Below are 72,089 nucleotides of genomic sequence, written 5' to 3'. Positions count from 1 at the left end.
TTGCTGGTCCTGAGCTGAATTCTACTGATAGTTGGGTTATTTGTTATATACTTCCATAATTCACGAGGAAAAATATGAAGTCTTTCATAATCTGCTTCATTTTACAGGTGTGGAAACATAGGCACACAGAAATGAAAGGAGAGGAACTAATCTCTACAGCAGCTGACAAAAGACAAGCAGAAAACAGAACTCCACAACCTTCAGGGTGCAGAGAGCCGGAAACATCTATTGCTGTTTGACCCAGAGTCAGTTTACTATTTTTTGCTTCTCAGTCAGACTGTTTATTTGTTTCAGCTGCTTTTCAGGATGACAAGTTGTCTAAGAATGTGCTGGCGTTTAGCAGGAAGGGGGTTCTTGTATAACATACCCAGCTACCTGAAGAAAAGTACTGAAAAGTGAAGTGCATTGCTGAACTTAAACTTCACCCATGGCCTGGCAAGCAGAAAGAATTCAAATAATGAGTAATGTATGACCTGGTATCTGTAGGCATCACCTATTGTATGACTGCATTGCAAGGGATCACTGTTAGGTTTAATTAAGTTGTTTTGATAGCAGTTGAATGAAAAAATATTCCTATATGTCATTATCAAATTTATCCTTAAATTCCTATTTATTATTTTGGGACCCTTCTTACATAGATAATTTTTAATCTTGTAAGCAATACTGTTAGCTGAGTGATTAAAGCTAGTCAGGCAGTGAGGTTTATAGGGTTGTGGCCCTTAAAAATATAGTTCTAATTTTCCTTAATATTTGTTTCTTAAGTGCTGTGCAAGTTTAAATTCAATAAGGTCTCTTTACAGATACATAAATGTGCTGAATGGAGAATACAGAAGCTACCTCCCCCAGCAAAGCTGCTTTGCTGAAGAACCAGGAAAAGGATGTATAAATGAAAGAGATTAGGAAACCACTTAGACTAATGTCTTCTGGCTTCTCTTCTTGTCAGTCAAGCTGTGTAAACTTTCTTTTTGCTTTGAGGCGAAGCAGGTTTGGGCCAAGCAAGATGGGTGCTGTAACCTTATAATGAGTGGAGGTCTGTGAGCTGTACACTAGACGTAACTATCAGTCACTGCAATATAGAAGTACTCTTGCATCTGCTGTGAACCAAGAGCAGCCTCCRAAGTGGTTTCTGTTCTTATTGCTCCTGATTAAGGCAGCCATAAAATYATTCCCTGCTTTACTGGAAAAGGATTTTGTGGTGCAGAGGATTTTTGCAGGAAGGCTGTAATGGTTTCAGGGGATATYGTGTTACTAACTCTCCCTCATCATTGCTCCTGTAAGTACTAGTAAGTACTGATAAATATTAGCATGAATCGTGAGATGCATCGGGTTTGTCTCCACTTTGTGCAACCCCTTCATAGCACCCATGGACCAAGTACACAGCACAACACCCTRGATTTTTAAGCTATCTGGCATGAGATCAGGAGGGTCCTCTGCCTGACCCTCCTTGCACCATATCCCTTCCTCCATCCTGCAGCGTGCAGTCCCAGGAGGCAGCCCTTCACATAACTTCGGCATGTGATTCCCACCTGCTGACCCAAAGATTCCTATTGGCAACTGGTCAGAGAAGAATGGCTAACTAGATATGAGATAAGCCAGAGATACAACAAAGAATAGTGTGTTTTAAAGATAGTTTCACCTGTCAGCTGGTGATGATTACAGGCAGTTAGTGCCAGTGGGAACACCYTTGTCAATCGGAAACACTTGGCATCCATCTAGTCAAAGCCATGTGTTACAGGGGAATGACGTGCCGGCGAGCCAATCGCAAGCCCACAAGCCATTGTTCTCAGAAATATCAGGAACCTTTAGCTTTTAAATCATTTTTTGAATAATTGTTGGTTCTGATATTAGAATCTTCTTTCTGTTATTTCCTTGTGGTAGAGTTTTTTTAGAAGGTCACCAAACRGAGGCCAGGGAAGAGAATCCAAGATCCAGCTGATGCTACCTAGTCCATTGCTGGTTRAGGCACACTGTTTTTAGAAAACAAAGGAGCCAAATCAAGTGGTGTGGCCAGCGTTATCTCAACCTTACCTTTGATGCTCGAGTCGTGATTTTGTAACATGCAATTTGCCTTGCAAGCAGCAGTGAGATGCTTAAATCTGCTCTACTGTGGTACTTGCTTAAAACAGTGTGGAATCATTGTTCACAAAAACCCTTAAATTTCTGAGAATCAAATACATAGAAAATTTTGTTAATTCAATAAAAAATTATGCTAATTTTGTTCTTGAAACAATTTAATTTTCTTTTTGCTTAACTATTGGCTCCTGTCTGCAGCCTCTTTGTATCCCAATCTGACAATAAGAAACTTCTTGAAAATAATAAATACATAATAAATTAAACATAAGCAATTATTTTAATGCACAGTTAATGATGTGACTAGCATTATTAGGTTCTCCTGCTCTTTCAAACCCATTTGTTCCATTAGCAATATGTTCAGCATATACTCTATAATACTTTCTCTGTATAATSCACAAAATTAGTAGAAGGAAACAAGAAACTGGCAGTATCTCTGTCTTCTATGCCCAACAGCAGAGAGCCGAAGTGCTTTCAGAGTTAGGCAGATATTATGAATTTTGTCAAACTTCCTTCTTAGTGCATTCTTCCTGGGTTCATGTTATTATTCATGGCTATTCTCATTGAAGTACTAACCTGTTCATCTCATGTATATATCTTTTTGGTAGGTCAGTTCTTAAATATGAGTTGAAGTGAATATTACAGTAACAGAACCATTGTGCCATTTTCTTTGGCTGAATACAGAAATGAATTACACTGAATTAGGATTTAAAAAAAGAATAAAAAAGATCATATTCTCTCTTTCCTCCCTCTGTGAATGTATATAGGAAATATACATTTGCAAATAATACTGCTCCTTCTTTAATTGCAATTGTAGGAGAAACTGGATGGATATTTTTCCAAATCCATCCCTGCCCTCTTACTGCTGCACAGCACCCCAAGCTTACAACTGCACTGAGAAGTTAGAATCATAGAATCCCTAGAATCCTTAAGGTTGGAAGGGACTTTTAGAGATCATCTAGTCCAACACACCTGCACATGCAGGGTCATCCAGATCATGTGGCACAGGGCTGTGTCCAAGCAGGTTTGGAAGACCTCCAGATAAGGAGACTCTACAACCTCCCTGGGCAGCCTGTGCCAGGGCTCTGTCATCCTCACTGTTGAGAAATTTTTCCTTCAGTTCCTGTGGAACTTTTCGTGCTTCAGTTTGTGTCCATTTCCTCTAGTTCAATCCGTGGCCACCACTGAGAGGAGGCTGGCTCCATCCTCCTCACTCCCTCCCTTGAGGTATCTATATACACTTATCAGATGCCCCCTCAGCCTTCTCTTCTTCAGGCTGAACAGACTCAGCCCTCTCAGCCTTAAGTTGTGGAAAAGCTTCTATGTAACCTCTCCCTTTCCGTAGGACTGCTGTTGAAAAGGTTCTCCCTGCATGACCTGCGTTTAGAGGTGTATTCTGTCTTCTACACATGATCATGGTCTTGTCATCTACTTTCAGGTTATGCAAATGCAAAGATGAACATATTAGTTACTACAGATTGTTCACATGTAGCCTCAGAAGCAAGCTGCTTTTGAAACAAGTTATGCAAGTGTAAATTAATGCAACTGCAGTAATGGAAATGCACTGATTTACACCTGCAGTTCTATGGCCTTAAAGCACTCTTTTAGTGGTTAAGCCTGTTGCCTACACTCCAGACAGATTTGCATAAAATTACCTTTAAAACATTAGATTATAAGGGCTTGAGAAATCAGTTTTACACTGTAACGGTGTGAAATTTCCATTACAATGGAGCAAATGTAAATATTTAATAGCTACTTTCATTACACAGATAGGTGTGGTTCTTACAGTGCTGTTTCCCCGTTGGGAGAGGAAAAAGCTGCCTAAGTTTTTAACTGCAGAACTATGAACATGTGCAGTGAAATCAGTTGAGAGATTTGAAATCTATTTTTTCCCTTTTATCTTTAAACAAAGCAATTAAATTAAACACATGTACATTAATATAATGGTAAAGTTACAATTATGATCATGGAGCCTTTGATATCAATGGCAGAATTCCCATTCTGCGATGATGAAAGCCTACACTCTGGATAAAAAATAGCAACAGGAGACTTGGCAAAAATATCTGTCTTCCTCCTGGAACTCTAAGAGAAAGAGGCTGAAAGTGCTCTCTCTCTCTGAAGCAATTCTGGGTAAAATTATATTTGCACTAGTATGATAGCCAATTTTCTCTTTAAAATGTTAATTTACAAAATATTTTTCCTGCTCATTAACTACCTATTTCCTCACATGGACCAAGCACCTTTTAAGGCTGTTTTTACTCTTATGTAGTGGACAAGGATGCCCTACRTCCTCATCCAAAACCTCATCTGGTTGGGAAGCATAGCCTGTGCTGCAGAAAACAGTGGGAATAATCCTCCTAGGTTTTAAAAATGCCACAATTGAATATGCTGCTGAAATCAGCTCTTCGTGCTAGAGAGGGAGTTTGGGCACCTAGTTTAAGCCAGATGTCTTTTAAATAGTTAAATATAGGTGAGATGAATCCCATGTTTAACTTTGCCTGGGTACCCCCCTGCAATCCTGAAGGGAATCCATTTAGTTTAAAAGCAGAAAGAGTGGAGAAAGAACTAACTTGGAGGATAGAGGACCTTCCAGTTGGTAAATGTTTTTGTACTAAGATTTCATGCATATTTTTATGCAAGGACCTTCTCTTAGTCTGTAGCTGAACTAAAGGTGCAGGAAAAAAATACCTAGAAAAAACTGACACATCGCTAGGGCTTTTTTTTTTGGCTTACTGCCCCAGGGAAGAGACCCAGAACCAGCCCTTTCTTGCACTGTGGCATTTGGGTGAGTCAAGCAGGACCAATTTTCTTGCTTATTATTTGTTGTAAATTAACATTTACTCTGTGGTACCACCTTAAGGTCTGACCAGGTCAGGAACTCGGTGAGCTAATCATAAACATGAAGCAAATGACTTTCTCCATTTCAAAGAGTCATTAGAAGTTTTGAACAAATTCTTTCTTTGTGTTCCAGCTCTCTAGTGAATGTTTACTGGCAGGAATGTTCAAGAAAGCTGTGAGTGTTTAACAAAGATGACGAATTCAGAACCTGGTATTCCCACCAGAAGCCAACTTTTAGGAGTTAATTCATCAGGGAAGGCATAATATTCCAGGTGTGTAGCTTGAATTACAAATATGAACTAGTTTCAAATTGTTCACATGCCCTGCCTGAATATGGCAGCGAATATCAAGAAAGCCACAGGCTGCTTGTGGGTAGATCAGTGTAAGAGGCAGGAGCTAATCTAAGCTTCTCCCTGTCTTATCACCTGCTTATCATCAGAGATCAGAACAGGACAATGTCCAGGCTTAAGATGCCCATGGGCACTTGTTGCTGATGTTGTAATATAAGAGACAAAGACACTGGGCGATAAATAATAAAACCAAAGCCGCAGCTTTCCCTCTACTACCCTGTGCAAAGAAGGTAGTGAGATTGCCTGGGCATTGGTCAGAACTTAACCCAACGGCACGGCTGTGATAATTGCAGTGGAGTAGCCCTTAGGAAGGGTTCGTGTTTTCTGTAGTGCCAGGGTTAAGAAGAGAAAAACTACRATCAAGTTTCAGGATTGCAAGAGGCACAGTACGTTTGGGGTTGGTGTGCTGCTGGGGACAGTGGGATTCTGGTGCATGATTAGGATTCCTGTGATGACAGAAATAGATACCAGTCTGCAGAACCCAATCTCTCAGTCTCCACCCCTTGCTTGGGAATTTGTGCAGTTGCAAAGAAATACAGCATCATATGTAGCCTCTTGAAAAGCATGGTCTTTTATGCACTYGTCATAGATTGGATAGATTTTCTAGATAAATTTTTTTTCATTTATTTCCACTCTCCCTCCCAAGTTTATTATACCTTCTCTATGATATCCAGATTGTAGATCCAGTCTTCAGGCTGGACTGGAATTTATAGTTTGGTACCCCTGGCCTGCCACATCTAATGCCATTCCCCCAGTTTCTGGTAGTCATCGTGTTGTTGTAAGAAGTTATATTTTACTATAGCTAGAATAGCTGATTTGTATTTGTACAATAACAAAAAAGGACTGTGGTTTGGAAAAGAGAAGAGAAGGAAATTGAATTTAAACCATGTTAGCCTTACCTCACATTTTAGAGGTTACCTTAGAATATATTTTGACAGAAAATATGAAGTTGTACATGTAAATGTAGAAACAAGATGAAACACAAAATTAATTTACAACAGATATCATTTGCATGCCAGGCTAACCTGATATCTCTCTCTGGTTAGCCAACTGATGAGCTGACTGAAGCAGAGATGATTAAAAACAAACAAACAAAAAAACTCTGTTGGAACTCCTGCAGGGCTGAGTTYAGTGATTTGTAGCACACTGATTGCTCATGTTCAAGAAAGAACATACAAAGATGTAGAGGTGGATTATCAGGGTAAGCAGAAAGAGTGTAGTATCTGTCTTACAGGAGCAGTGGCATTTGATGAATTCAGTTGAACAAAGTAAACAAGATCTCAAATATTTGTCTATTCATCTGATTTATAAACACTTGCTAGGGAAAAGATCTCTTTTTTTTTAGTAGAATGCATCTTTGAAATAGTCTGTGGACCATTGAGGTTCATGTACCACAGCATATTTCATAGCTGACTTGGGGAGAAAGGTGCTGGACTGCACAACCTCTGGAGCCTTCATAAAAGCTTAGAAAGCTATGAAACCCAAAGAAGGATTCAAGCAGAACACATCCCAGTTGTAATTCTTAAGATTTTTCAGGCAATTTCCAAAAACCTTTCTCCTAGATGAATCTAGGAATAATCTGTCGGGTTTTTTTTTCCATAATGATTTGAAGTTTTTACAAGGCCTTTAAAAGCTCTGCCTAAAGTCAAAAGAGTTTTTTTTCTAGTAGGACAGGCAGTGGAAATATTTTCTTTCTATGAATGGGGAAATATTGCACAAGGAAGGAGTTAGGCTTCTTAGGCTAAGAAGAGGTTGTTCCTTCAGATGATCATGTGATGTGAGCTGGGAAGCATGAATGCAATATGCCTCTGGAGTACATAATAGGTTCATAATAGGTACATAATAATAGTACATATGCTAGTACATTTTGAGTATTGAATTTGGGGATTTAGATGTCTCACCCTCATTTGCAATTACACATTTTTTTATCCCTAAATCTCTGGCTTGGTACTTAGATACAAACATAGGATCTTCATACACTGATAAGTGAGGAAATGTGTCTGTGTGTGTAGACATACATGCATTTATTTTGTTTTTTGGGGAAACGCAAACCTAGAACACAAGGGGATTTTCAAAGTAATGATAAAGAAATGGGCCATCTTTTCCAGAAATCTTTGTAGAGCATGTCATGAAACAGGCACTGAGTACATAAGTGAAGCAACAGATAGTTTCTATTCAAAGCGAGAACTGAGGGTACTGCTTATTTTTTCAGGATTGAGTAATCAAGTTTGAACTGATTAAAGAATGTGCTCCCTTTCAGACTCTCACTCTGCCCTATGAGAAGACTTTTGCACATTTATAATATGTTTGAATTAATGAGAACTGTATATAATCATTCACAAAACTGTATTTTCTAGTAAGAAAATCTTACTTAAACAGTAAGATCGACAGGAATGAGCAGTAATTTGTTGTCATTTGAGTTAGTCTCCTGTTTTCCCTGTGTTCTGTCCACACAGTAATTTCACACTTTGAGCTAGAGGTGCAACTACTATCACCAGCGGTAYCACGTGGTTATATGTCCTGGCACAGTGCCAGAAAAAGATCTTATCTGTATAATGGCAATAATGGCAATGCTGCAGAAAGTCAAAGGTCCTTATACAGAGCTCAGTACCACGACCATGAAGAGCTAAGCATCTGACACGTGCAACATGACACAGACAATGGAGCGATTTTGCTTTAGAGATATTATGTCCCAGCCCACGGGAAAAGCACAAAGATCTGAGTCTGCTTTCTGAAAAAACCTTGGAGATTGTGTATATGCTTGTGACTCATCCTGCTCAATATTAGACACTATATTTGTTTAAATTGCACAACATAACTGATCCCACCGTGTACTGACTGTTTCCTCATGTTATCCGTCTGGATCTGCTGTCGTGCCTCTTCATGCATGCCTGTTGAGAAGCAAGGCTGAGGGACAGCATAATTACTAATTCCATCCTCTGGCTTGGCAGGTCACTCCTGAAAGAAAAAGGCACTGGCTTCAGTCTACACATTGTCATCATGTTTAACTCTGTAAATAAATATTAAGCAGTTCATTCTAATAATTTGATTTGAGAGAACTGCTTTTCATTTCCTTGCAGATCAGTCATCTGAATATTCTGCCTATTTGCTGTGAGAAGAGCCTTTAAGAACAGGAATAATCAGCAGTCTTGATGCTTAACTGAATTCTTGCTACCAGAAGATTTAGGGCCTAGGAGATCTGAGTTCTGAGTAGAGAGCTGTTGTCCACTGTTGAGGATGGCAAACATCTCAAGTTTCAAGCCTAGCCAAGCTAAACCTCCAATCGTAAATGCTGTTGGAAGTGTTGGTGCTCTGAATCTGTTACCAAGCTATGCGGTACCCATCTGAGAGAACAGGCCAAGCCATATTGCTAGGTACAGAAAGGAGCAATGKGAGACCTCTGGAAGTTGCATGTTCATGTTGAGCGCTGACAAGCTCCAGCTCAGCTTGACTCCGATCACTAAGGACCTACTTCAGTATCTGAGGAGGCCAATGGGCACTTTTGTTCTCCTTTAGTTTGGAACAGAACCAGGCCTTGTGGAAAGCGTTTTTCCCCCTCTGAGTTTATGCTGAAAGTGTTACAACACTCCACATGGAATAAGGAAACACTATTGCCTGAGAAACTACCAGTAAAACAGAGTCCTTGTCGTACTGAATGCATGGAGAATCCGGAAAATATCACTAGGCTTCTTTTCTTTAAGCATTTTGTATTCACTGAAAACTACTAATCATTTYAGCCATCAAGGGCGCCGCATCTTTTTCTGTTTTTGTGAGAATATTTAACAGACATTTCGTTGTCTGTGTTAGTGTATTAAGCATAGTGGACAACTAAGGTTTGTATGCTGTAATCCTGTGAGCTTTGACTTATCCAAATTGTACTCAGAGTTTTCTGGGTCATATGTAAGAGTGTTTTTTTTTATTGTGTACTTTGTCAGATGAGTATACAAAGTAGGAGGTTAGTCCTCAGTGTATCAAAGAACAGGCATACTTCAAGTCTACTGCAAATATTTAGGACCTAAAGCCCGCTAAGATGAAAAGCAAAGTCCACTATGAGCCATGCAAATTTTGCCCAACTGATTTTATCAAAATCTTCTAGTTCTGAATTGAACCATTCCAGCTAGCAAATATAGCTATGTTTTTAAAGTTATTGTTGTTGTTATAATTATTGTTATTATTAAAAATGTTCTCTTTAGATAACTAAATCCAAGGAGAAAAGGTTTTCACACCCTAAAAGATTGTTGGATGTCTGGTCATTAGTGTAATTCAAAGCTGAAGCTGCTTCTTAGATATTTAGCATTTGGAACAGTGCATGGAATCAGCTAGGGAATAAGAACACAATGTACGTCCAAAAAATAAACCTTTTTGTTAAACAGGGGATAAGTGAATTGCTGGGAATTTCTTTCTCAAGTATCAAGTGTTCTTTTTGTTATTAAAATTACATAAATGTCTCCAACCCCTTTAGTTGTTAATATTAAAATATTCATTTCAATGAAACTTCTGACTCGAATGTCAGTTATCTGTACTTCAATGAGTAGTTTTTGGTCAACTAAATAGGATCTGTAGGCTGTTATAAATTGTTTTAAAATTACTAACTTCATAGGGCAAGCTGATTCATATTTTCCTTGATAGGGTCATCCTTCATTTTGTTTGCTGTTATATTATATAACTGCAATACTGTTAATGCATTTATGTAACCTGAATTGCCTTTTGCAATGGAATAGATATTTGTGCAATGTGTCACTGTAACAATATCCATCTTCTTTTCAYATTAGCTATTTGAACAGTAAAATAGAATCCCTTTTTAAAGCTTTATCTTGGTGAACATGGGTTGGATTGTGAGGTTGATGCTGAAGATGATGGTAATATTTTTCAGATTTATTGTCAATTGAGTGAAAATAATCCAACAACAACAAAGTCAGTAACTTGCTTGGACTCACATGTCCCTGGGAGAGTGGACTATGTCAGAGGTTACAAGGGCCATTTTCAAGAGATGTCCTGAAACAGAAAGTCTTGGGGAAGCTACTTCTGTGCATCTGCATAGGCTGGATTCGGGTTTGCGGACCTCTCTTGTAAGCTGTAGGGCTGTTCTTGGTTCTGTGCCACAGTGTGGAATATGTGCTCAGCCCTTCTCTGCCCTTCTCCGGGGATGTGGGCTCAGCTGGCRTGCAGAGTGCTTAGTAGTAGTGGCTTAGGTGTGTTGCGCTCAGTGAGACCCTCCGTCCCATCCTATGGACAGGGAAACAGTTGGACACGGTGTGGTGTGGGCTAGAGCAAGGGTACAGGCTGCACTGGACTAGRCAACAACTAATCAGCTGTTGAGCTGGTTTTCCACATACAGAAGCAGTACGTCTTATCTGAAAATGCTGCTTACGAGCAGTCTCCTTCACGTAGAGGAGACGTGTGGGCATCATATGAGTGGCTTTATGAAGAGCAACGTGATAAAGGAGTAGCTATACCAGGATAAAGGGATTGCTGTCAAACCCACGTGCCGGTGACACCTGGAGCACCTTTAAGTGAGTGATATCTACAAATGTGTTCAGGTTATCTTCAAAAGGAGTATTAAGGATTAAGCCTACATGTGARGGCAAAGTAACCAGTGTAGGACGTTTTGGCATTTTAAAAGAAGAGGAAGCTGGTCACAAGCCTAGGGATAGGCTTTTTGCTTTCTGTAAATTCAKTCTTGGAATCTTGAATTATTTCAGTTATCTCCCATCTTCCTGCTTGTAGACTGTGTAGGACATCATTTAAGGGCAAAGAGAAACCCTTTAGAAAGCCGTGGCATCTGAACAGTGCATGGTACAACTTTTGCCATAGAAATTGCCAAGAAGGTCTCCTGGCTTTGGGTCTTGTGCCAAAACCTCATTTCTTCTGGATAATATCTTGGGCTTCTGAAGGCACCCTCTCCTGATAGCAATCTGCACCTCAGACTGTCGGATTTTCATTTGACACATACAATCTCAGAATTTGATCACTGCACTTGGAATTACTTTGGAAGGTAGCTGCTGAATTTGAAAAAGCTACACATTGTCCAAAATAAGAAGTCATTTACTAGTTTTACAGGATTTTCAGTGTGTGCTGTCTGATAACTCAAATACCTTCCATTCCATAAACTCATTGATATTGAGGTTAACAGGGAAGTTTATCCATGCAAGGAAAGTAAGCTTTSGAGTATTTCTCAGACTAGAACTTGAAGTCTTCCATCTCTGTTAGTAACGTAATGTGTGTTGTTCCCTTCATTACAGTGCCTTTTAAACGGGCTAGACAAACATCTGCCAGGAGTGATTTAGACATTGCTGATCCAGCTTAGATGACCTTTTGGGTTTATTCCATCTCTGATTCTCTGATACTGTGGTTTTTTAGGCTTGCTGTTATGAGCTTCTAAAAATGTTGGAAGATTAATGGTTAGCAATGAARTTGCTACTTCCACAGAGCATTAAAGCAGCTGTGATACTATAGGATTGAAAATTGCCAACAACTTAGTGTATATTGAATTCAGAGAAAGTAAATGGTTTCTTGTAAACTTTGCTGCTGTGTAATTGTCTTACAATTATTTTTTAAGAATGTCCTCTGAGAGAAAAAGATTTTTTTTTTCAAGAGGGTTAGGCAGAAACTTCTAGTTAAATTACACAATATTTTTATGTAAGACAACAAATAATTTGTTATTTATGAGTTTTATGTAAACAATAGAAGTCTCATGGAAACTGTTATTCCATGCAATAGGAGCTGGAGATTTAACTGCAAAAATGCTCAATCATAGAGGGCTATCAGGCTGAACTGAATCAGCAGCAATTAATTGAAAGGCAATATGACGGCAGAGCAGAATAGAGACAGGATTCCAGCTGTAGGTGGGCCCTCCTCTGTGTTCCTGCTATTGCTGCGTTACGTGACTTCTCTGTTCTTATCTGCAGTCCCTCCCCCAGCTTTGGCCCCTAGTTGTTTAATCGGAGGTTTTCAAGTACGGGCACATTACCACATCCATGAAAAATGTTTTGCTGCCATGTGATTTGGTAGTCAGTCATTACCTTGCTATCAGATAAAGCCTATCTGATTCGAGCGTTTTATTCACTGTTGAATAAACATTTCTGATAATTTTATTTTTTTAAATGGGAATAACTGCAAGAGTAAAGCTCGGATATTGCCCTTTGGAGATATGCCAATTTAAAAGGCACCATTTTGTTTCCTTCCAGCAGCAGGACGTAGGTCGAGTTTTTCCCTCTGTGTGTGCTCTTTCTAGCTGTAATACATCCACTTTGCCATTCCTTGCATTCACTCCAGGCTTTGCAAAGCTGACCACAAGATGTTACTGTGAATTCAGAATGCAGCAGGCAGAATGGAATCAGATATCTGATACCGTTGGACCAGGACCCTGGTCAAATTAAGGAAAAGAAATGACTGAGAAATACCTATGGGTGCTTTGTGTGTAAACAAGGAGCCATGTTCCTCCCATGTTCCTCCCCAGATGAGCCCGTCCCATGTAGCTCTGGGCTGGTTTCCAGGTCTATTCCTCAATCCTCAGTCAACGCCACTGATGCCAGTGGAAGATAGCGTTAAAATGCAGCCCAGCTACACAGGGCAAGAAGCCAAGGACAATGGAGACAGTGGCCCTAGTGCTGCGAGATGCATCATCTAAGCAGGTCAACTTGCAGGTAGGTGCAGACCCATTTGCAGAATTAGGGCCGGGGCTTGCTCCACATGAGATGTAATGACTGTTCAGGCTGGAGTTTGACAAGCATGAGTTGATGAGAAGATTGCTCCGTGCAGGATTTCTATGCAAGCAGCCCTATCTCCTCTCCTCCTCATGGATTTCCTGTGGCAGCCACAGATGGCATGGGTCAAATGATCCCTTTGCTCAGCTAGGAAGGAGGGAGGAGGAAAGAATTAACAGGTGCAAACTGAGGCCAGAAAAGCAAATTGTGGTTAGRCTAGGAACTTTTTAGGTGGTTAGGTTAGGAACTTTTTAAAAAATATACGACTTCCAGCAACAGTTTCGGATTTCATTTTCAAAAGGAAAAAGTCAAAATGCAGAAAAGACATTCTTTTGCATAGTGGAGAGGGATTGGGGAATTTTGTATTTTCTTTCTTTCTTTCTTTCTTTTTGAGACATGCTTAAAAAGCTTTTCCCTCTGCTTTGTTGGAAAAAGAAGCAAAAGAGTTTAGAACAGAAAAAGACAGTATAACTTGACTCATTTCTTATATTATGTAAAACTTTCCCAAGCCATTTTTAAAAAAGAAAGGGAAAATATTTTTTGCTATGATAAAAAATTATCAGATTTCTAGTTTCACTGCTCTTACCTTAGTTTGTTAAATAACTAAAGTTTTTATATGGAAAAAAAGATCCACACTATTTCTTTTTTTTGAAGGTTTAACAGAAAACTTTCTATGAACTATGGCTGGAATGACAAATATAATCATATAACCAATGTTTCCTTTTTCTTTATTGGTTGTGATTTTATCTGCAAGTTAGCTAAAATGTTTATTCTTTCAGCAGCCTTGAATTAATAGAAGTGGCTGGTTTTCTCACATTTATGATAGGCCACCTCCTTTAATCCAATTTCCCTGGGACAGTGGAAAAGCAGGCTAGTATAAAAATATAAAGGAAACATAATTTCACAGATGTTTCAAACAAATGAGTGATTCTAGCACTGAAAAGCTGCAACAATAGTTTTAAAATTCACAATTTTAATTGCACATAAAGCACATCATCAGTTATTTACTTCAGCCAATACATTTAAAGTTGCCTAATTCTTTTAATTCAATCCCCCTTTGTTAGCTGGTCACAACTGTCTATAAATCCAGTCTGAAACTTTTCCATTTGGTTTCTATACAAATTCTAATGCCTAGAGTTTGATACCTTCCTTTTCCATTCTAGTCGAGCTACAGTACTTTCTTTATGGTATTGAAATGCTCATATGATGCAATGAAGTGATAATTTCTTTAGCACAGTAGAAGTTATGTGGGAACATGTGTAATAAATCCATTACACAGGACTGGAGACGGGAGTGCAATGTTGACAAAGGGTAGGGCTTCACGGCAGTGTTTGTGTTAGCTCATTCTGCTTCTGGTAAAATCCAACTTGCCGTTTCCATAAGCTGGGTCTGAATCCAGGGCTGTGATTGCAGTTGGGTTGGCTGGCATTAATGTCGAAGAATTTTGTCTTGAGGAAGATAGACAGGGCTGGGCTGATGGTTACAAAGAATGGTTGAATTCAGACTGGATAAAGAGTGAGCCCTAAGGCCTAACCGGAGAGCTCACACGCTTTTCTTTCTTTTTTCATCCTTAYGTTTTAACCAAACTTTTAAAGCATTGTTAAAAAAGTTGAACGTTCCTCTTACGAATAAATATGCGATCTCTGAATGAAAATGCGAACAGAAGAAACACCAGCTAAAGGACATTTGCTTCAAAAAAATGGCTGTAACTTTGTAGTTTTTCAAGCAAAGTTTCTTCAGGATTTTTACCGCTACAAAAAATATCGAATACTATAAAAAGCGAGTTCCCTTCTTTTGAATATGCTAAAAATTGACACTACACTGTTGTTAACCTTCTTTCATTCTCACTGTATCTCTATGCTTTGATTCTTGTCCACTGAAGGAGACAATGTTCTTTGTAAGCATCTATGAAGTGCTTCGAGATCTAAGCTTGTGAGCTCAATAAACACATCAAAGCTCTAATGTTGATGAAGTTACGACTCCAAACACTGAACTCACCACAGTGAGATCTTTAAGATTCTGTATAAAGGCTCTGGGAAAAGACTCTTGAAAATGGCCAGTTCCTGTTATCTGTGAGGTTGCCTGGGATATCTTTATAATTACTGCTCTGTGATGAGATTGCCACCAACATTATCTAACTCAGGCACGTTGGGAGGATGGTGATCTTTCTTTTAAAATGCTTCTTTAAAAGGTGATAGATGACCTACTGAAGGACAAATTAGATAGGAATCTGAGATCACGTGGCAGCTTTTCCTTGGAGTGATGAACCCTTCTTTTGTTGGCATTTGGATGGTTGTGCAGTTCATCAGGCTGGGTCAAATCGGTGTATCTGGTCACTGGAAGTAAAAAGGCTTCTGCTCTGTGGTGACCAAGGGGTAACAAAGCCTCTAATCAGGCGAGAGCGTGTGGGTGGACGGGTGCTTTCCTGTGTCCTCTGACATCTGTAAACTCAAGGGCTTTTAAGGGAAGTTTACACAAAAGTTGCATAAACAGTTTTCTTTTATCCCCACGAGCTCCTTCCAGGTGCCCTTTGAAAATATACCTGTGAAGCTGGTAAAGCATAATAGAGTGCCCTGGCTTTCTGTCAGAACAAGTTTTTTTTCTTTTTTTTTTTCCAGAAATTCCCCCCTTTGCTTTTTCAGTTTAGCCTGCTCAATGCCAGCAGAGTGTGTGCATGTAATTTTGGGTTTCGAAGATAAAATTATCTGAAAACCATCTCCTTAAATAAACAGCCTCCTTCCTACCAAAGGCAGGTATTCCAGGAGAAAAAAATGTCAGTTCTTTGTTAGATATTCTTTTTTTTTTTTTTTCTATAGTTGAAAATTTCCAGCTTGAGGATTATCTATATACTCTGTACACACACACACACACAAATACGTATGAATGTGTGCATGTATGTATCTACATAATATGTACATAATGTATACATATGTATATTAGCTAAGCTCCTGGTAGATCAAATGCAAAACTAAAATAACTCTCCAGACAATTCTATATGAATGCAAGAGTTTGTTACATATAAAGTGGATGGAGTGAAGGAGCTTCCAGTTTGTTTGCTCCTGGAATTGCTTGCTCAGTTTTGCAGGGTGAAGGGCTGCCAGAGAAGCTTTGGAAAGGAAAGTAGCTGCTAGAACAGTTCCTGAAATCACCTGAAAATACAGGTGAATGCCTTGGGATCAGCCTGTTAGCAGGGGCATGGCTTCTGGCACAGGACAGCTACCTTCTGGAACATGTTCTTCATCCCTGTGCAGGTGCTCACACATCTGTGTGTGTTGGGCCACTGTGAAATGCTTTTGTGCTCCAGTGCTGCTGGCAGCGTGTGTTGGAGCACTCGGCGCACACGGTCACGCCAACAAGAGGTGGTGCATTTGTCTCTGGCCAAGCACAGAGCCCTGAACGTTCATTCACCTGAATGCCATGGTGAGCAKTAGTGAGTATTTATTACTATACTAGTCACTTGAGAGAGCCAAAGCATTTTGTTGGGGGCCTGAATAYGTGAACAAACCCTTCTGTGGTATGTGCGCTGTGCTTCATGCATCAAGAGCTTGTTTAGAAATCTTGAAGGGAGTGGARGCTGGATTGCTAAAGTCTGTATAGCATCTGTAGTTTATATAATTTTACTTGGACAGGCAGGTCAGATAGAAAGATAGGAAAGCAAGTGTGATGAATCACTGAACAACCCCTTGCTATCCTGATAGGAACATGAAATGGACTTGTAAACATCTGTACAAGCATTTCTTTTTAATATTAAGGGCTACATTGAGTAATTTTACCTGGCCAGTCTCATCAAACCTGGTGGAGCTGGACAACGCTGGCTGGGAGCAGAGGTTAGCTCTCTTGCTGCTGTTACTCAAGTGTATCAGCTGATAAGGAACAATTAGAAGTTATCAGAGGAGTTTAGAATGAGGTGATCAGGCAAGCAGCTACGTGCACCCCTTCCCGTCAGCACAGGACTCCTTTGCAAACGTATTTTATTTAATTACTGCAAGCCAAAAACAAGAACTGAGGGGATGGGGAATGCAGGAGGCAAGCAGAGTAGTAATACCAGAAGCTTGGGTGAGTGCAGAGAGCTGCAGTGTCGGCGTTCAACAGCTTGGGATAAAAAGCAATTTCATAAAAGAAGATACCAAAAACTYTATTTTTTTTTTTGTCATTTGTGAGCGTTGACAAGGACGGCACTTGCTAACCAACAGCTGATACAGGAGACTTTTCATAGCAGTTTGCTTCAAGACCTGAATGCTTTTCCTTTGCACCATAAACAAAAGAATGTCCCCAGTGGCAGAAAAGGAAGAATAGCTTCATTAAATTGATCTCTGAGCAGCCAGCAAGGTTCTTCCTAAATTTTGGAAAGTAAAAACTCTGCAGCTCCAACATTCATTTGGCAAAAAAAAAAAAAAAAAATTATTGGTCTTCTACTGAATAGAAGGTAATAAATAAACAGCAAATAAATGCCTTCAAAATGAAAACAATTTGTTTATTAGGATGCCTGTTTCTGGAAAAATCAAGAACCTAGCCATTGTCAGTGAATAAAAAATGTCAGTTGATACTTTTAAAATACAAAGAACAGAACATGCAAATGGTTGAATAAACAAGCTGGTGAATTCCTTATTCTTTAAAACCTAGACCAAAAACCACTTTAGAAAATATAGATTGGTGAAAACAAACTTTTTGTTTTTTAATGATATATGCGATACTAGAGGTCGGAAGTAATGATTCGAAAGCTTTTCTAGCCATAAGGGCTGCACATCTGTGAATGAAATCTCTTAGGTCTTAGGCAGATAAACAAAATAAGAGGAAAATCAAAGCCAGGTTGAGAAGGCAAGAATTAAGTTTTATTATCCAAATTCCTTTTCCAAATCTGTGAAACTTCTTTGTTGCTTGGCTGAATCTAGGGTTATATGAGTAAAAATCTTTTCTTGTAGTGTCTTGTACTGTGTACTAAGTTCCCAGTTATTCAGACAAAAAATACAGGCATAGCATTAGATAGGTAACATCTATCAGACAGGTGAATGCTTTGCAGTGACAGATGAATTCTAGTTTAGTATCAGTCCAAACAAAGACCAATGGCATGATATCTTGGCCACTTACTAAAACCAAGGCTGCTAAATGAGTTTCACTGAGGAATCTTAAGGTCATCCTAGTCATCTAAATGTGGACTCCCTCATCCCTAGACCATGGTATAGAGTCTTCTCATGGCCATTGAGCACCCTTGCCCTTGTCAATGCTACGGCGAGCTGCAGGCATGCTTGTGCTTGTAACCAATGCCTGTTGGTACTGCCAAATCATTCCTGATGAATGAGGGGGTTCCAGGGATGACAGAAGTTGTATATACAACAGACTCTGGTCCAGTAAATACTTCCCGCAAATCACTGAATCACTCATGTATAAGACTTCAGAAGACACCTGCGAAGATCTGCCAGATTCAGTTCATTAGAAAGGAAAGTTGCAAGCAACTTATAGGAATGCACTACTGCTCCATATCAGGGAAACATAAACAGAGAATAAGCCTCAAACTTTTTGGTATGGGAAGCCTGAAGACATGAAACATCACTGAGTGACAGCTACGAGTTGTTCATATGTAAGTGGGTTATTATAAGGCTGAAATGAGACTCCTAAGGCATCAAAATAACACCAGAAACAATCGTGGAAAAGGTGGGAGTGGTGCTGTAGACTCTCATCACTTTCACACGGCCCAGTTTCTCATCAAATGTTAAGAACAAAAATATATCTTCAAGGAAGGAAATATATTAAAGATAGCTGAGCTTTTGGAAGGAAGCAAATGCCTCAGGAGAAATTTTACAAATTGAGCTCATTTGATGAGTAAAAATTAACTCTCCTGCTTGACCCAAATGGGATCAACAAGATCTGGAATCTTGTTACAGCAATATGCTTTTGGCAATAACCAGTGTTTGCAGAGTATTTTACATATAGAGATGCCCCAGTTGCTGCTAATGTGCCTGTCACCATGCTTTTGTTTAAATTGTCTGGTAATGTTCATTTTAATGAAATCTCACCCACTTGTCTCAATAGAGAATTTTCCCTATGGATTTAACTCTTGACACTATGTCTGTCATTTGGGACCTTGGGGTTTTAGTAACTGAGCTTTGAGTGGATTTACTGGAGAAGAAGAATCCCGTGATTTAAAACTGAAGAAGTTTTGCAGCTGCTTGAATTAAAATTTATCAAAGCAACCCAGCAAAAATTAATTTCAGTAATAATATTGGACAGTTATTTCTGAGACAAGTCTGGGTGATAATTTAAATTAAATTTTGCAGGTATTCTTCATCAGGTGTGACCCAGTGAAAATAGCCAGTTTTTGCTGGAGTTTGGCTCATTAGCATGGACTAAAGTGTTGGCCTGTGGCATCTTTTAAATCATTTTTCTTTGAAGCCTTAGTCATGTCTTCACTCAGTTGTGATGATTGCACTTGTCTTTTCCTTACATTCATGCACTATGTCCACCTCTTTCCCAGCTATTTTTCCAAAATAGGTTGGACTGCTTTCCTTGTAGGATAAGGCCACATTTATGTCCAACTTATCCTGTCCAACTTTGGATTTCAGCCTTTAATAGCAGAACATYCACACTGGGACAGTGTGAGGAGAAAGATTTGGTCTGTAAAGCTGAGGTGTCTTTCAGTGAACAATTTGCTGTAGTGTTCAGATTCATTTAATTAGAGACTTTTTTTCTTCCTCTGATCCTACCACTTTSACACCTGCAAGCAAGAGGGCTTTTTGCCTCTAGCTGTGAAGGAGAAGCTGACTCCCTTGTTCCCAGTAGGGAAAGGAGGGGGTTGTTTTTCACTTCACCCCCTCTACAACATCAGACCTACTAACACTGTTGCTTATGTGTGTGAGTGTGAGAATATATTTCATAGGATGCATGAGAGTTTGCTGCTTTAACTGGTGATTTTTTGTGGCTGTTGGTGATGCAATCATGTTGGGAAGGTGCAGCTCCAGGCAGAGCAACTTTTCTTTGAACTCCTCTTGCTACAATTAAAAGTAGGTCAGGGTAGAAAAAAATAGGTCTAATTGTCAAGAATATATTAAGTTATTCCATCTTGCGTGGACACATGTTCAAGACAATAGTGATAGAGCTTGTCTTATGAACACTAACAAAATATTCTTAATCAAAACCAGCTGCATATACAAAATTCAGTGTCCTACACCAAGTGAGAAAGGTTAAGAATCTGACATTCCCATAGATAGTTCCTTCTACAACTAATTCCTTCCCCCCCCCAATTAAAAAAAAAAAAAAGGCAACAGAGAAAAAAAAAAAGGAAAATAGAAGAACAGTCTGACTGCTAACTTCTGTCTTTATTTAATGGACTATATAGCACAACGATAATTTAAAAACAAAATCCCATGATAAAAAATCAAGATGAACTGGATGGCAGAGATTTGAGAGGTATAACGGAGGATTATAAACTAAGCCCTTTCATGAAAGCAATGAATACGGGATGGGAGAGAAATCAACTTTGAGATCTACTGTCTGAACTGCATTCAGAATATTGATTAAGCAAAATGATGTATGGATAATTTCCAGGTAACTTTAACACAAGGAGGAAGTAGTTTGTTATTTACATTGGGTCGTATTTTTGCCATATGCCAAATCAGTGTTATACCAATGAAGTCAATGGAACTATGTTTATTTATTTGTAAAAGTAGTATATAACTATTCTTGTATGTTTTACAATGCCTCTATCTATCTGAAGTGCAAGCCAAATTTTTCAAAAGCAGTCAAGAAAGATACGTAAATCCATTACAAATGTGAAATCCATTAAGTATGGGATCTAGGTGCTTTCATCACAAGGCTGTGAAAAGCTTATTTAAGATCTTTTCTTGTTTCAGTGGAAGATACTTTTGGGTGGTGGAAGAGATTTGTGGTGGTTTCTGTCCTGTTGTTTCCACGTGCTAGAGGGAGAAAAAACATACCAGGAAATTCTTTTTGTTTTAAATGGACTCAGAACCTCACCACTGTGGCCTTGTGCTTTTCTTCCTATCAGATCTAGGATGGTGACACAGATGGAAGAAGGTACTAGGACAAATGGACACATGCTACAAGGGTTCACGCCCTGGGCCAGAGGAGATTATGGTTTGCATTTTGCTCAGAAATTCTCCAGACCTTCAGGGCGTCTTTAACTGCTGTTTTGGGGGGCTGTGGCAGCACTACCCATAGCTGTAGTTACGGAAGAAAGGAAAATGAGGTGACATAGTGAAAAGTTAGGCAACCCTGACTTCTTCCAGGGAAGTGGAAAACTAAGTCATCCCTTGTAGTTCTGATAAAAAGCCTATAGAGCTTTCCAGGGAATGGGATTGGCCTCGTGTTCTCTGTTTATCCTGGAGCTGATACAAAGCCACTCTATTGGGTTTGGGGTTAACTCAGAGTGATAGGAGTGCTTATGACAGCCCAGTTTGGGGCCACGTCAATATAGTATTGATCTTAAATCTCTTTCGGAGTAGGCATTACATGTGGATGCATTCAGGTTACTTTTGACACAACACTTTGCTCAGCTGATCTGATAGTCAAAAATAGGCACTTGCATTAGTAATTTTCTGAATATCTCAACTGAATTTGCTTTTCAAATTTCCAGCAGCCAATGTCAAAAAAACAAAAAGAACAGATGCATACACACCCATATGACTGCAGGATTTGTATGTGCTTTTTGTGAGGATGTGTTTTGCTAGAAGCATAATCCAAAGGTACTTTCCAGAAATGCCAGCGACTGCTTGACGTGTTGCTTTAATTTGTTGTGGCCATTACGGTTGCTATGATATTCTTGGAGCTCTCAAGGGATGACCCTGACCTGTGTTTGAGCAGGGCCAGTTCAGGCATTTTTCAGTAGTGCTGGCAGAATTAAATTTGCTGGCCCAAGGTAAGAGACTTGATGCCTGTCTGCTCCTGCCACTGAGCTGGGCAAGTGCTTTGAAAACCTGTGCTGGCTGCCTCTCCCTCTCTTGTGTGAGGAGAAAGTGGGGGAAAGTAACAGGCATTTCTAGAAGGCGGCTCTTCCCCCTGATCTTCCTGGTCATACAGTTGCTCTTGCCCCTTTACATCTTCTCTCTCTGCCTGTTGAAGTATCCATGGCTTTTCCGGGCACTGGCACAGGCAACAGCAGGGATTCTGCTGTTAAGCAACTTGGGCTGGGTTAATACATGCAGCAATCCTTGCAAGACATCCTGTCACTGATGTYTTGACAAGACTTGGACAAGTTGCTTTGCTTGGTGTGACTGTTTGCTCCTGCAGAGGTGTGAGTATCCCCTTGTCTCACCTCCCAGGAGAGTTTCAAGGAGGGCTGTGATAATGACTGTGCTATGGAAGGAACCAAACACAGGGTTTTATTTATTTTTTTTTAATCTCTACGTTTCCCCAGAACAATTCTCCCTCAGATATCTGGGGGAGAGGCAGAGAAAGTTGACAGTTTTCCTGCCAGTAATTCTCTTGTTTTGTATCAACCGAGTAGAGGAAAACTTGAGGGAGGGAATGCAGTTCAGAGAATGATCTCACTGAGGCAGAGACAAAACACAGAAGCCAGAGCCTTGTTAAAGCCAGCTGGCCCCTTTGCGGTCCTGCTATAGGGCTTTCTCTGGCTGAAAATACAGTCTGCTTTACTATTTCAGGCATAGAAAATGGTTGCATGTAGGATGGCATGACTTGAGTTGAAGCCTCACTTYAACTTCACAGATTAATGCGCCCTACCTGAGTGAGTCCAGGAATAGCAAAAGTGAAACTTCTTCATCTCATGTTGGCAGCAGAGATCTGATTCTTTGACAGGCGGCCTTCCAGGGACTTTTCGGCATACAATAAAATCATGAAACAGAGCTAGGCTTAATGGTTCTTAATTGAGTAAACTCCCATGAAATGAGTGGGTTGTGTATTGGATTGCAGCCATCAGAATTTGACCCAGTATTTGTTTTTGGACTCCTATTTTCTTTGTTTGAATATGATGAAAAAACTGAAAGAAAAAGAAAACAAACTGTAGGGTTAATTTTGAGATGTTTTTTGCTCGATAGTTCTCTTTTGAGTCCTACTGGACTATAAAATGACAATGAATTTTCCATGAGTGAGGTATCCTGACCCAGCACAGCGCTGGCCTAGTCAACTCCTATTCTACCTTGATCTCTGTAGCTTCTAGTTCAGAGAGTAGGAAAAGGTAGGTGTAACTGGAAGAATCTGTGCTGTGCTCCAACAGATCTTGGCTGGCAAGTAATTCTTTCAGCTTCTGTCAGGAACTCTGAGGTGGAAAGTGGATCTCAGGGGATGCAGAGCATATATTCTTAATTTTTGAGCAGAATTGAATCTTTATAGAACTTAGTTGCTACAAGTTTTTGAATGCTAGAAATAAAACACAGGCAAGAAGAATAGAATGGTGGCAGGAGAGAACTAAAACTCAAGTCATAAAGATGAAAATAAATTCTGCAAAGCAATATTTTTCCTTACACCAGAGATGTGGATGAATGTGCATCTTCTTATTCTGCTTTGAGAGGTTTGGTTTTGCCCTSGAGACATGAGAATCTGAGTTCCTCCTTACCCTAGGCAATCAAGACAACAGGAAGCAGATAATGGGACATTTCTGTCTCCACTGAAGAGTGCTCCCATTAAATCGGTTGTAGGTCTTTGGAGAGGTCAGTCAAAGCTTAAGCAACCCCCTGTTGTTTGACAACATCAGAGCTCAAAYGCCATGGTCCTGGAGAACTCTGCCCTTTGAAAAAGGGGGATGTTTAATTACCTTTTGAAAGCTGGCAGCAGGACAGGATGCAAGGATGTTTTCTTTCTTTTGTGTCAATCGAACAAGTTACTATTTTGGTACATGAGAGCAAGTAACCCACTGCAGTAGAGGAGACGGTCCCTTCCTCTGACCTGCTGTTGGGAGAAAAGCAAAGCTGGGAGGATATTAGTGAAGGTGAGCCTGCTGCAGGAAGGAAGCCTTGACATAGGAATGCTTGGGGAAGGGGAGGCAGGGGCTCCCTATGCCTTTCTTCGTGCAGTATCGACATGTCAATTCCGTTCTCCTTTAAATATATATATATTTATTGGTTTTGCTTTGCAGGAAGGCATGAGTGCAGTTTGCAGGAAATAGACTGCTGTCACTTTAATGAAATTTGCTTTCATCATCAAAGGAACTGGCAAGCTGGTTGCAGGAGTTTTAATTTTTAAAATTGTAATGCATCTGCTCCCTCCCAGGGGCAGTCTTTCACAGCACTTTGTTTATGCTCTTCAACTATATCTTTTTTTTTTTTTTTCCCCTCAGGCTCCAAGGGTTTGCAATTGTGGCATCTAAACAAGCTAAACAGAAACTATGCCTCAGGGAGAAATATTCTCTTTAAGTAATTGAAAATAAACTTGGATGGCATGCCTTGTGTATTATACACATTCAGCAGCGCACACGGTGGGAACAGAGCATTAGACGTGGTACCTACCACTGTAAAGAGAAGGTAAATGCATGTGTCACATATGCTTGTGGTAAACATGAAAGGGATGTGTCTGCAGGAAAGATCTTTCAGTTTGGGTATTTCTAGCCAAGCCTGGTCAAGAGGCAGAGATTCACTSACCTTAACTTTATTCTTGTACAGTCTCTGTGGCCTGAGTGCCCTTAATGTGGTTGTTCCTCCTCCTATCAGCATTCACAGGTTTTTTTTTATCAAACTTGATGGCTGGGCCTGGACCAGGAACACCCAGCAGGTAGCCTGGTGGTTGAATATAACACCTAAAGCAGTTTTATCTCACCGCAGCCATGCTGCCTGAGCAGCAGGCACACCAGCTCAGCGGGTAGGGGAAAGGATAGGGCTTATYGAGGGTTTAGTAGGGCAGGTGTGGCACTCTACGAACACGGTGGTCTTAGGTTGTGAAAATCTGGCTAGGAATAAAAGTTGATGCCATACATTTAAGAGATGTTTATCCATGGTGTAATATACAAGGCACTGAGGTGGGAGAACCAGATCTAGGTTTGATCTAGCTATGAATTTATCTTATCTAGCTATTTTCTGTATCTAGCTATTTTCTGTATCTAGACAAGATTTATCTTTAGCTATGGGTTTATGGATTTATCAGGGGCAAATTACGTGATCTTCTTGCTCCCCACTCTTCAGCTGATGGACCACAGTATTCACTCACCTTTGCTAACTTTCTGGGGATCTATTTGCACAGGTAGTCCAAAGCTCTTGGGCCTTCAGTAATCTTTGTGCCTAGTACTACTGGTGAGCTTTATTGTGGCAARGCAAAGCAAACAAGGCAAGAATTCAAACAATATTAAGAAAGATTAGCCGTGCATCATCTGTTCGTCATCCTTTACAGCACTGCACACATGCATTGACCAGCCTTGAAGGCCCTGGGCATGATAGGTCTTGGCAACCTGGACATGCCCACACCTGAGCTTGCTCTGCTGGACTCCAAGGGCAGCCTGAGAATCCCTGCCCAAAAAGCTGCCATTAGGCACAGAGGAGTTATGGGTGTTGCTTCTGAAACCTGTTCCACCAATGGTCTTTTGGGCTGGCATGAAGCAGGGTTCAGGCACAAAGCCTGAAGCATGCAGTGTTGGGGCTCCATGTATTCCTGAATTGGAAATATGCCATTTGCTATGTCTAAGTGATTAGCTTTAATGCCATGTAGGCATGAGAGATGTTGGCTAATAGAGSTAGGCAGGGCAAATTACATGCTGAAGAAATGCTGCAATGATAATGGGCAGAGACAGACATGTAATGCATCTCAAATTTGTTGTTACTGTTGTCAGTGCTAGCACAGGTTTATTCTTTTGGTACAGTACAAACTTGGCTTCATGCACCTGTGACAATCAGTTTTCTTTGTATCTTCTGAAAATATCACTAAGAAAAGGGGGGAGGAGAGGGAACCTCTTTGCAGCAGGCCATGTATTGTATGTCCCAGGTACTGTGTCATCTTATGAGCCAGTATATGTATGTAGGATGGGTTGGGTTGCACTTTAAATAGTCTATGTGATAGTGTGTCAGGATGTTATAGACCATCCATGTTGTAGTTCATCACCCATTTTCCTCATCAGCTCAAGCCTAACTCAACAGGAAGGTTTGTATCTTGATTGTTCTGTGAACAAGGATATACCATAGTAGCCCCCCACCCCATCCTAGCTGGAAATACTTGTATTTTAATTTGTTCCTAACAAAGTGGATGTGCAAGTCAAAAGTATTTGTGCTTTGCCATGCACACTAAGAATTTTGTGATGAGCCTGTGTGACAACTAATKGGCTTCCTACCAAAAGTGAAAACAATGAGCACCTATTTTCAGCTGGGAAAGCCACACTCGGTACATTCCCTGGCCAAGAGAAAGCATTGAAGCAGCATGACACAAAGTACTCCAAGCAGTCTTCATGATTTCTTTTTTTTTAACATATATGCTAACTAGTTTACCTCACTTTCTCCTACATCTCTCTTCTGAAGCATAAACTATTAACTAAAAGTACATTTTCCTATAGTCTAAATTTTTCATTCATATTAGCCGAGTATCTGCATGCATGTTGCTTCTAGACAACAGACATAGATCTCTGCATGTCAATAAAGGAGATGTTCACAGAYGTAGTGGAAAGTGGGGAAGTCCTAACATAAAAAATTGTTGTAGGATAGTCTGAAAATGAAACCTTAGAAAATGTCCCATGTGTCTTTAGTTATCACTGTATTCTTGGCATTAACTCTTGCTATGTTTAATATATAGAAACTAGTGATAGCAATTGAATCTCCAGAAAGACTATCCAAACTTGAAATGTTAACTGTTCTAATATAAAAAGAAGCACTAACTTATCTTTGTRTACACCAATGAATTAAAAAGAATAGTCATTCTATCTTTGCACATTTACACAGAAGTATTCAAAATATACTTTCTAGCAGTGACTGAAATTCAAAGAATTTTAGAAAGCTGTATTTACGGAGTGAAATGCATATATTTATTCTAAGAAAATCAGAATATTTTAGAGCATTTTTTAATCCTTTGTAAGTGCAATAGTTTCTAGCAAACTTAGTGTAGGCAGGATCTATAAATAAAGAATCAAAACAAAACCGAAGTAGTTCCTGCCCCAAGGATCTTTTGCATGATCTGTATGTTCTTGAATGTAAGCTTCCTTCCCCAGCAGAACAGTAGTGCTGTAACATTTTCTTTCCTTTGCTCTCCCGTGTCCCTTATTGTCTTTGCCAACTATAATATATATGAAGGAGTTGCTTTTTAATCTTCAAACCCACAATTTTTTCACATATGTATAAATCTGTGAGTCTTTTTATTCAGTGYTTCACTGATGTCTTTCTATAGAGAAGACATCTTTGGAAGAGAAGGAACTATGTAAAGAGGGATGACAGAATCCCTCAGCCCTCAAATTTCTGTCCCTGCAGTCCAGCAGTTTAGAATTATTTATTTTATGCCTGTGATGTTTTGTTTATTTTGTGGTGATGCATAAGATACACCTCATTTTGATTTCCAGGTAGACAAAGTGTGTGGAGCAACCCAAAGGAATCCCAACCACTTGTTGCTGGCAGAAAGCTAAATAAACAGTAGCAACACCTATCTGTGTGGGTGGCAATTAATCACATCAATCAGCCAGATCAGCTAGCAAAGACTTTTTTTTTTCCCCCTTCTTTCTTTCCTTTTGTTCCCTGTCTCCTCCCACCTGCTTATTTCCTCGTTGTTGCTCCTGCTGGCAGCAGGGTTGGTGCTCAGCTAAGTAGTAGGTCAAATGCCATTACACAGCCGAGTTGCACAAAYCTCATGGTGCCTTTTTTTTTCTGTGTCATGATCACCTCATGCACTCAGCACCATTTCATGGAGGGCTCCCAGCCTCCCTTTCATGGTGGATTTCTTCTCTTGCCTGGCTTCCTAAAGAGATGAATCAAAACTATGGCCTCTGCAACCCTCCCAGTTGTTTTTGAACTCACTGAGATTGTTTTAGCTACATATAATGGAGGAATACGTTTTATAAAGATGCTTATTTCTTACAAGTTTTCCAAAATAAATATGTGGAAGAGAAAATAAGATTGTCATAGGTGTCATCATAAGCTCTTATCAGACACTTATAATGTACATATGAGAGGGTGATTCTGAGTGATTGGATCATAAGAAAAAACATCCATCAAAGCYTGTGTTGTCATAGGCACCAGGAGTTGCTGTCTGTGAGACACAAGTCTGTTAGCCCATCTTGTGTTCAGTATTTACTCATTATTTTATTATGGAGAGATGATTAACTTGCTGAAGTTTGATTCAAGGAAAAAAAAAAAGTTAAAGATACCATCGTTTCTCCTAAAATCAAACGAAGGACATGGTTGTTGTCCTGTTTTCTAATATTTGATAGAAGGTAAGTCAAAGACTTGCTGATGTGAAATGTGAAAAAGGCAGAGTGTTGAGGAACTGTCATTTATGCAGAGAAGTACAATCTTTAAGCTAGTACCTGGAGTACCAGGAGCAGCTGATAGAGAAGAAAAAGGGACCCATTGGTGTACCAGGTATTTCTTTAAAGATCTGACTTGCATCTTGCACCTTTTTTGTGCTTAGGGAAAATGCAGAAACCAAGCAGAAGACAGTGGCCAGTTTTCCCTCCCATCTGTACTGTTTCTAATGCCTTCTTTTTTGATCTTATTGGAAGGTTTAAGTGTGGTATTTGTCATGATGTCATTTTTTTCCTGGAGCTGAATTCAGGAGTCACTAGAATCAAGATCTGTGCTGTGTATCATCCAGTGACCCTGAGCCCAGTGTTTGTAAATGCTTCTCCTATTTCCATTTTCATGTTGTATTTCTATGGAACAGTCATCAAAAAGAATGTTTATCTGGAAAAAAAGAAATAATATAAGTATGTCCTTTTGAAAACTTGTTACCTTCTAAAGCTGTGTTTGCTTACACGAAAGAATGACTGTACCAAGTCAGGCTAAAAATCCTTCTAGTTTTGAATCCTGTCCTTAAAGGTGTTAAATGCATGGATAGAGCAAGACTGTATGCACAGGGCAAAGAAAAAGTGATAWTTTTACAGCCTCCTATGATTTGTGGTTACAAAACTTCCTGAATCATAGCTAAAGTCTTTGTATAATTATACAACACTACAAAAAATTCCAGCTGTAAAGCAATATCATTTATTTGCATATTATAACAATTAATTACCCCGCAATTCTTGTGTACTTGCCAGGAGAGAGCTGCCTAAGCTGTTTTATCTCTCTGGTGGTGGTAGTTGATTACCACATAATAGGCTACGAATTACCAAAGCAAGAAGGAAACTATGCCGGAAATATGTAGGTGGGAAATTTTTGCCATAATCTTTAAGTGAGCAAATCGTAGTTTATTTCCATGCAGGTTAAAAGCTGCAAACAGCCTTGACTTGTCTACAGTATTCATGCATGTTTTGCATACACTTGGACCAATTTTGCAGCAAACTTGATTTATGGGCACTCACAGAATGCAAAATTGCGGTATTTTGTGGTCTTCGTGTGAAGCCAGAGGAAGTGCAGAAGTTTCAGCTGAGTTTCACTCAGTAGCTGAAGCTCGTGAGAATCTTACATTTTCACGTGAACATCAGTTTCCATCCACTGTGAAACCAAAGGAGAGTTTCACTCTGATCTTGTGGGCCATGCAGTTGTAAATAGGCGATTCACTTTCACAGGCTGCAGAAATCATTTCAGGACAGCTTGCAGCGTATTTTTGAAACTCAATCTATTTAATTTCTTTAATGGCATAGGCAGCAACTGACATTGTGGAACATTATGGACTTGCAATACAGTACACACTAGCTTTTAGTGTATTAAATAGCTCATTTTAGCTGTGTCCTAAAATGGAATCCTTTTGTGTCTGTCATTTTCTGCTTATTACATAAGAAACAGCCATGAACCATGATGTTAGTTGTTGGACCTGCTGGAAAGCATATTGAACAAATCTCTCCTTTCATTGTCATCTTTGGCAGTAAGAAGTTTAATTCAGCAAATTGACAGTTGAGATTCATTCCTATGTATGTCCTAATAAAGTCTGTATGTTCCTCAAAGCCCTAAAACTGCACTAGAGGAAAAGCAAATCCTAGATTAAAATACCTGATGGGAATTTGCTTTCTCTATAGATCTTACAGTAGGTTTGGTTAATGCAGCAGGAAGAAATAATGTGCTGACATAGCTAGGAACTTACAGGTTTTCATAATCTTCCATGCTTTGTTAAAATGCCAGTTGCTTTTCCAGTGATTTTAACATTTCAGGAATCTATTGTGTAAGATCAAATCTACAGATAAACTTCTAGGCCCATTGGAATGGAAATAGCTTAAGGAATCAGCATGATATTTAAGGTTCAATTTGCTATTCAGAGTTTAAGCTTAAAAAAACAGTAATTTTGTAATTAAAGATTGAATTTAGTAATACAAAAATATAATGGAGTCCTCTTCTGTGAGTTTTTACTCTGATGCTAGAACCTGTCAAGATAGGGTTGCTGTATCTAGGACTGTGGAAATGTATTATTCTCATTTTTATCATACCTGCAGTGCACTGAGAAAGCATGTCAGAGCTTTCTTTGGAGCGCTCCTAACCCAGCACTTCATGAGCAGCCACCAGAGTGAGTAGTTGTATCCAGGAGCATGACTGGAATTCTCCCCTGTTCATCTACCTGCATTTTTCAGGGTTAATCACAGAATTACAGAATGGTTAAGGCTGGACGGCACCTCTAGAGATCAACTAGTTGAACCCCTCTCCTCAAGCAGGGACACCTAGAGCACGGGGCACAGGGTCGCAACCAGGGGGTTTGTCACGATGGCCAAAGAAGAAGATACCACAAGCTCTCTGGACAGCCTGTTCCATTGCTCTATCACCCTTCACAGTAAAGAAGTTCTCCCTCACATAGAGATGGAACTTCCTGTGTTTCAACATGTACCCATTACCCGTTGTCCTGTCACTGGGCACCACCAAGAAGAGTTTGGCTTCATCCTCCATACATTCTCCCCTCACCCACTTGTACATATTCATCAGATCTCCTCTCAGTCTTCTCGTCTGTAGGCTAAACAGGCCCAGCTCACTTAGTCTCTCCTCATAAGATAGGTGGTCCGGTCCCTTAATCATCTTTATCGCTCTGCATTGGGCCCTCTCTAAAAGCTCCACGTCCCCCTTGTCCTGGGGAGCCCAAAACTGCACCTAATACTCCAAGTGTGGCCTCACCAGAGCTGAGTAGAGGGGCAGGATCMCCTCCTTCCACCTGCTGGCAACATCCTCCTGATGCAGGCCAGGATCTCATTGGCCTTCCTGGCCATGAGGGCACACTGCTGACTCATGGTTAACTTGGTGTCAACCGGGACTCCCAGGTCCCTTTCCATGGAGCTGCTCTGCAGCAGATAGACACCTAATCTGTGCTGGTGCCTGGTGTTATTCCTCCCCAGGTGCAGGATCCTGCACTTGTCCTTGTTGAACCTCAGGAGGTTCCTCTCTGCCCAACTCTCCAGCCTGTCCAGGTCGCTCTGAATGGCAGTACAGCCCTCCGGAGTGTTGGCCACTCCAACCRGTTTGGTATCAGCCAAACTTGCTCAGGGTGCACTCTGTGCCCTTGTCCAAGTCATTGATGAGTTGTACTGGGCTCAGTGCTGATCCCTGGGGGACACTACTGGCCACAGGCCTCCAACTACTGGTTTTGGCCCCATTTCTCACCACCATCTGAGCTCTGCCATCCATCCAGTTCTTAATCCACCTCACTTTCCACTCATCTAACCCACACTTTTGGAGCTTTCCTATGAGGATGTTATGGGAGATGGTGTTGAAAGCCTTGCTGAAGTCAAGGTAGACAACATCCATGTCTTTCCCATTGTTCGTCAATCCAGTTATCTCATCGTAGAAGGCTATCAGATTGGTTAAATATGACTTCCCGTTGGTGAATCTATGCTGACTACTCCTGATCACCTTCTTTTCCTTGACATGCCTAGAGATGGTCTCTRGGATGAGCTGCTCCATCACCTTACMAGGGATGGAGGTGAGGATGACGTATCCGTAGTTTCCCAGCTCCTCCCTCTTGCCCTTTTTGAAGACTGGAGTGACGTTGGTTTCTTCCAGTCTTCTGGCACCTCCCTCCTTCTCCATGACCTCTCAAAGATGACAGCAGCTGAGGAATAACTCCTGCTAGTTCCTTCAGGGCTCTTGGGTGCATCCCATCTGGGCCCATAGATTTATGGGTGGCCAGTGTGCCTAAATAATCCCCAACCCAATCCCCCTCAACCAGTGGAAAGTCTTCCTCTCTCCTGGGTATCTCTCGTCTCGGGGCTCTGTAGTTCATGGGGACCAGCCTTAGCAGTAGAGACAGAAGCAAACAAGGGATTTAGTAACTCTGCCTTCCATCCTCCGTCACCAAGGCACCCTCCCCATTCAGCAGTGGACTAACATTTTTCCCTAGTCTTCTTCTTGCTGCTGATGTATTTATAGAAGCCCTTCCTGTTGTCCCTGACCTCTCTTGCTAACTAATTCAAAACGGGCCTTGGCCTTCCTTGTTGCATCCCTGCATTAAGTGGAGACTAAAGTTAGTATCTCTGAACTGGAAGAATTAAGGTACTCTCCTGTCTTCAACAGGACCTCTAGGACCTCTGTCAGCCTTCTATGTTGTTCAACTARCTTTTCTTAGACCTTTTTTTTTTCTTGCCAATATTATACAAAATTGTTTTTACTAAATGGCTGATTCACTTTAGTGACTGACAGGAGGATAAACAGGAGATTTTAAAGCTTCAACACAGAAATCTCTTTTACTAAATCGGTATATTCTGCTTTTTACAACTTGTCCAGCACTATACTTGTAATATACTGCAGAAGGTGGAGTATTAAAAAAATTCTTCTTGGTATTATTTACAACTCCTAGTGCAAAAGTAGTAGGATAATTGTTTTTTCAGATAAAAGAACTGACTTTAATGTGCGCCTAAATGTCAATGTGACTCCAAGTGAAGTAATTTTGTTATGTTCAACTGATTTCAAATGGGAGTCTAACAGTTACATCAATCATGATATGGCTAGCATTGATTTTACATTTTCTATTAAGTACTGTCAATTAATTCTTCAGTARTTTTTTCTCCCTTAAATTCCAACAGCTTGTCAAATCTCTTTCTGATTGTCTTCTCCATTGATCTTACAATAATATTCCTGTACAGATGTGGACTATCTGTGTTCATAATGCAAGTTAAGGAGTGTTGCTTAGACTGAACTATCAGTGAAAAGCTTTCTTCTTTTTTCCTCCTCTTTCCTGCTCTGTTCTCCAGCACATGCAACAAAAGTAGGAGTCATTCTTTTTGTAAGATCTCACTTTTTGCCATCATGTAGGACACTTACTTATAATGCAAATCTACAGTAACTTCAGCAGAGAGCACATGTAAGTGGTGGAACTCAACCACACAGGTCAAGAGCAGGCAAATTTTCTATCAACAACTCCTACAGATTCCTGGTCCTGACGTTCATGCAGATACTGAAGAGATCACACTTCTGAATAAAGAGAGAAGAGGTTCCCAGAATCACAGAACAGTTAAAGTTGGAAGGGACCTCTAGATATCATCTAGTCTAAACTTTCTGCCCAAGCAAGGACATGTGGCAGAGCATGTGGCACAGGGTTGCACCCAGGCAAGTTGTCAAGATCTCCACAGAAAAAGGCTCCACAACCTCCCTGGGCAGCCTGTGCTAGGGCTCTGTCACCCTCACAGGAAAGAAGTTCTTCCTCACATGGAGATGGAACTGCCTGTGTTTCAACTTATACCCATTGGTCCTTGTTCTCTCAGTGGCGACCACTGAGATTTTGGTCCCTTCCTCCCTATATTCACCCTTCAGGTATTTATGCATATTGATCAGATCCCATCAAACTTCTTGAGGCTAAACAGGCYCACTTCACTTAGTTTTTCCTCATAAGATAGATGCTCCCCTCCCTTAATGATTTTGTTGCTCTCCGCTGGACCCTCTCTAGAAGCTCCACATCCCTCTTGCCCTGGGGAGCCCAAAACTGCACCTAATACTCCAGGTGCAGCCTCACCAGAGCTGAGCAGAGGGGCAGGATCACTTCCCTCCACCTACTGGCAGCACTCCTCCTRGGATCTCATTGGCCTTCTTGGCTGCAAGGCCACATTGCCCAGATCCTTCTCCACAGAGCTGTTTTCCAGCAGGTCAACTCCTAATCTGTGCTGGTGCCTGGGGTTATTCGCCCCAGGTGCAGGACCCTGCGCTTGTTCTTGCTGAACCTCATGAGGTTCCTCTCTGCCCAACTCTCCAGCCTGTCCAGGTCGCTCTGAATGGCAGCACAGCCCTCTAGACTATCGGCTACTCCACTCAGTTTGGTACCATCCGCAAATCAAAGTTCAAAGAGGAGAGTCCTTAAGATGCCACTGATTCTTCATCAACATGTCTTGTCTTGGTTTAGGCCTTATTTTTTGTTCCCTTCKTAGTCTTTTTGTCTTCTTAAAGAGATGAATATGAAATACACCTCCATGCCTTAGGATTCCCAGAGAGGCCGACCTCCCTGGACCACTTCTGTATCCATTACATATTTCTTTTCTGTTCAAAAGACCTAYCCTCCTGCTTCCAAACTTGGAAACTTGGATGTTCACTTGTGTAAACAAGTTCTTCCAATTTTTTCAAACTCCCTTAGTCAATAAAGATGAGGCAAATAGTGATGGAAGAAATTAGTGTTTGTAGTGTTTGTGAAGATGGAGTAGTCAAAGAAGTTCTGAAATCTATTTTTGAAGGGTGAATTACAATGATTTTAACCACATTTTTCCTCGTGCTAACAAATTTTCTGATAGAAAGGGACTTTGGTTAAGTAAACGGTTGCTCTGGGCACAATTTTCATCCTCAATTAGATTTTATTTTCTGAAACTGTTTTGATACAACTGCTGAGAAAAAAAAAGCGAAGATTTCTAATGGAAGAATATATATATCACTGAAATGAGAACGTCAAGATTTCAGTTTAGGCTGTAATGTCCCCAAAGTCTTTTCCAAAGACTTTCTGGTTCTGTTTTGGAAGCMTTACAAGCATTTGTTTCCTCTTGGGAATTTGAGAATTTCCCTGTTTAGACTGAGAGCTCTCTGAAGCAGGGCTATTTTGATAAACTGTATGTACAGCACCTTACACAATGGACCTCTGATCACAGCCTGCATCTATGTATTATGGCAATGCAAATAAATATATGAATAGCTGTCTTTGAAAGGTAAGGAAAATAAAAAACGGATTCTCAAGAGAGTTGACATATACATTGCAACCAGTCTCCTATCATTATAAGGTTGTGTTTACTGAAATYCAGGATTTAGTAGATGTTCTTCTTCCTTGGACTAACGGAAATATTCTCCAATGCTTTCCTGTATTTTGGTGCTCAGTTTCTTGCTTGTTTGCTTTTTATCCTGTTTTGCCTACTACTAGGGAAGATTTTGTTTTACTAACATTTGTAACTGTCACTTTGATCTGCAACAGGAAAACTCCAGATTGACTTCTCTGCCTGTAGCGAGACAGATGAGATCAGAATATGCCAGTTTTAAAAAACTCATTAGATTGGGTCTAGAAGAAATAGTTCTTGTTCCTTTCTTAATTGCAAATTGCATCTTTAGTTTTAACAAAAACACTATGTTTTCTACCCAGGACCATTCATTTGTGGAGGCTGGAGGCTGATTTCCATTTATGCCAGACATACATGAGGCTATTTGTTTCTTGTAAATAAAAGAAAGATGATTGCTTCCAAAGTCTTTCATTTTCTGCAGTTTGCTGCTGTTGTTTGTTTTCCAATGTTCCTTTGTCATTGAATTATTTAGCAAAATAGACATCATTTGCAGGTATTTCCGTAAGTACATACTACATACTACATACTACATACTACATACTACATACTACATACTGATGGAACAGGGTAATATAATATCAGATTGGGTGTGGATAACATTTCAGCAGGCACGTTGTAGTTGTACTGATGATCATGAGTAAACTGATTTCAGATTAGCTGCCACTGGTGCTAATATGAGAGGAGACACGTTATTGAAGGATATGTTAGAAAAGGAATGAAACGCCAGAGAAGCAAGTGAAGACCATGCTGCTTCTTCAGTCAGTGCCTACTTCCAGTCAGTGCCTACTTTCTACTGGTGCTCTGGGCTGTGGTGGCCTGAGAGAGGAGCTGCCAGGTATATTTAATAATTTCTCTTCAGCTTTCAGAGTTGAGCATGGGTTTCCTGCTCCAGATTTTCTTAGTCATTCAGAAAGGGCTCAAGTGAGGGTGTSTGTTAATTCCTAAGTCTGCCGCTGTGTCACAAAAGGGTTTGATGAAAGTCTGGATGTACAAAAGGAAGGCCAAGTTCTCATCTCAGAGCAGCRAGAAGTTCCTCATCTTGTAGTACATCTGAAGAGAAAGAGAGCTGTATGGGGCTAACTTGCTCTGRACAGTATGTGGTGGCTCAGCAGTATTGTCTATGCAGCCAGCAGCAGCTTGGTTAGACTTGTGAGGCATTTCCCTGTTTCTGCTTGTTTTCACTGGAAATGGAGGGAAAAATCTGCCCATCTTCCTCCTCCCTCACACTGCAGCTATTCAGGGGAGCCTGGAATTTTGCATGGTAGGTGCAAATGGCTGGAGAGGGGTCTTTCTCCTTGCTAGCTTTCATCCTCCAGATATTTATTTCTTACACATGAAACAGACYATTTGCAGAGCTTTAGCAAATTACAGGGGCTAAAGACTGAGCAGGTGCTGAAAAATATTTTATATGAATACTCATTTAAAGTTGAAAACAATTTTTCGTTGACCTTTTCCATGTCCTGCTTGTGCTTGCTTGCTACCAGTGTTGTTCATGGTGCAATTTGGGGCTGGGGAGGATAGGAGTGGTCATATAAAAATAATTCAGGTGGAATATTTGCGGCAAGGCTTTTCATTAGCACCAGAGAAGTGACTGATTATAAGAGAAAACCTTAAGGCATCTTGAAAAGAAAAAACAGCTAAGTTGTGTCCAGTCAGAACAACTCCAATTGCGAGTGAGCCCATAACAGTCCTTACAAAAGCATGCATTCATTATTAACAAAATGATGTAATAGATAATTTTACATGAATAAATTTGAGAACACTGGAGTATAGGGCTGAGAACCATAATAATTTTCTTTCTTATTCTCCTTTTATCAAATGTTTTTATGTTGAGACCACTGGGATGGTGTATGATCTTAAAAGGAAGGAGAACTACTTTTTTTTTTTACAACTGTAGAAAGCACAGAAACACCTTTCAGTCCTCCTCCTCCCAAAATATTTGCCAAGCGCTGAAGGCTGAAGTTTTATCGTGCTGGGCAATTATAGAATATACCCATGTAGCTTATTCTGAATTGGAAGTGTGTAATTGTTCACTGGAAGAAAGCTGGCAAGGTTTTGTCTAGGACAAACATTGTGAAATCTCATTTTGGGCAGCAATTCAAGAATATTTCCCCAAAACTTGTTCATAAAGGGGAGATTCAGATGTCTGCATTATTTGTTTCTAGACTGATATAGTTTCTCTTAAGAATTAGTTTATTTTTTACGTTCATTTTACAAAACATATATTAAAAGTTTAAATGTTCTATTTCTAAGTCATAAAACAAACTAGCTGCTAAGGAGTAAGCCCGGCAGGTAGCAGCGAGTTAGAAGGTAATGTGACATTCTCATGAACTTCCTGTAGATAATTCAGCCTTACAGCAAATCCTTTAATTCTCTTGTTATCTATCTCAAATATTGCAATTATTGCAAATACGACTTGGATATTTCATGAGGTATTAATCATCTTTATCAGATATTTGGCTTCAGAAATTATTTTGTAATGTTGTTTACTTTGTTACTCAGAGATGAATTATTACAGAACATTAACGTTGGCCATGGGAAAAAGTAAAAAGGAGGGGGAAAGGTTTTATCCTTTCCATTAAGAAACAATTGTAGAATGCTTATGTGGCTAGGCGAGCACTTTCAGATGCAGTTATGCCTATAATTGCTGTTGGGCAGTGGATAGCGGTTCTATAGTTTGCTGTTCAGTTTAAGTTTCCTTGCAACTCTCCTTTTCTAGGTTTACCCCAGACAACACACCTGCAAGATGTGACTTAATTGGGAAAATAGGGCCAAGCCGGTGATTATTTTTTTAAAGTAAAACAACAGCAACAAAATGCCCTCCCCACTGGGTTTCTTGCATTTTGTGGTGTGTGTATATGTTGTTTGTGAAAGACGTTGGATCAAAAACCATAGAATCCAAGTCCAGGCTTCACTGGATGCAGTCACAACACAAATCCAAGATCTCTGCCCTGATTGTACCTGTGTGGCTCCTTAATTGCATGTGAACAACCTTGTTAAATTCAGTGTGGTTGGCAAGTCGTTACGAGAAGCATTTGACAAGCTCTTACGAAACTTTCTGTAGGGCTGCCATATAACATCTAACTAGCATTGGGTTAGTCTACTGTAAAGCTTCTGTGTAAGAGGGTATCCCACAGCATAATTTCCAGGATAAAAAAAACCCATAACTCTCTGCTCTTGAAAAGAATAATTTATCTAACATTGGAGAGCTGCTCAGATTTCTCGCCACRAATCCTCATTTAAGATTAGAGTTCTGCATGTAAAGTTTCAGTAATATCTCTGGTAGCATGTGGGTTAACTGACCTCTGATATTCTTCTGTTAGTGCATAGGTAGGCATATTGCAGCCTAGCTGCATTTATTATTGCTCTTTCTGTAGAGGTGGAGGCTGAGGTGTCCAGCAGGGTACTGTTCTCTACAGTTCAGTCTACGAATCTGTTGAGTRCTCAGATGCTGTGTGGAAGCCGTAAGCTAGACAACGAAGCAGAAAAAGACTCTCTGCTGATTCCTCTTCAGGCTGGACACCGTGCCCAACTCTGCTATGAGTGAGCATCTGAAAAGCTAATTCTTCAGCAGCTCCTCCTAGACAAATTGGCACCCACACATGCTAGAAATAAGAGGAGCCACTGCACACAGTCCTCTGGAGATTAGTTGATAAAGGCTAAAAAGTACGAATGTTTTGAGGTTGAATTTTGGTTATGACTGTTAGMCTGAGAAAACATGTTTTAGTTTGTTTGTTTCTAAACTTATTCTTTTTAATGAATTTTATCTAATCTTCTTGAAATTACAGAATTTCAGCAAGCAAGGACAAAGAAGTGAAGTACATGTGATCAATAGTTATTTTATCCCTTTAAAATAGAAGCAGTTGGTTTCCATAGATTTAATAAACCTATGCTTTCATATGAATGAATTCTCAAAATCTCACTCTATTTTTCTGTGCATTTTTTCCTCTTTTGTCTTGGTTTTAAAATAAAGGAAAAGATATTTGTGCAGCTGGGTGCTGGAGGAAATTACTGGCTGTGATTACCTTTCCTCATTGTTATGAAAATGAGAACAGCATTTATGATTAGGCTTGGGAAATTTAGGGATTGCAGCGAGGGAAGTCTGATCCTTGTGGACTTGCTTGAGCAACATAAGCCTTGTGTTACTCATCAGACAGTGGGACTTGTATAACTAGCTGATATTTACAGAAATCATCATATTCAAGGTTCTAGGAAGTGAAAGTATGAGGAAAAGGTTCTTTATTAAAAAAAATATATATTTTGAGCTAAGGAACAAAACTTGTGCAATAGCAGGAAGGCTTCTGGATGCGATGAGGCCTGATATTGAGGGAAACCCTCCTGTCTCTCATGTCTAGGATTACCTCATTTGTCTTTTAGGAGAATTCAAATTAAATGAGAAGTACTGAAAAGCCATTATGGTTTATCATATTGGCTGCATTAATCTGTAGGAGAGATGAACATGAGACTAAAGTCTATTTGATAATACTTTGCTGTAAGAAACTGTATAGAAAATTCTTAAGACTATGGTAGTGTTCCCTTCTTTATAAGATGGGAGATAAAATCCAGAAGAAAGCACAGAGAGAATAAGAGGGTTCAAAGGTGTATATATGTCATAATTAGATARAAGGACTTTTTCATTCTTTGTTTTAGTGTTTCTCAGTTTCCAAATCATGCTGCATTTCCAAACTGCCTAGGATCCCTTGGCTTCCTACCACCTGCCTCTCTGGCCTACTGAATGATTGTATGAGTTTTTTGTGCARTGTTTCTGAGAAATTTGTGCCAGTGATGATCACAAGGCATTTATCAAATTTAGACCCTTGCCAGGTAGGTAATTATTCCATAGCAAACCTTTAAAAAATAAATGACCCCATTTAAATTGGTAATTCCTGCCACGGACTGTTCAGACTGGTGACTCTCAGTGGTGAACTAGATCTGCACGTGTTTCATAGTCAACCCCTTGGAAATGAATCCTTCTTGAAAGAAACCCGCCTGAGTTTTAAATAAATAAATATAAAAGATTATAATTAATAAGCAAAACTTACTGAATAGGCCCAGCATTAGGTTCACAGATTTCTGTACGTAGCAAAGCCAGAGGAGATTTGCGATTTTTTTTTTTCTAGTCTAACCTCCAGCGTAGCACAAAATATCACCTTAAGGATTTCCTGAGGGCAGTTCACTAATTTGCAGTTGAATAAGAGCCTTCTAATCCAAAACAGTGCTTAGTTACTTCTGTGTATAAAATTTGAATCTGATCTCACATTCTAGCCTTTTACCCATCAGGAATCAGGAATTAAAATTGTAAAAATTGTTTTGACTGGTGTGCATTGAAGTCACTGAAACTTTATCTAACCCCAACRCATTGAGTTCTCATGAAGGGGATAAGCAACAGACCCTAAAAGAGGGTTTGTGGGTGTTGATTTCATTGGGACTTGCCTAGATACAATGTGTAATCCCAACTACCTTTATAGTCCAGGAGTTCAGCACTTTATGACACTTAATAGTGTAATTACTTTCTAATTTTTATGATTTGTTTGATTGGTAAATTTGTGCATTACTGGTAAATACAAATTTTAATGTAAAATACTTTTTTCTTTTCAAAATTTCCATTTAGAGAGCTAGAATTGGATTTGTAAGATCCAGCAGACATAATTTTTTATTATAAAATTGGAAATTTACCACATCAGTTCATCTTGCATGACAGGAAGCTGAAACAGGCATTATTTCATCCACAGTGGGAGCTATGTAGATGATTATACATGAAGAGATTAATAGAATTCACTATTTCTTTCCTCCCTTCCTTCAGCTTCCTCTTAGACAAGCATATAGCAGCTGCGGAGCACCTGCAGAACTATGTGGTTGGTTATTGTTTTTTCATGCTGATTGGAAAAATTAAAATAAGGTTTTGCCCCATTGAAGGAGCTGATATTCTTGGTTTCTGGTTGTTGCTCTTTGGTTTCAAAATCCCACTAGTAAAATGCTGAGGTCTGGCTGCTACTTCTAAGTTCATGTTGAGCCTAAGTGTCCCTTCAGATATATTCTGTTTAGTTAAAACTAAATATCAAAGAACAAAGCCCTTAGTGGAACTGGTAGGTTCAGGTTCGTGAATTTAGTAGTTTCAATCTCGATGTCTTGAGTGACCAGTGCTGACCAGACCAAAGGTTTTTGTTTTGTTTAACGTTTCATACGTTAAAATTCATTTTGGTAGGTTACCTAATTGTTTTATCCTGATTGCCGGTTAATTATGGCTGTGGGTTATTGGATCAGTTGCCCAACAGAACATCAAATATGCAGTCACTGCTGACATTTAAAAGCAGATTGAGTAAATTAAAATGCTTGCTAGAGCTACTAACTCAATTCTGTCCTTAATTACTGAAAAATTGTAATGAAATTATTTACCAAAAATAAAGTAAGCTCTGGAGCTCTTGTATTAAAGGTAGCTATACAGCTATATGCCAGATACATAAGGAAGTCAGGTGGCAGGGCAGGTGATTTTGTCTTTTGGGGTTTTTGAAAAGAAATGAAACTCTACTCTTAAGAAAGATTTGAATGAAGAGAGGGTGATAGTTTTGACTTTTAATAAGGATATTTTGGCAGCACTTGCTGTCATTAGAGTGCAAGTGTGCTCAAAGCCTACATCATGAACATACCCAGATTCTTAAGATCATTATGTATCTGTCAGTATTTAGTGAGATCAGCATGAACATGGCCAGGAATATTTGACATTCATCCTCTCCTTTCTACATAAAACAGCAACATTTGATACAGTCACGTGCATTTCCACCGGAGCCAGCGGATCAGCTAAGGATGTGTTTGCCTCTGTAGAGCGGTCCCAGATGCTCACAAGTGGTCAGAAAATATTTCACTCCCAGGTCACAACTGGAATGCCTGATCATCCTTCCTAACTGTTTGGCAGTTTCCCCCTCACTCTTTCTTTCAGGTGCTGGCATCTATTGGTTTTATCCAAGTGGGAGTGTGAATCCTCTCTGCGGTAGGCACAGCCTGCCTTCTTGTTTCTGTTGTTGAAAAAAAAGGAGGTTTTAGGTTTGATTTCCATTTCCGTGTGAGTCTTTGTTCTATGCTAACAGATGGCCATAGATAATCATAAATGCAGAGACTCACACAACTCCTTATCTTTGTTTTTAATGGAACTGCACAAGAAGCAGCAATTAGCACTGAGTTGACCAAAAACTTACGAGAGATGCTTACTTAAGAGAAGTAGACAGTTGCAGAAGTTTGCTGTAACAGAACTAGATAAGTGTTTTCAGAACTAATAAACAAAATGGAGTGCTTAGAACAAGGCAATAAGTATACAGTAAAGTGAAATAAAAATCAAAGAGGTGTAAGTTAATATCTACCACTCCTAATGAAATCAAGTTCATTAGTCTTGTTCAGCACCCTTAAGGGGTCACCATTTATTTATGAACTTTTAGGTGTACATGACTGGCAAGTTTCTCTCCCTGTATTGATGGGAATGGGTATGAGATAGTGCTCACTAGCAACAGGGCTAGAGAGTGGATAAAAGCCATATTTTATTTAGCTAGGAGTGGCAGAAGTAGCTTAGAGCTGTTACTGCATCTCACTGAATAGACTTACCGTTCTATCACATATCCCCAGTGTAGGATAGCTGGGGGCTTCTTCCCACATTTCAGAGTAATATACATCCCTATTAATGTTAACCTAGAGACCATCAAAAAATACAACTTTGCCACAGGGTCCTTCATTGCGCTGTGTAATTCAGAAGGTTGACTAGATTCTCTGTCTTGAAAAGATTTTGCATTTAGTCTATGTGTCTGCTGAAATTATCAGGAGAGATGGTCCAAGGTGGTCACAGATAAGTGGAAAATATTCAAAAATAAACCTTTGATAGTTAGTTTTAGTGAATTCCTGAACAAGACAGTACTGTCAGCTGTGATGAAGCCATGCAGTGCTTGTAATTTAACTGTTTTTGACTGTGCAAAATAACTCTGAATATCCACAAAGCTTTTAATATGCACATTACTTCATTAACTCTCCTGCCACCCTTTAGATAAGCGTTAAGACTGTAGGATTCTTAAATAATTAGAATTGTTCATTTTTAATAGGAGACAAATTTGTACCGTAGAGGACATGAAAAGGAGGGAAAGACTGGAAACATCAGGTCTATCTAGAATTTCAAGGGAGGAAAATATACCTATGAGAGAATGGAAAGGAGTGAGAGGAATTAAAGAGCATAAAAGAGAAGGAAATAGAAAATGTAAAGAAAGAAAGAAATGGAAAATAATTAGAAGGTCAAAGAGACACATAAGTTTTTCTGTAGCTTAAATGTTTGGAAAAGCTTTTCTGGTGCTGACTGTAAGCTAGACTTTCTGACAAACTAATTTTCTGGGAAAAGTATTTTAATTTATGTGCATGTTTAAATTGTTTCTGGCATGTTAAATTGACCTTTTGATTGTGCCTTGGGTGGAACCATTTGTATATAGGATATACAAGGGGATGATAGTACTCTTGGTATATGTTAGTATGCTTAGGGTATGTTAATATACTCTTATGCTGCTTGGAGTGAGCACTGAAAGAGTAAGGCAGCCTAACACACACAAACGCACATGCAGGAAGGGTTAAATAGAGGTATCCCTGCTGCTGTGGATAGTTTTACCCAAATAAATAATTTATCTTTTTTTTTCCCTCCATATCAACAGTAGCCAAGAGAACAGTAACCCTGGTAACTTCATCTAGGTTAATATTTTTCTTTTTTTTTTCCTTAAAAAAAAGAAAAAAAAAAAAAACAAACACCCTAAACCTTTACAGCATGTTGAAACAGAAGAGGTGACTGTACAACTGAGCCCCAGGCTAACCTTTGTGGGCAAGCGTTAGCTTAATCGGGGAGAGACAGATTAGGAGAGGAAAAAAAAATCTAATTGGATGTATTTTATTCAGTAATTTCATTTTGTTTTTAGAAGAGAGTTTCAGGCAAAAAAGATAATGATAGTAATTTATTCAATTTATCCAGTGAAATGTTTCAGATTATATTAATAGACTGAAGCAATGTTCACATGTGTAGTTGTATGTATGTATAGTTTCCTATGGAGACAAACTCATTAAATGTAGGTTACACGTCGCTAGTTATTCTCTGCTTGTGTGTAGATTACTCAGATGGGCTTTTGCAAAAGCTCAGTGCTTACCTAATTGTTATTGTGTGTTGGAATTTCTTCAATAATTTTCCTCTTCCCTGGGTGAAGAGGGGAAACAATCCCCTCCATTTGTTGAAAATAATAACTTCTGTGACCTTTTCAGTTTTGRTTTCTTTTTTTTTTTAATTTAAAGTGTATTTTGGAAAAGTTCTAAAATAGTCAGGATGAGGCATTAGGATACTTTCATGAAAATTATCTCACTCTGAAATTTGAACTAGTCTTCTCCATACTCAAATACCACAAAGAGCAAAAAAAAAATCAGACTTGATAGGAATAAATACAAGTATTTGATTTACTTGAAGTGTGGTGGGGGGTGTTGTTTGATTATTTTTCCTCCTCCTTTCCCCTTAGCTTATCAATTTAGAAAATTATTTGAATTTGGATTATGCGAGGTGCTTGAGACAGGACAATTTTTCTTAGTTTTCATGAATTTTTATCAGTAAGAAAATTATTTTCCTGGCTCCTTGCAGTCAGGGTACAAAATTTATTGTTTGCCATTTGTAGCAAAACAACATATGTAAATTATGCATGTCTTTCACAATATAGCCCATGCTGGCATCTGAACACTATGTAGATATCCATCTATTGGCTAGTGAAAAACAGACAGGGATATTTGGCGTAGTCTCACATTGACTCTTAGTTGTCCTTTTTTTTTTTTTTTAAATACATGTATTTATTCTTATATTARCTGAAGATATAGTTGTTTGAGAAGTGAATGGAAAGAAGTAGTCTGTTCCTTCAAGGTTTGTGCTGTGTTAACCAGTACCATCTTTTCCAGGACTTGACAAACAATTAGAGCTGCTTATATTTAAATGAAGCAATTAAATGTATAAATTCACGTACCATAATGTGCATGCAAATAGTGCTTGCTTGACACCTCTTCATAGCTGTATGCACAGATAACTCTTGTGGCAGCAAACACTGCAGGAATCTGTTTGTTCATGCAGTGACTACTTACTTAGGTAGAAAATCCTGAATATTGAAGATYAGTGTTAGAATGGCTCCAAAATTCATTTGAAATGTGAGTGTGAGCCCCAGTGCTTTGAGTTCATCTACTTTATAAGTAACCACATAAGACTTCTTGGGGGACTGCTGTGTGACTGATATTACCAAGGACATCCCTTTCAACATAGGGTTGAGGACAGGGGGTGAAATACAAGTGCATAGGCCAAGGGGGAGAAACAGAAGGTCACAGCTGTGGGATGCTACATCCACATTGCTTGGTTCACTCTACGCAGTGCCAGCTAAGTCTGGCTCTCCTGTTGCTTCCAAGTGACAGCTTTTACAGCAGAAATCTTTGTTGATTCTCTCACAAGCAGAGATTCTTGTTCTTTGGGTTACTAAATGTTACTTTTACTCCAGTCTTCAAAGCTGTACAGTTTTCTTCGAAGTATTGTAGCTCAAACCTACTTTTATGTTAGTGAGCTCTAAATTTTCCCTTTCAGCGTTAGGTACAGCAGTAGTTACCATTTGTGCCAGCTCCTTAACTACTCTGTAACTAACCCTTATCTTCCACGTTTTTAAAAAATAAGCTGTTTTATCAGGTGCTATAAAGGAATTGTCAAGAAAATGAGTTCTCAAAGAAAGATACAGGTTAATTTGCTGTGGTCTCTAATTAATCAACTCATGTGGCATTTTATGGCCATGTGTTTGAAAACAACAGCAGTCAGATTTACAGGCCCGTGCTAGCCATCAGATTCCCCCTTTTCTTAACTACAGATATAATGTTTGCAGTTCTCCACTTGTATGGTATTGCTCTGTTCCTATCATACACACAGACTGGTAGAGGCATTCAAAAAAGAGAAAACCCAGAATAGCTTAGGTCCTACAGGACCTAAAATTTCCTATGTGAAATTTTAAAGCAATCAGAAAGWGTTCATTGTCCATACTTTTTACAGAATCAGGTTTGAAATAAATGTTATATCAGGGTAGTGATTACAATACAAATTTTCTACAGAAAGGCAGCAAGGATTTGTCTGCCAAAGTTTATTTTAAAAGCACGCAAAAGAGAGAGGTTTAAAAGTGGCAGAACATTATAAATTTTGGTCTGAGTAATTGGAGTTTGCATGCTGTCAGCACACTGGAAATAACCTACCTCTAATAGTTTACTAAGCAAACATTAGAGAGTATCAAGTAAAAAAAAACCCTAAGGAGGCAAATGCTAATGTACTACAATTCATTTTCAGCACTCAAAGATTTCTATGGGGCTTGGTACAGAAGTGAGGGAATGTTAATAGATAAAACCTGCAAGCAGGACGGAGGCTCAGCCAGCAGGCACCGCAGGTGCTGAGTGGCACTCAGAGCCTCTCGGTCAGTCTTGGCTCTGGTCATGAGAAATATGTACAGTATCAATTAGAAGCAAAATGGAGCAGGATTGCTGCATAACTTCAGTTCGTTGCTTTTGTTGATGTTGCAGATCAAATCAGCATTTGATTTGACTAAAGGTTGTTTAACATGATGAAATAGGTTCTAATTATAATGTGCTGAAAGAGCTGATGAAAATTTGTCTGCTTTTGGCTTTTAATTTAGCTGGAGGCATTGGAAAAGAAATCTGGGAAGGTGGAAAGAATTTCTTCATTCACAGCAATGCTTTCTTGTATTTACTTGAGGGAACTTCCTGGTCTTTTCTCTTTTTGTTTTGTTTTGTTTTGTTTTGTTTTGTTTTTATTTTTTTCAGGCATTAGCAGAACGTAGAAGCACATATTTGACATCAGCTATCTGATAAATCCCACTGAGATCAGACATGCACTTGAAAGTAAGCATTCATTTATATGTACTTTGTCTGAGTTCAGAGCTAGACAGCTTCCAGTATTAGTTAGCCTTTGCATTCAATTGTTTAAATTGTGTGCCAGGCAAACCACTGCCCTGATCAGCTCAGTGCCTTTTAACTTCTTCCTGTCCATATTTTTTTAAGGCATCAGCTCTTAAATAAACATAAAATTTCCTCACGCCCAGACTGTTTGTTCTCAATCTCATGAGGCTATATATCTTTAGGTATTCCATTAAATGGTAGTGGGCTCTCTGCTCTGGCCTGGGCAGCACCCYGCTGCTTACAGCCTCTTTCTAACCAGTCAGTGGTCATAGGGCTTGGTGGATGGGAGCAGGACACGTGTTTCCAGGTACTGTGCAGTTTTCGACTTTGGAGAGGACCTAAATTTGTCACAGCAGTGGTGGATTTCCTATTCCTGTGCTCAGCACCCAGTCAGTCCTTATCTGCTTTCCCTGTGGTTCTGCAGCCTGCTTCCAAGGGCAATGCAGCAATGTTTCCCTAGTCTGAGGTCGTGTTGAAGCAGGTAGTTTTGTGGTGGGAGGACCGAGGAGAAGTTGGGTACCTGAACCAGGTGGCAGGAAGAGAGAATGGGCCAGGGACACAGACTGGGGCAGAAAAAATGTGGGTGCTTTCCACAAGTAAGCTGGCTTTTCACCAGACAGTACTTGGAGAGGATATGACTGTTTCCATTCTTGCTGCATAGTTCTTTGGCTCCCAGGTACCATTTCCAGAGTTTTTACTGCAAAGTAACACTCATGTTGATTGATCTGGGAGGCAAAAATAACTTCAGCTGGATATGTGACCAACAGTGAAGTTTAATCAGCTTTTTAAGGTATATTTCGTATCCAACTACTTAGAATAAATAAATTGAGCATCATTTAAAGATTAGGCATTTTAAAAGACCCCGTGGCTAAGCTTATTTCAGTGACCCTTCTATTTATAATTTTTTGAGAAATGATCGCTGTTTTGCCAAACATTTGGTAGAACTTTTAATTAAGTAAACTGGCATTTTACGCAGCTTTTTTAATTTAGCTATTGGCAAACGTTTCTGATTATTTCAGAGAATGATGCTGAGTAAATATACTGATGCTGTGTGTCATGGTATACCCTGTTATATGCTTTTCCTTAAGAGAATTTGACGCAAGTTAAACCCAAATATAACAGTAATGATAACACTGATGGAGTAAACTGAGATCCAAAGGGTGTATGTGGAATTTGGGTTGTCAGTCTAAACCRGTGCCAACAGATCTTTCCTAAATTGTACTGTGTAGGCAGTTTTGGGTTCACTTTATGTAGAGAGTAATATAGTATGCACTACTTGTCTATCTTGGTGCATATTTTTTATTAAAAAATCCATCACCTATTTAAAAATAAGGACACACACTATACAAGAGAAGTCCATAAAGTGCAGACTTGCCTCTGTGTCCATCTTCTCTAGATACCTGAACAATATTTTCTGCTATTTATATTCCCAGCAGTTCTTGTGCTTTGCATCTTCTCAATGTTATACCACTATAAAGAATATTTTGTGTTTATATACCTTGAGCAAACCGATTAAAGAGAGGTCTCTGTCCTGCAAGTAAATCATCACAGATAGGATCCTCATAGTTATGTGGAAGTCAATACGTTCCTTGCTAGCTTCATAACTGGAAGCATTTTATAGCGAAATATATTACACAACTCATTTTGGTGATATACCAAACACAGACAGGGAGTCCCTCCTTCTCTTTCTCTCTTTATTTAAATGTATATTCACTTCARTTCTTGTGTTATTCCCATATATTTGCAATATCTTCTAGCTGTAGTCATTAATATCCTCTGCAGCTTGTAGAATGGATACTCARCTACTTTTGTGTTCTGTGTGTATTAAATATCTTTCTAAGGCACTTTCTTTAAATGTTTTCTCYGAAAATTTCAACCCGTAGTTAATCTTGCCCACAGCTCCAGCACTGTTATGCAAGTTCAGTTTATTATAATCCATTATCCTTTGTTTTTGAAGAGCTGCTAACCAATTATACTCCATCCTGTAACTGTGGAGTTGTATATTTGTGCCAAAACCATAATACTTTGTTCTTGTCTCTACTAAATTGAATAAAGTGTTTTGCAGACCATTTCTCCAGTTTTCCTACAGGCATGCATATTAATAGGAATAAAGTAGTTCCCCTAAATCAGCCTTAACCAAGTCATTTAATGAAGGTCAGAAGTGTATAAAATGAAATCACAGGACTACGAAGAAATGAGTAGATACAGATGGCAGACAAGAGAACTGAAATGTTACAGTTAACATCATGATAGTTTAAGTTGTGAAAATAAGTGCTAATTTTAGGATTATTATTTGTATTATTGTACAGGTCTACAAGTAAATATATAAAAAAAGCTGGATCATTATGCCAATAAACATAATATTATGCCCGTTTGTGTTAATAATCCAAATAACCAGGATTAAGTCACTTGCAAATGAGTGGTTTCTCAAAATGACTAGTATGTGTAATTATATATTTATGTAGGTGCATACTCACTTTTTTGTTAAGAGTGTCTTTRTTCAAGTTTGTTCCATTATTTCCATCCTTCACATATACACGTGCAAACATGCATCCAGTGGTTGGAAAAAAAATTTAGGGCYCACTCTGTTTCATATTCAGGTAACTTCTCATTATGAAAAGTGCCCGTATTTGTGTTTAAAAGTGCCGATATGACCACTGGAATGACTGTCAGAGATCAGCTTAATTCAGTCTTTCTAAATATCCACATAAAAACTGTGTATTTTCATATCCTTGCTGTTTATTATTAGTACACCCAAAGCTGCCTGATAATTTCTATTGAAAAATTCTTTAGGCACAGGCTCAAGAGAGTTTTGTACATTTTAGCTAGCTGTGGTACAACAKAACACAAAGAATATACAAACATGAAAAAAGAATATTAGATCAACATGGCATGCTAATGAAAACACTAATGAAATTCTTCCATCTTCCCTTTTAGTTTTTCAAGTACATCTTGCCATAAACTACCCTGATTGCTTGACTACAGAGATGCTATTAATTTCTTTCCACAGAGCCAAAGATTTTAAAGCTAGATACTGATGATGTTTTCCCACAACAGCCTGTCCTTTTGCATAGAGCAAACCATAGAACCACACAATATAATTCCTGYGTCAAGTCCAGGGCGACTTTGAAGTGTAGCATCATTCCAGAAAGTCAGTCAGTCTCAGCTATAAGCTACAAGTGATGGCAAGTCTACCCAGAAGTATACAAACTGACACAGGAGTTAGAATCTGATCTGATTTTTTTTTTTTATCCTGAGTGTCAAAATATTAAGTATGATTATGCTTTAGTTTTCCACATCTTGGTAGACTAAAAAGACAACCTCTACTGCAATCTCTTTTTAAGAGCTTGCTTCATCTGTTTTACCATTGCCACTCCATTTTCATAATTCTGTAYCCCAAAATTCTAATCTGGTTTTACATGTCTATCTAATCAATTAATTAGTTTCAGTTATAAAAAAGAAAAAAAAAATTAAAATAGTGATTGATATCCCTTGCCCCACGTCCAACCCAGCTCCTGGTCAGCCAAAGCTATTGCATCTGATTCTACTCTGTAACAGCATCTAAAGTGAGCTTTGAGCCRCATGATCTTATCCTTACCTAGAAGCCACCGGTACAGTCCTGTCTTGCAGGATTACTGCAAGATTCATCTATGTTTATGAAGCTAAAACAGGACTGAAGCCATCAAAGCGTAAGGTCTTATTAATTAGTAATTAAATTACTATAATAAATTAAAATTGGTAGGAACAATTCTTTAATTCCACATTGAACCTTTTTTTAAAAAAAAATATAGGATAGAAGCTATAAGAAAAAAAATCAAAATAAACATGTATTAATTATGTTGCTGGACCTATTTACATGTCAAACTATTTTTGAAATATTGCTTCATTGTTGAGGGTTAGTGTACTGTAACAGCAAGTGGCAGAACATGTCCTAAGTAGGGATTTTCCATTACATGCAGCAATTACAGACAATTGACATTTGATTATAATAACCAGTAAACTTTCATGAAATAAATGACACCTGAGTGTGTTTCATAACCCTTTGCCTCGCCCTACGCTGGAATGCCTCCGTGCCGCATGGAGGCAAGGAGCGTTTCTGTAGATTGCAAACAGAATTACTTGAAATCAAGAGAGTGCAGAGGTTTCCAGAGATAGGCTCTAATAGCTTGCTCAAGAGGTGTTTGCAATGGCATTTAGGAGTGTTTACTCTCCTGGGGCTCTGAATATATTGTCAGCAGCAAATTGGTCAAGAGTCTGGGGTGCCCTCCTTGCCTGTGCAGGGATTTTATGCTTGTGTCCAAATGCTTGGACACAGTTTGGACACAAATGCTTGTGTCCAAAAGTTCCTGCACTTTCCAGGCCTGGGTCAGTGGTGCCGTGTGTCGTGTGGTCGTTCTTGTGTGTGGTGTGTGTGTGTGTGTGTGTGTGTGTGTGTGTGTGTGTGTGTGTGATTTTTTTGTTTTTGTTGTTCATTTGGTTTTTTTCCACCTGTTTTCTGCTTACATCAGTGAATAAAAAGTGGAGGTAACTGCTGTCAAACTGGCATCGCTTTGCCTAGGAGTACAGGAATTGTGCCACTTGTGTTTAGTGCCTACAATCTGAGCAGCAGCGTGCAAAMTTGTTGGCCTGCGTGAGCAAGTCGGTTATAAAAATATCTATTGCAAATTTGCTTGCTTAAAGACCAAGTGCAAGTAAACTGCTATGTGCGTACAAATGCCGTGCCAAGAAAATGAGGTTTGTGGATGTCTCTGGATTTGAGCAGTGATATGCAAAGATGCAGCTTAGGAAAGGCATAGCTTTGAGCGAGGGTGGTAGAACTGTATTTCCATAGACAGTAAGTTTCCATTTGGAGAGCTATCTGCACACAGAGTTCTTTTAAATATATGGTGAATAGTGTGGAACCATATTTTTCTTCATTCAAAGAAAAAAAAATGTGAAAATGGATTTGCACCATTTTGTTGCTGACTAGAATGTGATATTCTGTTCCATTATATATTGATATATCTTGCTTAAACTATTGCCTTTCAGCACCCCCAAAATTGTTCCACCCACCACACTGTCATCTTCCCTCATAACAGTCTACTCATCTCGTGACCTTTTTCTACTTAACATCATTTTTTTCCCTTTTGCTGCCCCCAAGTAGGATTTTTCCTCCCCACATGAATTTCTTAATCTTTCACTTACCAATGCCATTCTGGGACACTGCAGTGAGGAATGTGCCCTCTCTTTAGTCTTCCCAAGACAGCACGACTAAACCGGYGACAGAAAAATAAATAAAGATGTAGCAGATGAAAAGAGTACAGCTGTGATTGTAATTTCTTCCTTTCTTCTATTCTTTTACTGAGGAAGAGATTTTTGCAAATGCAGAGGTCTACGCTACTGAAGTAGATCAATAGCAGAGAAAAAGAGGACAGAAGCTGTAAGATGTGTGAAATAATTAACTGCTGTATAGCACTGAGCATATTTTTACACTATAATTGGACAATKAGGTTCCAAGTATTAGGTTCCTAGCAATTCCATTGTTTTCTAGCCATAGTCAATTTTGCTATATTTTAACAATAACCGTTTAATGGGCTGCTAGTTTGTAGGGTTTATTCRTCTTAAGTGTAACAAACAGCAGTTCAGACATTTGAACTTTAGAGAACCTTTAAGAACTCTTAATTGCTCAGCTTAAAAAAAATCAAGGCTCAGCACAGAACAGATGTATAGTAATAAACTTATCTCATGATGTCCAGTGATTAAACAGTGGATTCTTTTTTACATTTAAATATACAAGACTTTCCATTAAGGAGCTTTGTTGACTCTGATAACAGTTTCACAACCATTAAGTTTATTTCTACAGCTATTTGTTAAAAGCTAATAGGGAAAATAATAGAAACTAATTGAAAAGCAAAGCAAACAGAGCAGAGCCTAGAATGTTTCAGTTAATAAGCAATAGAGATTGTATTGATTTCATTTTATAAACAACATTAATCCTCAATAACAATTAATGTGTAGACAGGTTGCTTGTTTAAGTTATCTGATAAGATGGCCTACTCAGGTATATATCTGAGGTAGTAATTTGAAAAGGATATGAGGATTCAAGAAGCTATTGATCCATCCATCATGAGCTCGTGTCATGAGAAATGGTTTTGGCAAGACTCAGTGCTTGCATTTTGACGTTTCAAAAACCATTGCTGCTCAAAGAGCAGTGCAAAAATTCCTGCTAATGGAAAATTTTTCTAGCCTGAAAAAGKCTGTGAAGTTTCAAAAGTAGTTTTGTGCTTTCCCCAAATTATGGAGGTGACTGAAGTGAGGTGTCAGTGTCCATTCCTTGCGCACAGGGATTGGAAATGATTGCTTGCATCCTCAAGTGAAGCTGAAATCAGGTTCAAAGCTATAAGAAGGTTTGATCATGGCTATCCTCTGCTGGCAGGAAACTGCAAAAGTTGTTCCTGACATATGTCTGCTCTTAAGTGAGGAGTGAAACAYAATCCCCTTCTAACTTGTGGCTTAGCACTGAAAGGGAGGCTGGAAAACAGTGATGTGAGTGCAAATCTCCACTCTAGAAATACAGATAAAAGCTTTCCGAATGTTATATAGAGGACAGTAATGTAACTTTCACAGCTCTGGTGTTGACATGTTTTATTTGCAGTTACTCTATGGCTGTGTATAGTAGGTGGTGATTGAAACCTCTCAAGATATGTTGATCTAGCTGCTTGTGGAGGTGCTCTGTTTTGCTTAGCCGTGGCCATGAGAGAAGCAACAGAGACACAGTATGGCCTGGCTGCGCTCTTTTAGTCTTGAGGAAAGTCCAAAGACTTACTGAAGTCCTGTCAAAGACCTGTCTGAAGGTCATACTATCCAACCATGATTACGGCTGGTTCCTGTGCAAGGCTGTTGTGGTACAGTCGTACATTTGGTTGTAATGTGGGCATAAGGATGGAGCTACAAAGCTGCAGATCAGGCAGGCACGGACATGAGACTATGCACTGGCATAATCAAAGTAGTTAGCACCTTGGCTTATGTTCCGGACACATAGACAACCTGCCCTATTCATTGCTTTATCTGCAGAACCAGGTCCAGTTCTTGCAGTGAATTTGCAGGAGACTTGGAGTGAAAAACTTGCCATGAAAATGCCTAATGTGGTGTGGAAAGTTCATCTAGCCTTACATCCATGTGTTAGTGCACTAAGCCATGATACAGAATGAGTGTTTGAGCTGTTTCCTMCTTTGTCACAGGGGACATTGAAGCTGCATGTTCTGTCAGTAGAGATGTGACTTACTGTTCTCCCCCTGAAATTGCGCGGAATTGCAGGGACTAATTCAGCATCCCTTGGATGAAAAAGGATGGATCAGTGAATCTGAATGGGATTCTGCCATCTAATGTTCAGGTACTTGCATAGGAAATAAGGCATTTTGATGTCAGTACCTGATTTACTAAATATGCAATATAAAACTGTGAAATAGGCAGTAGACAAGGTCTGACATGCTGGTCTCCTTCACCCACTGAGTATCCCGAGATTATGTGCTTGCTCTGGTCCAGAAAATATCTGATTACTCCAATGTTAGTGTGGAATAGCTTTCACAGGAAAGGAAGACCTTGAACCCCAACTGCTCTTTTAGAAGAATTGATTCCTATTCTTTTGTTGGGAGGAGGAAAATGAAGCTTATTCTCCTATGGTGTGGGTGGAGTCTCTAGTGCTGAGCCAGGTGAATAAAACAGGGTAACTTCCTCCAGCAACTCCATTTGGAAAAAATGCAATGCACTCCTACCTCAGATTTTAATCCATTCTGATTTTAGCATAGGATTTTGAAAGTCAAGTATGGTGTCCAAGCCCTAGGAAATCATAAGATTTCAGACCCAGTCTTTTCAACAGCATTTTCTGCACCATAGAAACTACTTTATGAAAGAAATACTAGCACAACCTTAGCTCAAAGCAGAAAAGATCAGGAGCTCCAGGAGCTTCTATGAAGTCTTCTTGGGAGGAAATGCTTTTTTCTCTTTTCTGAATTGAAATGTGCTGTGCAAATGGGCACTAAGATCAAGCTCAGGACTGTGGTGGAAAAGTAAAATGGACAGATGAGAAGCTTGTAATTAAATATTCGTTATTCAAGACAAAATGAATCCCACTGTACTTGGATCAATTTTTAAAATAGAGCATTATACCACATTATATCTCTGCATGTATTCTTATTCCTATTTGGTTAATATATTCTGTCTTTAATAGATAACAATATATATTGTTGGAATCATAAGATGACTGAGAGAGAGGCATTTACTGCAAGCACCTACCTGTTTATTGTAAGACTGCCTGGGTTTAGCAGAGCAGACCAGAAAACACGGTGACAAAAAAGACCAACAAAACTGCCTGTTTTAAGTCAGAAGCTTGCAGTTTCCCCAGATAAAAACTTCCTGTTAACTTTTGCAGTCCTTGGAGAGTAACTGACTATCATCAATTCCTAGTCAATATTTGTGTAATGCTCTTTGGCAAGTCACGCCATTCGCTATTTGCTCAATCAATGTATAATAGGCCAATGACTCAATATTATAAAACTCAATGACCTGTGAAATTTCAACATTTACATTTCTGTTAAAATCTCAAATAGTTTTTTATTAGTAGGAACTCAGGCTAAAATGCCAATCAGATAAGCACAAAGACAATTATTAGCTATTTTCTCAGTCACATTGAGACATATTATAGTGCTCTTTCTAAGACCAAATAATATGAAATGAATGCATGAATGAAAGTAGGACTCCCTTTCATTTACAGCCTCCCAAAATGTTCAAGTTGCAGCCTGTTGCCCATATAACACTGGCTTCTGCCAGCACAAAACATCTTTTACCGTGACTTAAACTATAGCTATGTGTCTCAATGCAGTCTCAGTACTAGTCAGATCCTACTTTTCCTTCTGTTGCCAAATAAACCAACGTGTTGCTCCTGTAAAAAATCACTGTGAATTAATGAGCATTGTGGAAAGAGGGATTGAGGGGTGTTGCAGCTTGGCTGGGTGTTCACCTGGGCACCATGACTCTGGGCTGAGGCACCAGCCACCGCGACTGCATTTCTGCTGATGGGACACTCCCAGTGTGCTTCAGTACAAAGTCAAACCTGGAAATGTAAACTGCTATTGTAGGTGGCTTACGTGCTTAGAGTTATATGTTTGACTGTCCTGAAAGCTGGCGGGTCATGCTGTCTGAGAGGCGATTCGGGAATTTGATCCTCGTGCTCCACTTGGCCCACAGCATCCATTGCTGAGTGTTCTTAGGTTCATTTCAGTGCAAGATCAAATGGATGAAGTTAAACTATTTATTGCTAAACACAATCTGAAGACGCCTGAGAGTGCTCACACCAGCCAGCCTGCCTTATTCCTGTCACAAATCATCATATCTCAGCTCAGGCACCAGTCGTGAGTGTTGCAATGTTGTGAGTGTTGTATTAATGTTGTATATGTGAATGTTCTTTTGACCTACTGGCTCTGGGTAGAAAGTCCAGGTACTAAACTGTATGGTTATACCATTAATATAGCAGAACTGCATGCTAGAGATTTAAATATGTATTAAGAAAGCAGGTTTGGCAATGTACAGATATTATCACATTCACAGTTTTTTTGAATGCATTGTCTTCAAGCACAATCAACAAGCTAAATTATAGACAAATCTGCTAGAACAAACATTTTGGCTAAAATTTTTTCTTTCTATTGAGAAATGTTCAGTCTACCAAGATTAGATTCAGCTGTAAAGGGGGAAATAGGACTAATAAAAAGAACCTCTTAGAAGTAATTTGACCTAGTTAACAGTAAGCGTTGGTATGAGGAACCCTCTACACAGCTTTCAGGGACAGCGCTTAGGTGCACTTAGCACTTAGATTCAAGGAAAGAGAAAGATAGCAGAAGCTGTGATATGTGATAAGAGAAGCTCTCTGCTGGTCACATGAGCCACTTCCCAAACAGGTAAAAGGAATGTGCAGGTACACGAGTGAGCAGAGGCTACAGTCCTTCAGCAGGTAGTGTCCGAATTTGTTAGCTTCAGCAGCTTGGTGATGTGCAGCCAGTCAGAACTGCTCACGTGCTGCATTTGGAGTAGCTCCTGTACGCTACAAACCATTTGTAAACCAGGAATAATTAAGATAGGTGAAGCATTTCAAATAGGACACAGATGAGGGGAAAAATATTATCTGGTTGCAGACACAGGAAGAAAGGTGAGATTTATCAGACTATCCCAGTATTTCTGAAGAGTTTTCCTGGTAATTTTAGCTGATTCTGGCCATGCTGAGTGTGGTACAGCCCTTCTGATCCAGCAAAGCTTTGTGTCGCTCCCTTGGCATAATGGGCTCTGTTTACCTTGCCTTATAAGAATGCTCTGTAAACATATACGTATATGTAAGTACAGGTTGTTACATGCACTAACTACTTAAAGCAATGAGGAGAAACTGTTGGGTCACCATTTGCATGAAGAATGTGTGTGGGTTTATCTTTATGCAAAAGGCACCAGACACACCTGCTAGAACAAACGAAACGTTTCTAGAAAAAACAAACCTGCCTTTTGCTTCAGCAAATATCTGCAGTCTTCTCTTGTGCATGGCTCCATTTCGCCACGCTCAGAACCAAAAAGCTTGTGTGGCCCTGATCCTTGTGAACCTTGGAGCAAATGCTCAGGAAATAAATCAGAAATTGTGTGAGGAAAGGCTAGAGGGGTGAGAGAATGCATCGAGCATGGCAAAACTGGGAGTATCTCCACACGGTACAATATTGGGCAGAGCCAACCAGTATTTCTGAGCCATGAGGAATGGTTGGGCATAGCTGGGTTTGGCAACATCTTAACCTGCCTTGATATGACCAGTGCTTGCTTGTCAGAGCTGGGTGTTGTCGGAGCAGGCCTGTCCATCCTGTATGGCATTTGCACCAGGGTTATCCTGCCACTTCTTTCTTTTAGGACAGAGCAGTGTTATTTTTGATAGGGAGGGAGGCATTCGGGCCGCTTGTGAAATCCAGCTCTTGTGTCAGGGAGAGGTGGACGACCCGTCTCCACCTCTGCCACAAGTCCCGGCTGAGCTCACCCCTGCCAAGCTCAGGGGCAGCCTGCAGCCCCTCAGCCCCGTCGCGTTGCCCTCAGAAACATACCCCGCTTTTCTCCCCGCTTTTGTACTACGCAAAGGGGTTTCTGTGCAGCTCTGGGAATGAAAATGCGCTTGGGATGCTAAAGTTCAATTTCTCCTGCCTACCTTTTGTTTATTCTGTTTGCATCAGGGTAAATGAAGTTTCACCCACAGCTAGCTCCATTTAGAAAGTCTGTTTAGAAAGACTGTTGGGCCTTTTAAAAAAGCTCTGTTGATTGTGTTGTGTGAATGAGAAAATTGGGACTATCAATCATAAGTGTATAAAAATACTGATGTAGGGTAACCATCCTGGGAATAAGCAGTGAAAAAACTCTACAGTACTGAGGGCAGACCACAAATGTTACTTGTTCCTCTCATTATGTGAAACACATGAACAAGAGACTACATTGACATTAAAATAACAATGGGTATGAAATAAAAGGAATAGCAGAGCAAAGAATGAGAGTTCGGGATAGGTAAGTAGCAAAGTATTGAATACTTCAATAAAAAAAGAATAGAAAGAATTTCGTGTTTCATAYTGCTCAGTGTGTGTCGTCAGGCACTACATTTGCTGTGAATGGATGAAGAGGTTCTATTAATGGATGGGGTCAGCTGTAATAGGTAATTTGCCACCTAGTATTTCTCGTAGCAAATGTAAGAATTTTGCTTCATAAAGTGCCTGCATATACAATTCTTCAGTGTCGTGAGCAGGAGACCCCTACAGAGCTCTGAATCTGCTGCAGTARTCTCACAGTTCTCAGACGTGCATTAATGATGTGTCATTCTGTGTTGATTTCCACACAGGAATCAATTGTCTTTTAACTGAATATACCAAGGTTTGTTTTGTTTGCTCCCTCCAAATCTTAATCTGGATTAGTGCTCAGACCTTTGGTGAAGAAAGAAAAACTTGGACAGAACATGCATATGTTCTGTGAAACATATTTAGTGAAGACCCGCTACAGATTCCTAGGAGTATTGCTGAGTGAATGAATGAGTAGACGGGGAAGCCAGTAAGTCAAAAGAATCTTTCAAGCCACTTCATGCAGGTTAAAAATTTTGCATTTTTTGACCAGTGAAGTGATCACTTATGCGAATTTGACCTACAACTATATTTTAAAAACAAGACTTTGGTCTTGCAAAGATTAGCACATCTGCTTCTGGTTAAACGTGTAAGTAATCCTTAGAAATTCAGTATGATTCTTTGGGTACTTAAAGTTCTGCATGCTTTTTATCATCAGATCCTCTCTGCCACTACTAATGTGTATACTTAGAAAAAAAATACTAAATATGGGGAAAAAAAGTGATGAATATGAGCCTTCTTGTCTGAAAGTCAGTGCCATCTGTTCAGGAACTGCTTGAAAATGCTACAGAAAATTTGAGACTACATTACAATTAAACTATCATCAGAAACATTCATTGTTAGAAAAAATCTAAAGGAATATGTAAGCAGAGCTATCCAGCAATGCAGACTGATAACTCACTTTTTCTTTATGCTCTTGATCAATTACAAGAAAGGACATCTCCATTCTAGTATTTCCTTCCTCTAGCTTAGATTTTTATGTATGAACACAATAGTTAAATAACCCATCACCTTAAAATTAACCCTATAGTCACTATAGGTTTCCTCTGGTCTTAGGAAGCTTGTACTGGTGCTAGGGAGTGCTGATCCCCTAATACCCTTTGCTGAGACTGCAAATATCAATGTGGATTCGATTGTAAAGGAACTGAAGGATTATACTGGTGCTCTTTTCAGATGTATCACTAATGTGATGATGGTTTACTGTATTTTTAACTACTCTGCTTTTCTTATGCATATGTTACACAATGTACAGAACTGTGTAACAGARATGAATTTTAAACAGAAAATGAGTCTTAGAAAATGAATTTTAATAGAAATGGTTTCTTTTTTCTTTTTGGCCATTGCAGTAAGTGTTGTTCCCTGCCTAAGATTTTTGGGGACCAACCAAGGTAGTCATCTTCACCCTTCTTAGCTCCTGATGAAAGATTCCCTTTTTTCAACTCCCCCCATCTCCCCTCCAGACAACACTCGCTTCCTGTCTTTACATGGGAATTTCTGCAACACCATTTGAGGAAAGAGAACATCCGAACATGCACATATAGAGAGAGAACCAGAACTACCTACTCAGAGATGCTCTCAGAAAGAGACTTATTTTTAATGCATATCGCATAGGTTAAAATCAGCTTCTCCTTTAGGCCTAATTACATGCCTTATATAAGTGGAGCCAGCTGTTTTTATTTTTTCATTATTTTTTTTTCCCAGCTCCTCCTGTTCCTAGAAGGTTACTCTAGCTCAGTGCCTATCAGGTTACTGTTGCCAAGGAGTTTACAGCTGTATTTAGAGAGGATAATCTACTGTCAGTCATCTCATCTGTACAATCACGGTAAGCTGTTTCTTYGGGAATATTCTCTTTTTGGCCCTCTCTCAAGTGCTACCCTCTATCCTTTGGGCGCTCCCTGAAGAAGGAAGTTACGGAGGCACCTAGGACAATGTCCAGTGCTCGGTTTAGCTGCTGCAAAGACAGTGTCAGGGGCCCCTTCTGGCCATGAGCCATCATCCCTGTAAAGAGCATCCTCCTTGACTGCAGTATTTAGAGGATTTGAAATGCRTCTCATGTTCCAGTTCTTTACTATGCCATCGTGTTGGAGGGATTAGTTGGAGCTGTTGTAGGAGACCTTTTTTTTTCCTATTCAACAGAAAGCGTTTAGACAGTCTGAAGAACTCTTGTCTCCCTTCCTCCATTTGAGCTCAAGTCTTCAATTAGATGTAATTGAAAAAGGCGCAGTAAATGGCAGGTGCCTGCCTCTTTGGAAGCCGTGATTAGGAGTAGCTTGCAGACTTGGAATTTTGATGACTGAATAAATAAAGGCAGATGTTTGTGTGCGCACTGACAGCCGCATTGGCAAGATGGCACRGGGACGTTTGTAGCTTTGTAGTGTGTAAAATAAAGGAAAACGGTGTTTGGGCTTCTTCCACAATGAAAAATGAGCATTTGTTCTCTCCATGTCAGTGGATGAGGTAAATTTCTATCCTATCTATGAAATAATAACCACTGCAGTTGGGACTTYGGCATTTATTTGTGCTACCCATAGAATTTCCTTTCAATATATTCTATAAGAAGTCTTTTTTTGTTGTTCTTTTATCTCTATTTTTATTCTTTTTATATTTTCTCAGCTTTGTACAGGTGAAGAATGACCTTGAAACTGGTTAGAATTTGGGATGTGCTGTCAAGTAATCTTGTTCTCTAGTATCACAGTAATACCACAAAAAAGGCAATAAAAAAACCCTGAGAAAGTCTGCAGATGACACCAAGCTGGGTGGAGTGGCCGACACTCCGGAGGGCTGTGCTGCCATTCAGAGGGATCTGGACAGGCTGGAGAGTTGGGCAGAGAGGAACCTCCTGAGGTTCAACAAGGACAAGTGAAGGGTCCTGCAYCTGGGGAGGAATAACCCCAGGCACCAGCACAGATTAGGGGTCGACCTGCTAGAAAGCAGCTCCACGCAGAGGGACCTGGAAGTCCTGGTTGACACYAAGTTAACCATGAGTGAGCAGTGTGTCCTCGTGGCCAAGAAGGCCAATGAGATCCTGGCCTGCATCAGGAGGATGTTGCCAGCAGGTCAAGGGAGGTGATTCTGCCCCTCTACTCAGCTCTGGTGAGGCCGCACCTGGAGTACTGTGTTCAGTTCTTGGCTCCCCAGTAGAAGAGGGACGTGGAGCTTCTCGAGAGGGTCCAGAGAAGGGCAACCAGGATGATTAAGGGAATGGAACATCTCTCRTACRAAGAGAGACTGAGTGAGTTGGGCCTGTTCAGCTTGGAGAAGAGAAGGCTCAGAGGGGATATGATTAACATGTATAAGTTCAGGAAGGGAGAATGCAGGGAGGAAGGGGACARGCTGTTTTCACTGGTGGCCAGCGATAGGACGAGGGGTAATGGCCATAAGCTGGAGCACAGGAAGTCCCGTCTCCAGGTGAGGAGGAACTTCTTTACTGTTAGGGTGACAGAGCAGTGGAACAGGCTGCCCAGGGAGGTTGTGGAGTCTCCTWCTCTGGAGGTCTTCAAAACCCGCCTGGATGCCGCCCTGTGCCACATGCTCTAGGTGTGCCTGCTTGAGCAGGAMGGTTGGACTAGATGATCTCTAGAGGTTCCTTCCAACCTTGAATATTCTGTGATTCTGTGAAAAAAAAGATTAYTGATTCCTTTAAAAGGTCTGTTATGTCCATGTTGTTGTGCAGCATCTTTATGAAAAGTGGAGGGAAAAAAAAGAAAAGCTTGAGGAGAAAGTATTGCTCAGAACAGAGTAGTAGAATATTTGGGTAACAAAGCTCTTTTSAAGGTCTACGTGTTTCCTCTGCCATGGCCTGCAGGTAGTGATGATGGAGACGAGGCACATTTTGATAACAACCAAATGAGAACAAGCTGTTATCTAATCTATGGCATAATAAAATATTGATGCTTCTAAGACATTAACTGTCTTCTCTTCATATATTGTTAACTTACCGTCATTATTATGTCTGATACCAAAAAATTTTCTCAGAATACTGTTTGGTCAGCAGCCATCTGTTTTTTCATTATYTTGTATGTTCAAGACTTATCAACCTTATTTTTATGCTGTATTCTGTATGTACAATCATGGTATAGTCACTGTTGAAGATAACTCATTTTTTTTGTTTTAATTTACAGAGATCCTGATAGAATTCTACTTTGTGTATTTTAAGTACTATTCCTGACCTTAGCTTAAGATTGGTGTGTGTTAGTTTAAGATCATTTCTTTTATCATACATTTTAACACGTTTTATGCACAGTTAGACTTTGATAGTCCTCGAATCCCACTCTACCTATGTAGAAGAGGTTCTAATTTACTCCATCTTACAACTTTCTTCAGTTTTGTTGATATGTAAGCTTAATTAGCCAACAATTAATAGCTGTTCTAAGCTAGAGTGATGATTATAGAAGTTTTGATGGYATGCATGAGCCTGGGGGAATTTGACATAAAATGTAAATATAAATGTAAATATAAAATGTAAAAAGTTCTTCATTTCTCAACACTTGGTCTTTGTTGTTGTAAATGCAGTTTCTTRGGAACAGTATCTGTGAAAAGTTTATAGAAAGGATGCTTAGGAAACAGCTTTACTTATCTATTAATCCTGCACAAAAATAAATTGCCATGGGTGTGCTTTCGTTTCTCCCTAAGGAAGAATAGAAGGAAAATATCTGAACTGAAAATAAAATAAGCAAATAATGAGAAATGAAAAGAGACAAATTGAAACAGTATTTTTCCTCCTATGTTAGACTATTATAGATTTTTAGGCTATATATTTTAAAAAATAAAGCTATTCCCCATTAACTCACACTTCCTTTATGTTTTCCCCCTGTATTATGCTCACTCAAATAGTTTGTTTCTGTACCTGAGTGTCCATCATGTTGCGTGATGAGGCCTTTCAGACTGAAAAYGTCTTTTCTTCAGCTGGAGGAAAGGCTCTGATCTGTGAGACATGTGCTTTTTAATCATTGGACCCACTATTGTGTTCTCCTTTGTTGTGTTTTATAGACCTGCAAAGTCACATTTGCCTTTATACACTTGCACAATATGCATTGTTTGCTCCAACAAAGCTATTTTGAGTTATGTCTTGTTCCTACCGCAGATCTGGCATGATTCCTCAAATAACTTCCTTGTGCCCAAGAACTGCACCATTTTTACACTGAATGCAGAAAGTGCTAAACTGTATCAATATGATGTGGTTTATTATTGCAGAAATCATTAATTTTTGCCTCTGTTGGTTCAAGCTTGTAATTCAAATGTATTCTTTTGCCTTTATTCATCACCATAAAAGCTGTGCTGGTGTTGCAAGTTCAGTGAATACAACATAGGCGRGTGCTGTGAGAGCCCAATTTAGCTTTACTGATCTTTTTTAAGATGACAGCATAGCTGCCTGTTGTGTGTATAGTGGAAGAATAAACTAGAAGATGAGATCATGTGCTAACATTTTTGCATGTGGTATTAATTCTTCATTGTAGTCCACCTTCTCCTATAGCTAGTGTGTAACTTTGAGTTTCTAGGTAGAAAATTAGCAACAGGTGCACTTAAAAAAATGAAATGACATTTGCTATCCACAACCATCTTCCTGCCTTGGCTGCTGTGAAGCAGCTTCTGGAAGCTCATTGACAGAAGAGCTTTTACTACTAAAATAACTATGATACACAGCAACGAAGTGGTGTTTTTATCTGTGTCATTATTTTCTGCTCCTGTTCCCTTTAAGATAAATAATTAAGGAAAAAATGCCAATTAGTGAATAAAAATACTTCTTTGTCACAGAGGTGGTCGTGCAGCTCTTTTCTTCACTGGAAGTGTTTCTTCCCTAGCTTCATTGCTACCASAATCTCAGCTAAGCAGGTCATACAGTGCTGGCCCAAACCAAGAACAACTGTGATGGAAAGATAAAAAAAAAAAGACCGACCGCAAAGAAGGAGAAAAAGGAAGTGGTTTCCACAATCTCTTGTTTTATTATTCCATATCATTTTCTATTATTTTCCCTTATATTGAAATAAAGAATGTCAACACTGGGGTTTTCCTCAGTCCAATCGAGGAGAGGAGGAAAAAGAGAATAGCTGGAAAACAGAAATTTAAAATATTATTAAAAGTGTAAAAACTGGCATAAAATGGACAATGGACATCTAACTATAGTACRAAAATTATCCAGTCACAGCATAAACTGTTTTAAGGTCTAGCCTTCTACARGTTGGAGAGCAGGACACTGTGAGAGTGAGCTGTAGGGGAGTGTTCACAAGAATAACAAAGGGCACAAAGACAGACCCTCATATCACAATAGTACAGGGCAGCTCTTGTCCTGGATATGTGAGCCAGAAGTGAACCACTTTCACAAACTCTTTTGTATTGTTAGGGACTATTTTGAAGAAAAAAAAGTATTCATATCTCAAAATACAATGYGAAAGTTAAAGAAAATACAAGACACTCTGGCTGGCAAGAAAACTTGTATCTTCTGCAATTCAGAGATGAAGATCTAAGTGTGTGAGTCACATTGTGAGAAGTGGAGCAAAACCTGAGTGAGGGGACTTCGATTTGAGATCATGGATAGGTTAAAGAAGACATTCGGCTGCCTTTGAGTCCATTGTAGGCTGAGGATGTGGTCTATAAAGGGAGTGGAGTACACTTGTGTGCTGCTTGCTTGCCTTACAGGATTGGTCTTTGTGTGCTTACCATATATTTCAGTCCACTGATTTTTTGGCCAGAGGTGTTGTTCCTGCCAACAAAAGCTTCTGCTAGTGTTCATATCACATACAGGTAACATGCACAAAAATGGTTTTAAAAGCTAGAAGTATTTATATGGAAACTATTTAGTAGTACCTCATCCAGAAGAAATGAGGAAATGCTAAAAAGTGCAAGTTGATTATGTGGTAGGTGGAAGCGAGTGTATTATTTTGGATTTTGCAACATGAACTGAAGATGAGTAAAATGCATGTTACAACCAGAATGTGACTGATATGATATAAAACATCACTTGTTTTGATGCAATTTGAAGCCTTGCTACTTATACTTTTGGTGAAGCACTTGGTTCTGATGATGTTCTTATGCTTGTAACAAAACATCCCTTCTTATGCCATATAAGCTGTGTATTGCTGTAGCTTACATTGCTGTGATGACTTGAAACCCTCATGGAAATTCACCAGTTTTCTTGGAGGTTAGTATGTCAGTGGTAATTCTTTCACATTTAATTATAAAATAATTAGTCTGAGAATTATGGCTCCATTTTGTTTTTATGATACCAGAATTGATGCACAAAGTTTGCATTGTCAGTGGGTAAAATGTCCTTATTAATTAAAAAAAAAAAAAAAAAAAAGAAGGGGGAGAAAAAATGTTTTGATGAATTAACAAAAAAAAAGTGACCAACCACGTGCCCAGAAACTCAGCATTGCTTCATTTTCATTGTGCCTACTGCAGATGTGCCTAATCACAGTGTGCCTCTAGTGGCCAATAACAGTCGGCAGCCAAGTCACTGTTCTGCACGGACTTTCCACATTTCTGTGCTATTTCTTGTTTCACTCATTTTCTGCACTCACTGCTGTATGATGCTCCAAATTAATGTAATCATAATGTTCCTTTAAGCAAACTTGTTAAATGCCTGAAAGTGTTATCTGTATCTGGTGTAGAGAACATCTTTTGTGCCTTTCTTTCACAAGGATGTTCTTCTTCCATTATATCTAGAATAAGCACCTTTAAGGATAGGTGCCCTGTTGAAAGCCCTCTCGTAATTAGTAATCCAAGCAAGACAATAATAAAAGAGGACTTCTCTGTTTCGTGTGATCTGTTGAGTACTCATGCCACTCATCTTGGCTAATACTAATTCCATAGCTGAGGCAAGTTGCTCTTTGGATGACTAAGAAGGTGGTTCTACCCYGCGCCAAGTTTCCATAACAAGATATACCACTCTAGTTCTTCAAAAGCTCTGTCAAATGCTTTCTCTCTCAAAAAAGGGCAATATCTGGTGCCTTAGAGGCAACCAACATGCAATATTGTTTCTTTCTTCCAGTGTAATTTACCATATCTTTGCTTCATCTCAATTTTGCAGCAATTTCAGTTGTGATATTTTTATCATGGGCTCTATTTTTTTCCTGTTTTATTATTACTATTATTATGYTTAGTTTTAGTATTTTATTTCCTAGAGGATTTTAGCAAGTTCTTAGTAGTCTTTGGTGCTTCTTTCTTTGGAGTAGCRTAGCGCTTCCCTGACAATGTGTCCAAAGTCATTTCCTGGTCTAACTACTGCAGTATCTCATATTATGTCACTGTATGTAACTCTTGGCTAATAGTGCAAGAAAAGAAAGAGTCTCAAAATTATTTTCTTTCATAGGAAAACACAGATATATTTATTGACTTTGCTACTACAARTATTCCTCTAGGTTGTGACCGGGTGAATTCCAGGCTCATTGAGGCCAATGGAAATTTGGCGTATGATTTCAGTGGAGCCAGGATTTCCACTCGGATTTTTGCCTGCTTGGAGATTTAAAACTGGAAATGATTACTGAAAAAAAAAAAAAAAAAAAAGGGAACAACACAGCATTTCTTTTTTAACAGCATGATTCACTCAGTTCTGCTTCTGGCAAATGATTTTTTTCAACACTGTGTGAAAGTAATTCAAGCAACTGAACCTTATGTTTTGCTTGGCTTTTCTTTTAAACCATTACCTGTTGTTATTTGTGTGATGATAGGATCAAGCAGTCCTAGCCACAGATAAGGCTCATTGTTGTATATATACAACTCATTGTTGTATAAACAGGGACTGAAAAGCTGGCCTCCTTAAAGCTTGCCAAGTAAGTACTTACTGAAAGATGAGGGGACATGCGAAAGCACTAGGACAGTCCCAGTCCATATGTTTGGATGTGCATTGGCCYGGCTTGGGCAGGATATTAGCACCTTAGCAGCCTCATCTTGGATTTTCCTAGGTGTCATGACAGAGTAAAACTTTAGACAGGGATTTTGAGGAATATAGACAAGAGCTTTATGGATTTTTTTTTTTTGAAGTAGGAAGAAAAGAGAACAGTGAGTTTGTAAAACAGATATGAGATAAGCGATGCCATATTTATACACTGCTGCTTTTGATAGTGAAGGAAAGAATGTAAATGGAGGAAAAATAAGCCTAGAAATTGCAGTGAATCAATGGTGAATCGGTAACAATAGTGACAGGGAGACCAGGAAAAAGGAAAATCATTTCTTAGGAAATGAAGCTTTCTGAAATCACATCTCCCTTCTACAGTTGTCCTCAGTGTGGTTTCTTAACACTAATCTCTGATATTTCTAGTGTGGGTTGAATACAGAATCCAAAATTCAGAGGTTTGGTTCCAAAAAATATCTAACATTTAGACACTTCTGTCACRCTATAAGCAAGTACTTTTTGAATTGGATGTAGCCCAGCTGGAAATAAGGTGTGAACAGATTTTCTTGCAAGATTTCTGGTTCAGACAGCTTTTGGCTGAGCTGGAGACATTTTGAAAGGAGTATTTTTCATTCTATTTCAGCATTTCTCCATCCAGCCGAAGCCAGGAAGCACAAAGCTAATAATTAAAAAAAAAAAAGACTGAAACCTAGTTGAAAAGCTACAGTAACTGACACAATAGAAACAGGATAAGAAGACAGACATTTTATTTGAAACATGGTAATGTGAGTTTTTCTTCCTTCCATGATATAAATGAACATCCAAGCTGTTACTCTTCTGCTGCAACTCATTGTTCTTCAGTTAACATACATGAACAGCAGCCATGCCTTCCCCTAAATATTTTTAAGCTTTGAGGATGTTTGAAATCTCCATCTGCATTTTATTTTCCATATGGTGAGAGTACATGGTTAATCTAAAGTCATGTGCAAACAAGATCACACCACAATTTGAAAGCATGAAACCAGAATGACCCGAGAAAGGCACCATAAGAGAGCATCTTCTTGGTGTGACACCGACTAGGAGACTACCTATCCTTAGATTTACATATGCGACACTGAGAATATGACTTTGCTTCTGTCTCTATTGCTGAGCCTTTATTGCTGAGTCCTTATTGTTGAGTTCAGCATTGGCATCTGGGGCTTGCACGGGGTTACCTATTTGAAATCTCCAGGGTAGATCTGCCTTTCTTTTCACCTCAAGTTCACACTGTTATCTTCTTGACTCATTGCACCACATTCCTCTGCCTTTGCTCCCTCAGAATTTTATTTCCTGTCTTACGTTTTCTAATCCCTTCATATTGGAGCACTTTGGTCATGTAGACACTCTTTATTGGACTCTCTATTTTTCTAATAGTGGTGGGAAGAAGAGATAAATATTGTTCTTGTGTGTGAACTTGGTAAGCTTTATCGTGTGTGTTCTTTTGACTGCTAAGCCATATTTCCTGCTTTCTTTGTTACCCACAGCAGTATGTAACTTTCCTTCCTTTGTCCTATTGAAATTCTTTAGYAGTTATGGGTTCAAGATTTCTAATTTTTCTGATTTCCTTCTTTTTCTTTAACTTGCTCTCCAGGACAGCCTCTCTGACTTGGTGAGAATAAGCATTTTTCCCAGCTTATCTGGCCATGCCACAGGTACTCAACACACACCTTAGGTTTCTTAACATGAATAAATACTCATGTGCTCTCCGACTACAGAMGGTTAAGAGTCAGAAGTGATGCTTCTGTGCTTGTGCAGCAGGGTGGCTGATATTACACTGGCTAACGCTGGACAAGGAGCTGGAGAAAGCTTTCCTGTCTCATAATTCGGTGTTGAAACTGGCTTTCATCCCACTTGGGATCATTTTGAAACTTTTCACTTCAATGGCAATCTTTCTTTTTTAACTATAACTGCTAGGTGGCTAAGAAGCATTATTTTTTTCTAAAAAAAAAAAAAAAAAAAAAAAAACTAGTAATAATTAAAAAAAGCTTTTAATCAAAAATGGCCATGTGTTCATTTTTTTAAAATATCTAAAGAAAATGTTTTGATGTTTTAGAAATTTTTGATTAAAATTTTTCAAATTAGGAAATTCATCAACAAGAAAAGTGACAATCCTTCAAAAAAGTTTTTTTCTTTTTCTTGACAAATGAATGTTTTCTGATTAGGAAAGCTTCATTAAAAAAAATCTGAAGTGGCGCCTTGAGAGTCTTATCAAATCATCAGAGTGGCACATTAAAGTGCTGCTTTAAATTCTGTAATTTCACTGCTCAGTCACTAATAATATATTTTCTTCCTAAAGCTCAATCCAGAGCTTATTGTAGACAGACACTCTTTGCATTTAATGGACTTTACACCTGAAAGATTCAAAACACTTCACAGATATTAGTAGCTTCATGKGGCATCTCTGTGAAGCTGAGCGTATTTTTCCCAGTTACCCAGATGTCTAAACAGAGGCACAAAAGGGTGAAGGGACTTTCCCAAAAACATTCATCGAGTCAGTAGTGGGAACTTGAACCACAGCAGTATCTCCTTGCTAGACTTGGGCCTTTCCAGCATAGAAAAGACAGCCATGGACAGCAGCAATAATCCTAATGCTCAAGGATTTAATTCACTGGTGATTCCAGTGGTGAATAAGACTTTAGCGCTCAAGTGAGTGCGGTTAATTAAAAGGTTTGTGCAGTGCTCTCTCCTGCTGCTGTTAGGGCATTGCTGCCTGCGATGAATCCTGCTGCTTCCAAGGGAGTAGCATGGGACCAAGGATCCCACAGTCCTTTGAAAGACATTTAAAGAAGAGATACTTGTTCCTTTGTCTGTCTAACAAGTTTCATAGTATTTGCCCAATCCAAGATTCTCTGAATAGCTTAAGCCTTTAAGCATAATTTCTGTAGCATAATTTCTATTTGGTTGAGAAGCAGCACTTAAAAAAAAGCAGTACCCAATAACTACAATGCAAACTACAGATTGTTACACTCCCTCCATCGTTCACATCCTGAGCAGTCATTGCACCAAAAGCATACTTTATGGCCAATATTTCATCTAGACAAGGCTTTTAAAATTTGACACCTTCCAAATTTAGTTTGTTATCCTAGACTTTCCTTGAAGCCTGAAAAGCGTATGCCTGCAGAATCAGCCACATTTAAATTTAACTTGCAGATCATTAATTTATTAGTTAGGAAAGAAGTATGTAGTCTTATAGCATATAGCAAGTATATGCTTACCAGACCCCTTTTAGCAAAGGCAATAAAGGGATTATAATAAGCTTGAAGCCAACAGAGACCCCTAACAGTAAAGATATCAAACCTTCTCCACCCGCAGCTTGAAATGAGAGCTGTCCTCCCCAGCTGCTAGTGCTCATGATGTCTCAAGTCATCAGTGGTCAGCTGTGGCTGCACTTTGCTGTCAGAACCTGAAAAAATTCTTGGACATTTTGTCCCAGTACTGCGCATATATCAGGAAGYATTTTTGGACATTTTGGACATTTTAATGTTATGCTTCCTGATATATGCGCAGTACTGGGACATCTTTAATTCCTTCAGTATTCAAATTTTTCACACAGAATTACAGTGCTCTCTTTTAGACCAAAGAGCTACAATTTCCCTACAATGTAGTTTGTTACTCTGAACAATCTTTGTATGCCCCCTTTGACTGTTAGGGGCAGAACTCAACTTTAGTACCCCTTGCTGTATCACATTTTTTTTCCTCATATATGTTTTTCCCCTTACACAGATTTTTTCTTGTTGTTGTCAATCAGATAATTTCTGCTGTCTTTTCCTTRAGGCTCTATCCCTATTCTTCCAATATTTTTTCTAATAGACAAAAAAAAAAAAAAAATGCTGTCATATGCTGTCTGTTCTAGATCTGTGCAATTTGAGCGAGTGGATTTCCTGCTGCAAGTCTTGTGTCCTGAAATTAACCCAAATGCAATCTGGAGAAATATTGTCAAATGAAGTGTTTCATCTGCCCACATCCACTGGCCATTGCTATGGTAAGCCATGGTAAGCACTAACTAGTGGGGAAAAAAAAAGTTGTGTGTGCAGGATTCCAACTTTAAGCTCTCTTTTCACTTCCAGTCTTTCGTCTTCTGTAAGTTTTGTTTACTTGTTTTTCTGATAGATCAATAGGTTTCTTTCATTTGGCCAATTCTGAAAACTTTGTCATATTCTATCAATGTGTCTTCTCCTGTCCTGTTTTGAAGCTATTTGTTCTAGACTCCAGATGTAAGTGAGCTTGTTATTTGTCATCCATTTTTTCCTTCACAATAACTGTAAGGCTCTGCAACCTGCGATCAGGCACGGATTTTTGTTCCTGTTTGTGTGCTCTGTTCAAGAACTGCCGTCTCTCACATTTTATTCTTTCCCTCGAGTTTAGCATGCTTCAAATTTT

Source organism: Nothoprocta perdicaria, unplaced genomic scaffold (assembly GCF_003342845.1).
Source record: "Nothoprocta perdicaria isolate Ctin4 unplaced genomic scaffold, notPer1 scaffold_24, whole genome shotgun sequence".
Taxonomy (NCBI): domain Eukaryota; kingdom Metazoa; phylum Chordata; class Aves; order Tinamiformes; family Tinamidae; genus Nothoprocta; species Nothoprocta perdicaria.
This window is presented reverse-complemented; position numbering follows the sequence as displayed.